Here is a 71,116-nt window from a genome sequence, read left to right as displayed (position 1 = left end):
GTTGATTAGTTTATAATTATTATGCAATGTATTGTTTGTTTTTATGTTTTAAAAATATTTTAAAAAAAACTAATGTTTTTTATTTTTTTTCATATTTCAAATTATATTTATTTATTGTTTTCAAACCATCTTGATTTGATAATATAAATAATAATTTAAAAAATATATATTATTTTAATATATTTCTAAATAAAAAATATTTTAAAAAACAATCGTTATCATATTTTTAAATTTTTAAATGCCATTATTTGTTTGCTTTATATAATATGAATAGGAAATCTTATTCTTGACATGATTAAAGCTCAAGCAGCTGGTTTGGCCTCTGATTCGAAGTTCCAATCTCTGTACTCAAAACATACAGCAGGAGAAACTAACATGGTGCCTTGAAATTGCAATTGTAAGAGGGTGGTTGCCATTGCCCATTTTTACCCGTACTGAAAAATAGGGCTTGAAAGATATAGTTTTTTAAGGATTAAAAAATTATAGGGTTTCTAGTAACGTGAGTCTGATTTTAGACAAAAAAAAATAAATAAACATCAAATTATTTTCTTCTTGTAATAGAAATAAAATAAATTGAAGTGAGGGAGGGGGAAAAAATTTAAAAAGAAAAGGTAATGTAAATATAAAAGTTTAATTGTGGTTATTTTTTAAAATATTTTTTAATAAGTTGTGTGTTAGGGATGGTAAAATCCGGAACCATACTCGCGCGCGTGGGATCTTGTCAAAGATCAGATCTGGGCGATGCAAGTGGCGGTGAAAAGAGAAGAAAGGGATGATGTTGGTGGTCAGACGTGTGTTTGGTTTGGTGGAGGAGAGAGAATGGCAGCCGGTGAAAGTTTAGCTGCGTGGGAGAGTTTTTTTATTTTTTTTAGGGTTTTCATGTGAGAGCTTTCTTTTCTCTTTTTTTCTTTTTCATGTGCCTCCTCCTCTACTCTCTCCCACCCTTTCTGTTTGATGGGGTAGCCTATTTATACTGGTGGGTAATAATTTTTAGGATAATTGCTTGAGATCTTTCCCTTTTAATTTTTCTATTCAAATCTTTCCCTTTTTCTTTTTTTTTTCTTTTTTATTGTTTTTTCCTATTCCAAGTTTTCTCTTTTATTTTTTTCCTCTTCAAATTTTTTCTCATCTTCCCCCTTTTCCTTTTCTTCTTCTATGCCAACTTGTCTCTTTTATTATTTTTTCCGATTCCAAATTTTCTCTTTTTCTTCACGTTCCAAAAAGGTGCCAAGGATTCTTTGCTTCTTAATCTTTTTTCCACCTCTCGATTGTTCAGATTTTGCTTTACATGTCATAACCAAGAGCTAAAAGTGGGAAAAGAACGGAATAATTCAAGGGCAAATTGCCTTTCCGACTTTCAGAGCTGCAATTGTCACATATTCCACCATACAAATGCAAAAGCCATCGGAGGGGAATCAGTCGAGGGAATTTGCAACAGCTGGAGAATTCTTTCCATTTGCCTACCTTGCCGGTGAGGAAGCTCTCCGAATCCCAGCTGATGTTCACCTCACCTGGAACATAAAATATGAAGTGCTTTCTTGAGGTGACAAGGGCAATAATATTCAGAGGTCACGAAGCCAGTTTGGCAAATATACGTCTGGAAATAAGAATGATTCATAAAAAGGGGCACAAAACATGTAAACAAAACTGTTCCAGCAACATGTAATTTTCTTTAATGCATACCTCTCAAGTGGAGATGTTACATTACGAAAAAGATTGGTTATGGTTGTTGATCTCACTGTAGAACAAAGGATGATAAGGCAGGATAATCACAAGCGAACACCAAAATTATTGCAAATGATTGAATATCTTTTAACTGATAAATTATTGACATCAATAGCCATCATGTCAAATATCCAGTTGCGGCAAGTTCAAATGTGACCACCCTAATGTACAAATTTTCAAACAAACAAAGCTTTGAGCTTGAGATAGTGGAGGATTACATGGCACAGCAACCCTTCATCAGAAGACCAGCAACTAGCAGAAGTTGCCCATAAATGTGAAGCTGTAATCAGTTGGAACAAAAAGAACAAGCTATTTTAACTTCAAAATTCTATTTTCACATTTTATAAGTTGATGCATCAGGTTGATCCGAAGAACTGTTCCAAGGATGGAGAACTGAGCACATTTGCAGCGGTCCGTTCAGGTCTAATAGGAGAAATGTGAAGCTGATATTTGATAAATCTCTGCCACAAAAGAAAAGTGAAACTCAGAAGATACGTATTACAAAGAGTTGACATTCTAATCTAACAATCATAAAGATCGTGGAGTGAAAAAATACAATAAGTGGCACGAGAAGGAAGCTTACAGCTAACTGAAAAATGACTTCAGGATTAGTGTCAATATGCCAATCTGGTTCTAGTTGTCTTACAAAAGATGACCGTCCAGTTTCTGTGCTACAAAAGAGAACCTGCAGATGCATTTTACAGAGATTAAGACAAACAAAGCAAATGCCAAGTTAAAAGACAAAAAAACATCAAGCGGTAAATATTAAAACTCCACAGAATAGTCAGATCTTATATTTCAAACACATAAGTGGAGAAATAACTTATTAAATCACACACTCTGTTATGATTTTGATTACAGCGTACCAAAGGTGTCCCAGGTGTTCAGATTACATCATTAAACAAATAGACAAATGAATATCTTCCAGAAATGACCAATTCAGCTAATATTTTTATACCACAAACAACCATCCTTGTTGGTTGGTTGAGCACATTCAGCCTCTTAATGCCACGTGTCAGTATATAATGTTATGGATATAGAAGAAATATTTGCCATACTATTAAGCTTATAAGCCACTCTTTCTTATGTAATATTGGGGAATTAATGACATTATGTCTTCAAAATGTATCAAGAATATATTGAGTCAAAACTGTATAATTTCATGGAATTTAACCTCTTCCCTGCATGAAAAGTTCAGTAGGATTCTTGGAACCTCACATAATCATGCATCGCAGTTATGCTACAAATTATCACCAAGTTAAAGTTCAACTTACAAAGAAATGTGAAGAAGCTGGCATCTAATATATAATGGAACAAATTTTATGAAGTAATGGCCAGTATAAAGAAACTCACAGTGTATTGTATATGTAACAAATTTGCTTATTAGCTACCATAGAAACCATAGTGTTCTGAAAGCATTTGCTGTTACCTTGTCTTTAACCAAACCACCAGATGTAAAAACTCCTGCATTTTCCAAAGCCACGAGAACCTTTTGCTGCAGAAAATAGTGCATGAAGCAATTCATGAGGGAAACAATTTATTACAAAAGAACTGACAAGTGCAAAAGCAAATTAGCATTAATAGAAATCCACACTTGGTTGATAAACTACTACCGTGAAAACATCCTCCATCTTAGAACACATCAAAACTGTCAATCACTGAACATTGACATGAAAAAGACTGAGAATAACATATGATTATTCAGGAACTTCAATCAGGTTAAAGTACAACTAACAGTCATAGAGGTGACTGAGGCATCTCATTTCTGGATGCCATCTACATCATTAATAGGTGCCATAAAATTGCCTTTGTAATTATTTTCTCCCAAATCTAAAATTATATACAGAACTAAACTCAAGTGCAATAGAGCCAGTGTGCATCTAAATATAGATTAATGACAGACCATTAAAAAAAAAGATAAAAGTTGAAAACCATCCAAAGTGAATGCTTGAATCATGTGTAGAAGGACATGGAACAATGCAAATAAAAACTTGCTTGATAGCACCATGAAGCACACATATTTCAAAACAAAGAACAAAAATGACAATATTTTTTCAACAAAGGAGAAGTGATGATAAAATACTGTTCTACAAGAAGTTTGCACTTACTTCGCTCTCATCATCAAGAACTCTTTCCATGAGATAAACATCACAAAATTTCGTGATTTCTAACAGCACTTCTAGCACAGAGGACCTAACAGTTGCCTGACTCTGCCCCTAAGAAGAAACAAGTTAATTTTTTGCACATTGAAGTTTCAAGCACACATTTCACTTGAAAAATATCTCACTACCTGAAGCTCCTCTGGACTGCTTTCCTCAAGGATTACGCCAAGCAAACGACATGTGACCTACACAAAACAAGTCACCAAAGCATGAAACTTTAAGGGGAATGGCTTTCTTTATTGGACAACTCAGCCTGTCTTCTTGTTGCATTACAACTAGAGTAATCCTAAAAGTAATATATATATTAGAAGTAAATGATTGAAAACTAAAACATACTTGAGAGAAGCCACTCAAACAAACTTACATGCATGACATTTGTAGCAACAAAAAAGTTCAAGAAGCATGAAAATTAGAAATAACAAGTGCTAAGATAACTTGAAGCAAAAGGCATATAGATGAAAGGAACCAAACTCACAATTTATGTTTTGTTAAAAGGCACCTTTTTAAATAGGAATGAATTAAATAATCACCCGTAATCTAAATGAGAGGATATTGAACACAAAACAAACAGAATGCACATAGATTGGACAAATAAAACATTCCCAAAAAATGCTAAATGAGAAATGAAACCACAGTAAGGCTACCAAAGGGAGAACAGACTGCAGACACCACTTCTAAGAAATATCAACTCAAATTTAAGCAAATAGGTAAATCATGCTTGGTGCATCTGAGATAGTATTTACCTTTCTTCCTTCGCTCAATTTTTGCCTAACTATTTGCCCCAAAGATGGCTGAAAAACAAAGACAAAACATTAATAAGAACGAAAAAAGTCTAAATAAACAAAAACACAACTTAACCATTGTTTTCTTACTGTTACTGTTTGAAAGAACTCATCAACAACATTTTGCACTCTCAAGTCCTCCGAAGATGAACAAACACCCCCAGAAGGTATCGACACTGCATTGGGTTGAGTAGTCACAACAGAACTACTAGTCGTAGGAGCTTGTCGTTTCGGCTGCCTTCTTTGAGGTCCACTATTTGACCTCAACCACCTCCATGTAAAGACTATCGCAACAGCAAGCCCCGCAGCGGCCCCAACTGATCGTGAATCCTGATACCAAATTTAACCAGTGCGAATACTTCAATGCCATAAATCAAACTACTCTTTAAATTTTCTAATTTCTCAATACAAGAAACAATTAAACTATATTCACACCCATTTGCTATTTTTTTAACAAGTCTTTTCACGATAACATCAACAATCTTCATTGTTGTCTCAAACTCAAAACGGAAAAAGAAACAAGAACCAAAAAATTATTTCCCAACAAGAGAAAAAATAAAAAATAAAAAATTATATCAATAATTTAAAGCCATTGAAGAAGTAAAAGAAAAGTAACCAATTTAAAGCAGGAAAAATGATAAAAATCCAAAAAAATTGCACTCCTTTCAACAGAAAAAAGCTTCAATCTTTACCCTAATTAACCCATAAATGAATTAAATAAACCTATAATCATACGCCATTAATTTTTTCTACAAGAAAAACACACCCCACAATTCCAATTACAAATACACTAAACCCTAAAAATAGATTAATCACATATTCTAAAAAATCAGAATCAGATCGAGGCCAAAAATAAAGGAATTGAAAGACTAACCGGGGTATTAAAGGAGAAGAGATTTGACATCTTGACAGTCAAATAAGCACTAAATCTCTTGACTAGCTGCAATAATTCATCTTTAGATGTCTCTGTTGCCATACCCAATCAAAATTCAACCTCTCAAAATCTACTAATAACAATATGTGCGGAAAAGCGAGAGGGAGGGAGGGATAACAACGACGTGTGATTTCGGTAAAGCAGAGGAAACAAAAAGAAAGCAGAAAGAGGTTTGATTTATTTTGGTTTCGATTTTTGAGATTCTTCGTTCTCCCTCGGGCTTGGCTGCCTTTTGCCGTCCTATGCTCAAGCTTCTGCTTTGCGTCAACGAGAGACAGAGAGAAACGATCCCTTTTGTTTTTGCTTTTGTTTTATGTTTCTTTACTCTGACTTTGTTACCTAGGGTAGCTACAAACTAGTCCCCTGAGACTATAAATGTTTACAGATTCATCCTAACTATATTGAGTTCTACTAGGGAAAAAAAAAGATTCAATCTCGATATATAAAAATTAACTCTAGTATACATTATATTAAAAAGGAATTGTCAATGAAATAAAACTAAATTATATTTGTAATCATGTAAATGATTGGAAATTTGAGTATTTAGTATATAATTATACTAGATATTTAACTCGTGTTTTGATTTGAATTAATATTTTTTTAACAAAAAAAATACATACACAAATCTTTTCAACATATTTTGGCAGTAAAAAAAATTAAGTGAAAATTAAAACAATTCATACATATGTATAATTAAATAAATCAAGAATTATGTGCTTAAATAAATATAAAACAAACTATAAGCGATAAATAAAATTAAAATTAAAAAATTGAGAGACAGGTGTAGATCATAATATTTAATCTTGTAAGATGGGATATTTTTTATTGTGTTTGATAAATTTATTTATTAAAATAATATTTTTATTTAATTAAACAATAATAAAAATAAAAACACAAATTAAATTGATTTAATAAAATAAAAGGGGGGACATTATTCAATGATGCACATATTAGAAATATTATCTGAGAATAATTTTTTTCGTTTCAAGAATAAAATTCATCTATTCAAAAAAAAAAATATAAATAAATCAGAAAAACTCTTCAAAATATAAATGCCATAACTAAAAAAACTATCCGTCATTTAGATTCTATGTATGATGAAATTAAGAGAATTTCTAGTTTTGGAATTGATTTAAACATAACACTGGAGTTGGAGGACTGATTTCAGTGATTTGTAGTTAGCCCTCCTTAGATTTTACTGCTTGTACTTTCAAGGTAAGAGACGAGGTTTGATTGGATGTTCCAAATCTAATTGTTCCTTTTCTGGATGCTTACGTGGCTAGATTTCATTGCCTGTGTTGAAACACCTGCATAGATCTGATAAGAATAATTATATGTCGTTTGTTTTTTTAGTTAAAAACTGCTTTAAAAAAAAACACCTTTTGCTAAAATAAAATATTAAATTAATGATTTTTTAGAGTTTTTTATACTTTATGTTAAAAATAAAAATAAAGATATGTTTGATATATTTTCAATTAATTTTTAAAAAAATATATTATACATTGCATTATTAAATATATTGGTGGTAATGTTTCTATGAATTAATGTTTAAAATTAATAATAATAATTTATGAAAGTTTATAACCCAAAGTATGACCTAGTCTAGATTTTTAAATAAATTAAAAAATATATTTATCCATAAAATTTATTAACCCAGACAAATTTTCTATGCATCAATTAATCTAGTTAAATCTAACAATTATATATTAAATATTAAATTTAATATTATTAGTTGGTTTAACTATTTTTGAAAAAAAAATATCATTAACATTGTGAAAAACACATTAAAATAAAATAAAATAGCATTATAAAAGAGATACATAAAAAAAAATATTTTTATAGATATATAATGAAAATAAAGATTATATATATATATATAAAAACACATAAATCTATGGGTGATTATTTTCGGTTTGGTTTGGTTTGGTTTTTATTAAAAAAAATAACAAAATCGATATAAAAAAAACTAAACTGAAACCAGTTGAAACTAGTTTGACTTGGTTTTTTCGATTCGGGTTCGGTTTTATCTAGTTTTACTATTTTTTGTTTTGACTCGGTTTTTTTTTTGTTTGGCTGTATTTTTTTCAGTTTAGGTTCGATTCGATTTTTTTAAAATTTTAATATGTATTTTTTATGATTTAATTTTTTCAATTTTTTTATTTTAATTTTCTTAATTTAATCAAATTTTCAGATTTTTTTCTCAAATCTACATCAATCAACGAGGAAAACATTTTTCCTTCTACATTCATTGGATACATGTTCGAAGGAATATAAAACAATGATGGGAGATTAAGCTGAGACAAAGGTTTACGTGGACAGTCAAACTAGATGAATTCGAATCTTTCTAGCTAAATTTAATTTTTTTTATTCGTGGATACTTGCTACAATCGGAGTGCTGATCATAAAATAAAACATAAAAGAAAAGGAAAAGGAAAAAGAAATAGATGAACAATCCAATGACAAGCTATATTAAATTAAATTAAAAATATAAAAAAAAAAACCTAGAAAGCAGTGGTGATTTCATTGTTCTTGTATATATATTTTACGGTGTGAATTTACTAAATCACCTTTTTTTAAAAAAAAAAAAAAGAAAGAAAGAACAAGGCTAATAATTGAGGGTAGGGTTATATTTGTAATTGAGGTATTTTGGCATTTTTAAATTGACGGATATAAATTGTACAATAAAATATCATAAATATTTTTAAATCTTAAGAGTCGTATTGGATATCATTAAGGGATATATTTGTATTTTTCATTAGAGGTGCCCAATAAAATAACATATTTCCCTTACAAACAAAAAAACTTTGACTAGAGGGGCATTTTAGTCGTGTCCTTTGTATCTGAGCAGTAAAAATATCCTTTCTTGAGGTTCAATTTTGTATGCCATGGGTCTTCCGGAATTTTTATAATTTCACTCTTGGTTTTTTCATTGTTATTGGATACAGTTAAGGGTAGTTTTATCTTTTAATAAATAAAAATATTTGAACAAATTCTCTCTCATGTGGGTACGTGTCATCCGCTCCATCCTCTTTGAACTGCGCATGTAATTTATTTCAGTGACCAAAAACATCATTCTTGGACATCTTTAGATTCATCCCGACATTTCTATCCAGTAATGGTGGCACGTTCATGGAATGGATATTCGGTCCGATGACCTTTTCTTTTTTTCTTTTTTCTCTCCCTTGATTTTTGCGTCATACCCTAGAATTTACCAAATCAGCCCCTCAACTTCTCTTTATTTTCAATTTAATCCTTGATTTTTAGTTAATATTTGTTTTTTTGCAATAATTTATAAAATCAAACAGTTTTCGTTTGATTTTTATTTTTAGATTTAGTCCCTATTTGTTTAATTTATATTTACATCATTTGAGATCATTTTTATATTTTTGTGATTTCACCTTTCATTATTATTATTTTTCCATCGGATTTTATCATATTTTTTATTGTTGTTTTTCTTTCTTTGCCAAACTTTTTAGGTTTTTTTTTTATTATTCAATTTCATATTCTATTAGTGAGTTTGTTTGAATTTAAGCTTCTTGGTTGAGCTTCTATTTTGAATTTCATGGATTGTAATTTGAAAAATTAACCCAGCTTAAAGAGGTTCGCCAGGGGTTGCTTTGTTTTTATATATATATATATATATATATATATATATTCTCTTTAGCTAATATTTTTTTAATTAGAGGTGAGATTTTTTAATATATATGTGTGCGTGCTTTATACGCCCTTTGTTTTTTTATTTGGTTGATTTATCCCAAGTCTTTTTATTTGTTGTTCTTTGTTAAATTTATTTTTGAATTAAATGAAATTGATTGATCAAATATAAATGCTAGATGGATATTCACTTCATTGTGCTTTGTTTGGTTTGCTTTTCTAGGGTGTTGTTCTAGTGACTCTGTGATTTCTTTTAATATTGTCGTGCATTTTTTTATAGTGAGATTTGAACCGTCTCAACAAATTTTTTTTTATTGTAAGAGGTGTCCATGGTAGAATGACAATGGGTCTTCAATGATCTTTTTTTTCTTCTCCTTACAAATATGATATATGATGAGTCATTTTTTGGTTTTGTTAATATTACCATATGTTTTTTATGATTTGTTGTTTATCATTGCTTTCAGTTCAAATCAGATTATTAAATTAACTAATTATATTTAGATATAGTTAAGTTAATAACTCGAGTGTAAGGTTTTTTTCTTGCTTTTTTTTAAACAAATTTGTCACTTGAGCATCCCTTTTTATGTTTAAAAAAATTTGAATAGGCTCGCAATATAACACGGATCAATCTTGTTCGCTCCTGTATTTAGCAGGGAACAAGAAATCAATATTATCCATGAAGATGCCTATTTTATTTTTTGACTTTACAAAAATAAAGATAGGAAAATGATATATAATAGTTATTAAACCCAACTCTAGAACTTGATTTTAATTGAGTTTCAAATTAAATAAATAAATAAAAAGCGTTAACCTAGTAAAACCTAATTGATCTAGCCAAGTTTTTAGTGATTTAGTTGACCTGATTAAATTTAGTCCAAATCCCAGTTAGATCAACTCCAAGATTTTTTTATAAATAATATCACTTTAATAAAAATAATTGCTTAGAATTGATCCGGTAATCTATAAATTGATTCAATAATCTAATGATCTAGACCCTTTATGAGTTGGTCTGGGAATTCTACTATGGGATATATGGTAGATGAACATTTCTTAACCAGTATTTTCTTATATCGGTTAGTCCTAGCTTTTCTGAGTTACTTTTCTTTCTATCTAAATAACATTGCGTTGTATATATATATTGAAATATAACTAAAATATATCAGTGTTTTACTATGGATTGCAGTAACACTGATCACAACTGTATTCCTGTTTTTTTTTTCTTTGTTTTTTTTTATGAATATTTTTTTAAAAAAAAAAATTTTAATGTTAATTTTTTTTATATCTCAAACTTTTATAATATGTATTCCGGATTTAACGGGTTAACTCAAATTTTTTTTTTATGGTTTTTTCTTTTTAATTAATTTTTTTGTTTAATTAATTATGGGTTAACCCAATTAATTTAGATTTTTTTTTACTTTTTGCTTTTCTTTTTCTTCATTTTTATTCGTTTTTTTAATGGATATTTTTTTAAAATTTTTTTTTTGTTAATGTTAAATTTTTTTATCTCAAACTTTTATAACATGCATTCCAAGTTTAACGGGTTAACTTAATTTTATTTTTTTTTTGGTTTTCTTTTTAATTAATTTTTTTATTTTCATAGTAAAACACTGATTTCTTAGGCGTTTTTTTTTTAAGTTGTCTTAATTTTTTAGCTGTTTTTTTTTTATGTTTTTCGAGATTTTTTTTGCTTCTTCCTTTGTTTTTTTTTTAGAAAATTTTTTTTTGTTTAATTTAGTTTATTAATATTTAATTTTTTTATTTAGTTGTCAGATTTTTATGACACATTTACCGGATTTAACAGGTTAACTTGGTTTGACAAGTTAAAATAGAATTTTTTTTTTGCTTTTTATTCTTTTTAATTAATTTTTTTTCATTTAGTTTAATTTGTTAATGTTAAATTTCTTTCTATTTAGTTATTAAACTTTCATGACACATATCTCGAGTTTCACGGGTGAACCCAGTTAATTCTGGGTTAACCCGTCAATTTTTATTATTATTATTTTCATAAATGTTTTTGTTTAATTTAGTTTGTTAATGTTAAATTTTTTTTATTTAGTTATGAGACTTTCATGACACAGATCCTGGGTTTAACGGGTTAGCATTGTTTGACGAGTTAACCCGGATTTTTTTTCTTTTTAATTAAGTAATTTTAATTTAGTTTGGTTTGTTAATGTTCATTTTTTTTTATTTTAGCTACCAGACATTCATGACACGGATCCAGGTTAACTTGGTTTGACAAGTTAAGCTGAAATTTTTTTTGCTTTTTTTTTTCATTTTTAATTATTTTTTTTCTTTTAGTTTAGTTTGTTAATGTTAAATTTCTTTATATTTAGTTTTTTTTCTCTTCTCAAAGGTTTTTTTCTTTTCTTTTTTTAATTAATTTAGTTTATTAATATTAAATTTTTTTCTAAGTAGTTTTCGGCTGATGTCTTTAGTTTTTTTTTGTTTTTTTATGCCTTTAATTGTGGACTGCATAGTGCAGTTCACAGTGAAAAGGCTGATACCTTTTGTTTTTTTTAATTAATTTTTTCATTTAATTTAAATTGTTAATGTTAAATTTTTTTCTATTTAGTTATCAAACTTTTATTAGACGGATTCCGGGTTTGACATGTTAACCTGGTTTGACGAGTTAGCCCAGTTAATTCTGGGTTAACCCATTAATTTGTTTTTTTTTTTAATTATCAAACTTTCATGATGCGAATTCAAGGTATGATGAGTTAACCTGGTTTGAAGGGTTAACCCAGTTAATTCTTTTTTTTTTCTTTTTTCTCATTAGTTTTTTTCTTCCTGTTGGTTTTTTTTAACTAATCTATTTAATTATCACACTTATATGACACGACCTTGCAGCCAGACCCACGTCTAATGCTATTAGATCTGGTATTGTAGTCCAGACACTTTTATGCTAAGGGTTAACCCAAGTTTAATGTTATTATTAATATTATAAACATTACTCTTGGATCAGGTGATGTAACCAAAACTGAGACTCTTGGGTATAACTTTACAAAAAAACCTAACACTTTTAGATCTTGGCTATTTTTGAAATGCAAAAAATAATTGACCCGCGGCATCGCGCGGGGCATGTAACTAGTATATATATATATATATATATATATATATATATATATATATATATATATAAAATAATAACAAATTAACTTTACCAGTCTATTTGTCACTTATTATCGACAATTGCTGCAAATGTTCAGCACAATAAATTGTGATATATCAAAGCTGAAATTTGTAAAAGACAAATAAAAGTGATTTCCATCATGAACAATTATTGTTGCTAGCTTCGATAAATTATAAAGTAAGAATTACAAAATTTGTGTTTTTTAATGTATTTTTGTATTCCTGAAAATATAACAAATCAAAAAGGTTATGTATATATATGTAATCAAATAAACTAAAAATTTAGTGTGCTAATAAATAAATAAAAAATTATTAATAATATCTAAAAACAAAACTTAAAAAATCGAGAAATAGATAGAGATCAAGATATTTAATCTAAAAAAATAAAATATTAAATTAATTGAATAAAAAAAATAACATATAAGACTACACATATTAAAAATGTAATCTAAAAATAAATATTTATTATTTTAAAAACCCTTTTTATTCTATATAAATGATAAAAACAAAATCATAAATGAATCAGAAAAAATCACTTTGAAAATTAAACAATAACCAAAAAATGAATATTATTTAAAAGAAGTTTTACAAACAAAATAAAAGATAGAAAAGGCATTGATGTAAATATAATTAATTTTTTTTAAGCAAAAAAACCAATTAGATAAAAAAAAGAACCAAATATTGTTGGGTTTAAGAAGTCAGGCCAGCCAGCCTTACTTTTTTAACCACAGCAAGCTCGCGTGAACGAGATCTTTTTTTATTTTTAACCCAAGCTAACTTCCACATGATTTATATTTAAACCATTAATGAGTTAAATGGTGAGGTTTCAAGATTAACCCGTTAAGTTAAGTTTAATAATAATACCAAAATATTCTTTAAAATCTGAATATTTTTAATTATAATCAATGATTTTTTTTTATTCTACATGCAGCACAGTGCATGCTTTAAAACTATTATTTCTGCCACATTTAGATAAAAAAAGATGTTATTATTTCCGAGAGATTAGGATAAAAAGGATTTTATTATTTATATAAATAATATTTTTTCCCAATTTTTCTTTCTTCTTGCTGTTTACCTCGATATTCATATGGATCGTGGAAAACCTAATAGCTTACCCTAATTTGGTGGCAGTATCACGGTGCCTAAATCTAGTAGCTTTATTTGCTCCAATTTCTATAAATAATAAAATTGAATTAATTTATTTCTTTCTAGTTAGTTTGAATTAATTCATAACTGATTATTTTTGAAATTTGATTAAAGGATATTTGCAATCACATTAATGAACATTTCACTACTAATACAACGTAAACAAAATCATGCGAACTACAATATTATTTTTATTATTTTTATTAAATTTGCTACGACCCTCTTACAAATATAATTATTTAGATAGAAAGTTATACATATTTTTGTTAAATAATAACTTCAATCATAATTTTAATCATATATATATTTTAATAAAATCAACAATAATTAAAAATAATTTTTTAAAAATAATTTTTTAAAATTTATTTTTTCATATCACAAAAAAAAAAGCTACCACAATACTAAGGTGTTTGGGAGTTTAAATTGTTTTTTTACTTGAAAATATATTTAAATAATATTTTATTTTATTTTAAATTATTTTTAATACAAATATATTAAAATAATCTGAAAACATAAAAAAATAAATAAAAATTAAATTTTTTCAAAAAATTAAAAAGCTGTAAACACTCTCGAAAGTCATCAACCTAATTCCTCCACCAATTAGACTACAGGTCGTCCATTAAAGATTTTATTCTATCTCTATGATTTTGGAAGCAAAAAACTTGGGAAAAATCTGAAAATAAAAAATAAGGAGGACTTTTGGAACCTATTTAATAATTAGGGATTACATTGGAATTGTTTCGAAATTATAAAATTAATATAATCACATATTAAAATCTAGTAATCACATTGAAATACGCGTTAATATACAAGGCTCCAAATAAATATAATTTGCCTTAAAACGTTGTTTCTCCACCTCGCCGTCACACGCCATATATAAAGAAGAAAGACAGAGACGCAGAGAGAGGAGGAGAGTGTGGTGACAATGGAAACAAAGTGTCCAGTAGATGCAAGGTGCGCAGCTGAAATATCTGCCATGCTCACCCCTCCTTCTCCTCTTCAACTCCAGGTGCTGCCTCTCTTTCTCTTTAGCTTTGAAAGCCTTCCCCCCTCTTGGGGGGGTTTTATATATGATTTTCCCCACCTGATTTGATGTACTTAATTGTTGTGTTAATGTTGATTAGGAGTATTTTGAGGAGATTATATCTGAAAGGAAATGCCATGGCATTGAAGTCAAACAAGATGGAAACTTGAGCAAAGGTATGTATGGTTCCTTCTGCTTGATCAAGCACTGGAGTGATTAGAGAAGTAGTTTTGGGATTGAGATTTAGGTTTGATTATGTTGATGAGTGTTAATTAATGTAGTTTACCAGAAATTATGCATTCAGCCCCACCTTAGAGTACCAATTGGGACCCCTTGTCGCGAATAATGGACCCCACGTGAATGCGAGAGAGGAAATGCTTGTGGTTTTGTAATAACAACTACAATGTTGGCTAGAAAATCTAGTTGTGAAATATGGAGATGGTCTGGCGTGATTAAAATGTCTGTTTATTTAATTTTTGTTTTGTTAATATGTTGCTAATATTTGATAGTGATGACAGCTTCCAAAATTTTAATCTTGGTTTTCTTAAATCACTTAGTATGGATTTGTTTTAAAAAATTATGTGTGTTTGGTGATGTTTAACTGCATATGTTGAAGCTTTTTAGGGGTTTATGCAACTATGGAACTCAAAGAAGGAGAACTTATACTGAAGGACAAGATACTTGTGGGTTTACAGCATGTTCCAAATAAGGTACTGCATCATTTGAAGATTACTCTTTTTTTTTTTGTGACACCCTTTGATTTTTTTTTTCTTTTTCATTCAAAGATTGCAAATTTACATTTTTCTTTTTTGTTTCTGGTTAACAGCTTGACTGTCTGGTGTGTGGCTATTGTTTCCAATTTATTGAGTCAGTTGAATATCAGATTGGGAGGAAACTTTATTTGCAAAGTCTAGGCGTGCCCAGCTGCAATGGATGTGATGAGGGTATGAATTTTTCACATTTTGGAAGATTGGTTTTATGTTGTTTTATTGGATGTAAAGATGATTCTCATAGAAAAGCTTATGAAATTTTAGGGGAATGTAGTTCCAGCAGCTCCAACAATAAAGCTTGTTTGCCTGAAGGAGTTATAGAAGCATTAATGAATGGTGAATTGGTATTGCCTTACTCTGACAAATTTCCCTTGCCTTCAACTGTTCCTTGTCCTGGGGGGTGTCAAGAAGCTTATTATTGCAGGTAAAGGCAAATTTAGAATTTCTTGTGGATCTTGCCTTCCATTTGACGTCCATTTCTCACTCTATGCTTTGGAGCATGGTAGAACTTTAGCAGTAAAAGCACCAAGTGAATTCTTGATGGGCCTCAAAAAGGTTATTCTATGTAATTTGGCAATAGTCATTTGACCAGAAAGTTAGCCATTGCTGCTACAAATTTTGCCTTTATTACACCAAATTTTTGGCAGTAGATAGTTTTGGCTGGGAGAATTGTCACCTCCACGTTTCTGTATAAGCATCTAGCATGAACTAATCCTCTATAATTTTTAACTATGCTGTCAACATGGTTGTAGCAAATCTTGTGCGCAGACTGATTGGGAATCTTCACATTCTTTACTTTGCACCGGGGAGAGGTCAGAATCAGTATCTATAGAGGCACTTTCAAAATTTATACAGCATGCTACTGGTAAGCTTTGAAGTTTAAGGCCGTTGCGTTCAATTAATCTGCCCAAGTACATTTATTTTGTTATTTCTATCTTCTCATTGTTTACATGTCTCCTTTACATCCTTTGATTTTCTCAGAAACAAATGATATTTTCCTCCTAGCAGCCAAGGTATGTTTATGAACACTGTTGGAATATTTCAAGTTCTTTGTGTTCTTGTTCTGAAATAAGCTACATGTTTCTATCTTTCCATGCAAGTACTTGGTATATAATATCTCTCCTGTGCACGTAAAAAATAAATCTTCTCATGGATAACTAAATCACCCAGCATCTCTTTCGCAGACTATTGCTTTCACCATTTTAAGGTATAGAAAGCTGAAAGTAGCTAATGCAGACCGCTCTGAACTTTCCTTACTTTTGGAGGCATGGAAACCAATCTCAATGGGATACAAGAGAAGGTAGATATCTTTTTCATGCTTGCTTTCTGTATCATGTCCTTTTAGTTTTCAGAGGATGAATATTTAATTAACCATAATAGAAAGATGGTGCCAATGGTAGGAGTAGGTTGGTGTTTCATTATGTGATATCTATTGAAGATGCGGAGGCATTTTTGGAACTTTAAGCAAACGCAGGAACTCAAACTGCTTTCAAAAATTTTTCTTATTTGTCTTTCAGGTGGTGGGAGTGCATTTCATTTCCAGATGATGTTGATCGTTCTGATGACACTCCATTTAGGATGCAAATACAGCAGCTTGCATTCAAGGTGAGATTTCACCTCGGCATTGTAACTTTATCTGGAAATTTCAAGGGTTCATGGAAGGGATAACAATAAACCCAACAGCTATTTCTTAATTAACATCCCAACTGGTTGGTGTCACTAGAAAGTTTCTCTAAACAACCACCACTACTTGAATCAGATATCGAGAAAAAGTTTTTCAAGGTTTGCAGCAATTTTTGTAATTTTAATACTTTAATATCCTGTTCTGTCTTTCTCTGACCCAGGGGCTCCTCGTGCATGCACCTTTTTAGTTAAAATTTTCTTGTTAGAGAGAGAAGTGGTGTTGTTTAAACTTTCTTTTAAATCTTTAAGAGAAACAAATAGATGTGATATTTAGCTTCACTAATATTTGAACAATGCCCTAAATTTTGGAAGTATCTACTTCAGCGAAGTATACCCAGCATGTAATATTTCAAATCAAGAAAGGCATTTTTATCAATAATCATCATTCATCTTCTGGAGCATTTCCAGGAGCACCATGACAAGATCTTCATCCTACTTGTGCAGTTGGTTTGATTCTGAGTGCAGCTATCTCTTTGATGAGCTACAGTTTATTTTCCTAATAACTTTTCCTGCCTCTTTTAGATAATTGGTGCTAATGGTTGGTTTTAATTTATTCAGTCACTGCAGCTTCTCAAGGCTGCCATATTTGATGAGGAATGCGAGCCATGTATCCTTTCTCCCATTTTTTTTTGTTCATTATAGTCAATTTGTGTTGAAGAAAAGTCCCTTCTCTTATTCTTACCTTTTACAGTGGAAGTCCTTGACACTTCCAAGTATTCTCCCTTGAAATCTATGGGAATATTATTGGCATGTTTGAGCTGAATAATCTGTAAGCATCACCTTTTATCAAGGCTACATTAGTACGTTCCACTTGTCTGAAATTGTAAAGCAAGCATCTTGGAAGCAATGATAATTGCAATGGCTTGGTTTATCATTACAGCAAAATATGAAAGATACCGTGTGGCTTGTTCCCTTTGCATGCATGATTAGCTTGATAATTCATGCATAGTTATTTGAAGTTCCATTTTCTGGCAGTGATCTGGTCGTAGCATCTCCAGTTGAGGATTATTTTCTGTACATTGATGATCTTCCAGATCCTGAAAAGGTTAGAACACATTTCCTTCTGAGTTCCTGAAGTTCCTTTACAATACAAATTACGAATACCATCTTAACATCGCATATGGCAGGAAAAGGCCGAAAAAATTGCACGGCAACTTTTAGATGCTCTTGGAGATGACTATTCAATTTGTTGCCAAGGTATGACTTAAATTGATGAGCTGCTTTGTCAGACAATGGTGAGAAACTAACAATATCTATATTTAAATGCCGGGTTATCTATATCAAGCTCCTAAGTGTTAAAGATAGTTGTTATCTAGCTATATAGGTTTGAACTGTTACGAAGTTTCTTTGTCTTCTCTTGTGAAGGTCATTTAGCTAAATGCCTGTAAATATTGGTTAAAATTGCCTTAAATTAGATATCAATCAGTGAGATAAAAACTGGGGTCTTGCTTGCTAAGATACACAAGTGACTGCCAGTAGGAGCTTTGCTTTGTGGTCCAAAGCAAGGAAACCGCTGGCAGCCTCTATATGTGAGTAAGAAGACCACAGAAATTCAGGATCAATAACCTGCAGATTTAACTCCCAAGCGGTGTAATTAATATTCCAGCTTTTATATTTACAGAAAGCATAGGACTTCATGGGATATTTACAGCATCTATGGTCTTGTGTATTATATAAAAGCATGCATATTTTTCCCTTTGCATTCAATTCTTTTGGCAAGTGTTTTTGTGGAAATTTCTGTATTATATCTACGGTTAGCAAAATCCTCTCAAAATGAGTATGCTTGATTTGCTAATTGTTTCAAATTTGCTCTAGGTACTGCATTCTATCCTTTACAGAGTTGCATGAATCACTCCTGCTGCCCAAATGCACACGCCTTCAAAAGAGATGAGGTGTGTTTAAGATCGAAGTTTGGCTCTCAAAGCCACACTTCATCTACCCCGACCATGTGCATCATTCTTTATGCAAGTGGTTGTGTTTGCTTTTCCACAAATACGAGTGTATCTGTTTTCATTTTTCTGTGATTGCAGGACAGAGATGGCCAGGCAGCAATCATCACCCTGAAACCAATTCTAAAGGGAGAAGAGGTGATTCATTTTATTCATTACATTCAGTTTGCCAGCAAAAGAAAACGCGCTTTTACTTAAGGATGTTGAGCAGAAAATGTTGTGACTGTTATTTCAGGTTACCGTTTCATACATAGACGAGGACCTTCCATTTGAAGACAGACAGGCATTGCTATCAGATTATGGATTCAAATGCAGGTGCAACGCTTGCTTAGAGCAAGACCCCAACAAAAAGTAGAAGACACAACAAAATTAAGAATGCTTTATAGTCAGCTGGGCAGGAAATTATTCTGGAAAAAAAAAAAATTCCCTCAGCAAATTCTTATTGTTTTCTTCTCTTACAAAATTTGTGGCGAGGGTGCACCCCCAAGATCGTGGATTGATCAACCTGGTCATGTTTGACCGGGTTAACTTTCAGAATTGTTCTTGAAAGAAAACATGGTTTGGGCAAGGTTTCAAGACATTGGAATGATTTGTAGAGTGAGCTGGGTTTAATAATACGCATGATTTGCTAAAAGTTTCCTTGTTCACCAATCAATCCTCCATAGTAAGGAGGTGTTACTGTTATGTCAACAGATAAACAAAACCCTTTACAGCAAACATTATGGTATTAGACAATCTCCTCCTTCAGGTCCCCAGCATCTACATACTCATCTGCAAGTCCAGAGCAAATCACATAAATGTTAATCCAAGGATAATTCATAGTTGATCATATACACATTGTATTTTTTCACAAGGAAAAAAATATAAATCATTATCTGTGTATTCTAGTTATATGTGGTGCCAATGACACCAAGTGCCTATAGTCTACCACAGGAGCAAGACCATCAAACCAACCTTTGAATAGGAATCTGGCGGGATTGGAGGAGTTGGAGGAAGTGGAAATGGTAAGCTTCTGGCCTCGTTCAAGCTCCCCCTTTAAGAACTCCTGGAGAAATATTTTCAGCCACTTGAACATTCTCCTCCATATCAATTTCAACTAGTTCATCAGTTGCATGAGCAGCCATGGTAGCTGATGGTGCATGAAGCACTGAGCTAGATAACATAAATATCCATGAGAGGAAGAGGAGGCAAGGGGGGCACAATCCCTTGAACAAAGCTTTAGTGATGATAATTTGCTAGTTGATAGCAGTCAAGACCTGACCTCTGCTGATGGTGGCGCGTCGTGAAAACAGCCATGCAATGTTTATATAAATGATATGTACAGAAAATACAACCCACAAGCCGCAGCTTCATTTTACTTTCCCTTTTAATTCTCTCAGCAACATTTTCTCACTTTTTTTACCTTTTCTATCTTCGACTCGCATGCTAATCTCATGTTTTTAACTGGAAAATGCTCTCATGTCATGAAAAAGAAAACCTAAAACAAAAGTGGAAAAGATGAAAAACCCTCTTTCCTTTCTTTTGTTTGCCTTCATTTCCTATATAGGCCAGTGACTGCCATTCCTATTGCCCACCACCTCAAATTCCTTGTTGCTATTAGTACTTTTGATTTTAGTAAATATAATAATATTAATAACATAAATAATACTATTTTTAATTCCAAGAATATTTAAAACGCAAATAATAATATTTTTTATATTAAAAATTTAAATTCTTATAAAAATAATAATATTATAACACAAATAATAATATCTTTGATATGAATATGTTAAATCATTAAAAAAAAAAATATTTAGAACCCAAATAATAATATTTTGATATGAATACTTTAAATAATAAGAAAAATATTAATATTTTTTAGATGAATACTTTGTATTATAAGAAAAAAAATAATAATATTTACAATGCAAATTATAATATTTTTTTTATATTAATACATGTCGCGGGCTAACTTTTTATTTTTATAAAAAATACCATAAATTTTTATAATATAAATGATAATATGTTTCCAATATTAATAGCAATATTTTATTTGAAATTTATTAATTATTTTATTAATAATATTAATTATAATAAAAATAATAATATTTCAAAAATAAATAATAATATTTAGAATCCTAGGATCCAAGAATCTTGGGTCTTGATGGAGGACCCAACAAAATTGAGTTCTTCCACGTGACCCATTAATCTTGGGTCTTGATGACAGATGCATTTCTCTTGGTTCTAGCACAATGAGCCAAGCATTAGGTGTCTCCAAGTGAGGAGCTGACATGGTTCCCACTCAGCGTAGACCAAGCGTCATAGGGGTGTACCCAATATTGAGGCAAGATTCAAGTGCAATGTATGCGCTTTCCTAGAAGCCCAAACGCCATGTGGGTGTAGGGGTCTGCCCAACCCTAGGCAGCAGCCCAAGCACCACGTGTTCACATATAGTTTTTCTTCGATAATAATAACAGTTTTTTTAAAATTTAATAATGATGATAATAATAATAATAGTAATAATAATTTTTAATTTTATTTTTAAAATCAAATCTATGGTTTTTTTCAATATTAATAGTAATTTTGTTTATTCTAATTTAGTAATTATTTTCTTAAAAATATTAATTATTATAAAAATAAATAATATTTATAACACCAAAGATAATATTTTTAATATTAATAATTTTTATTATAGTAAAAATAATAATATTCATAACACAAATAATAGTATTTTTTAATTCCAAAAATATTTAGAACGCAAATAATAATATTTTTTATATTAAAAAATTGAATTTTTATAAAAAATAATAATATTATAAGACAAATAATAATATCTATGAATATGTTGAATTATAAAAATAATAATAATATTTTGATATTAATACTTTGAATAATAAGAAAAATAATAATATGTTTTAGATGAATACTTTGTATTCTAAGAAAAATAATAATATTTACAATGCAAATTATAATATTTTTTATATTAATACATAGAATTGCTGAATATTTTTAATAATAATATGTCGCAGGCTCACTTTTTATTTTTATCAAAAAAACCATAAAAATTTATAATATAAATAATGATATGTTATCAATATTAATAGTAATATTTTCTTTGAAATTTATTGATCATTTTATTCATAATATTAATTATAATAAAAATACAAATATTTCTAAAACAAATAATAATATTTAGAATTGGCTCCATACATACGGCCTATTGATCTTGGATTCTAATGCAGGACCTATTCCTTTTGGGTCTAGCGAAATGACCCAAGCACTAGGCGTCCCTAAGTGGGGCGCAGACCTGGACACGCTTAGCATAACACAAGCGCCACGTGGTTGAAAGGGGGTATGCCCAACCCTATATAGCAGCCCAAGCACCAATGTCCCAAAGTGATTTTTTCTTCGATAATAATAATATTTTTTTAAAAATTTATTAATGATGATGATAATGACGGTGATGGTGGTGATAATGATGATGATGATGATAATAATAATAATAATAATAATAATTTTTTTAGTTTAACCTTTCAAATCAAATCTATGAGTGTTTTTCAATATTTAGAAATAGTTTATTTTTCTAATTTAGTAATTATTTTATCAATAATATTAATTATTATAACAATACTAATATTTATAACACAAAAGATAAATAGTTTTAATATTAATACTTTTCCTTAAAGTGAAAATAATAATATTCAAAACACAAATAATATTATTTTTAATTCCAAAAATATTTAGAACTCAAATAAAAATATTTTGTATATTAAAAATTTAATTCTTATAAAAATAATAATATTATAACAGAAATAATTTTATCTTTGATATGAATATATTGAATTCGAAGAAAAATAATAGTATTTTTATATATGAATATTTTTGAATAATAAGAAAAATAATGTTTTTGAATAATAATGTTTTAGTTGAATACTTTGTCTTCTAAGAAAAATAATAATATTTACAACATAAATTATAATATTTTTTATATAAATACCTTGAATTGTTGAATATTTTTAATAATACTACGTCGTGGGCTTATTTTTTATTTTTTATAAAAAACACCATAAAAATTTATAATATAAATAATAGTATGTTTTCAGTATTAATTGTAATATTTTCTTTGAGATTTATTAATTATATTATTAATAATAATATTTCTAAAATAAATAATAATATTTAGAATCCTAAAACCAAGAAATCTTGGGTCTTGATAGAGTTTCCAAAAGAATTAGGGCCTTTTCCCCTTGGGTCCAATATCATGACCCATGCGTCAGGTGTCCCCAAGTGAGGCACGAGCATGACTCATTCTCAGCATAGCCCAAGCTCCATGTGTGCGCTAGGGTGTGCCCAACCTCTAGGTAGGCATTCCAAGCACCAAGTGGACGCAGGGGTGCTCCCAACCTCCAGGTAGGCATCTCAATCGCCATGTGTGCCCAACATTGAGGCAGTAGCCTAAGCGCCACATATGTGATTTGTCTACCAACACACAGGCAGACAACCTAAACACCAAGTTTGCGATATGGGTGCCCAGCCCCAAGACAATCATCCTAAGCGCCATGTGTGTGTAGCCCTAAAAGGCACAACTCCAGCCTGATGCTTGGGGTTTGCTGGTTGTAGCCTCACAGATGCCTCCATCAAACAGTGCAGTCTATAGTAAAAGCACTTATTACTCACGATGAACAAGATTTCACGCAATAATGAAATAATTATTATTTTAGTTATAGCTAATAAAATGGTATCCAAACCCCATCAAAAATTATAAAAATAACTTTATCTACTTATAATTTTATTTTTAATTTTCTTTCTTTTTTAACTTGATTATCATATAATTTCTCGATATTAAGTTGGTGACGAAAAACAAATCTTATTCCCTCTCAACGCGGAGAAAGGAAACTAATATAGCAATAATAATAATAATTAAAAAAGGTAAAGCAGGAAATTAAAACCTCCCTCCTTTTAACCATCCAATCAAATGCTGCCACGTACACACCTGACCCACCAAAGCCTTGCAAAAATCGCAACAACCACGTCACGTCAATCCAAACCACCGCGTCAGCGTCCCTATAAAATAAAATCCGCCACCACCATTGAACCTGATTTATAAAAGAATGGCTTGACTCGCTCACTTCTTACTCCCCTCAACTCACGCGAGTCACACCGATTTTTAACCACCACCGCAAAGTCCCCTCTCCAGCACCACCAAACTACCCTCAATCTCTCTCACTCCATCTACACACCCCCAAAATTCCCCTGAATCATCGCCTTTGCCACCAAATTAGCAATCCGATAACCCCCGACCCGAACCCGAGTACGATGGATCCGAACCCTTCTAATGAGGAATTTGTCCACATCGAAAACCCTAGCGATAATGATAATCATTTAAGCGAAAGCATAGTTGACGTTGCTAATGAGCTTAGCGAAGATGATAATAAAAACGACGACGTGGCGGAGAGGAAGGAGCTCCCAGAGGAACTTTCTAGAAGCGTGATGGTCCTCACGTGCGAGTCGAAAGCTGAAGGTGGCACGTGTGTCGTGCATTTAGTTGGTACTGCTCATGTTTGTCAGGTGAAAATTGAAATTCTGTGTTTTTCTCTTTTGTGTTTGGTTATTGAGAAAGCGAAGGAAAATTTGAGAAATTGGGAAAGTTTGGAACCTTTTGTCTTCTGTGTAGAATGGCCAACTTGTAAATTTTTGGCGGAAATAAAGTAGGACTTGAAATGTGAATTATTTGATTTTAATTTGTGTTTTTCTGTTTGGCTGCTGAGAAAGTAAAGGAAAACTGGAGTATGGAATAGTTTAGATTGATAAAGAGGAATAAAATTCTGTTCTTAAGCGAGTACTACTATCTTTTAACAAAATTGAAAAATGTAAAGTGTTTGGTTTTGATTTAAATTCTGTTTGGTTGCTGAGAAAGTGAAGGGAAAATAGAGAGATTGTTGAAGTTGGAAACTATTTTTTGTGTGCGTGTTTGCTGGGTTTTGACTCTTGAATGCTTGAGAAAGAGAGATTCTTTGCTTGAGGAAGCCTAAAAAGGCTACTTTTGTAATTTCTGCAAGTTTAAATTTTGGTTTTTATTTTATTTTTCTCTCCTATTGAAGAGAAAGTGAAGGAAAAAGCTTAAATTTTTAAATTGTGAAACCCTCTGTTGTTTAGGGATGCTTGACAAAAGGAAATTCTTTGCATAAGTGAGTATAAAATGGATAATTTTGTAAATGTTAGAAAAATCACGATAAAATTGAAAAATATTTAAATTGTTTACGTTTTTTGTTGGGTTGTGAATTGTAGGAATCATGCAGGGAAGTACAAGCTGTAATCAGTTACTTGAAACCGCAGGTGCTTTTTCCTTTTTTGTGAAACTTCGATAGAATATTGATTCCAAACATTCACGAAAAGGTCATTTTTTAGCAGGTTAGCTGCCTGTATTTAGATAGTTTTGACTGCTTGTACTTGTCCCATGAAATCTCCACAAAGTGAAGCTAGCATTTGTTGATTACAGGTTGTATTTCTGGAATTATGTGCGAGTAGAGTGGCTATGCTTTCTCCTCAGAAATTAAAGGTCTCTCCCGGAGTTTCTTGCTTTCATTATTCCATTTATGTTCTTTACCCTTTAAGTTTTCATTTTGTGATGTGTTCATTTTTGGTTTTCAGGTGCCAACAATGGGGGAAATGATAAAGATGTGGAAGAAAAATCATAACACCTTTGGAATTCTTTATAGCTGGTTTCTTGCCAAGGTAAGCATTTAAGATGAATTTCTTATTCATGTTTTTTGTGGAGGACTAGGATATTCTACATCAAGATTGTTGTAAGTTATTTTTTGCATCAAGCTTATTTGGTCACCTTTTATTTTTCTTTTTGTGTAAGGTTGCTGATAAGCTCGAAGTTTTTCCTGGTTCTGAGTTCCGGGTAGCATTTGAAGAAGCAAGAAAGTACGAGGGCAAGGTAGTGCTTGGTGATCGTCCTGTACAGGTAAGATTCATTTGCTGTATAGTTTGTTAGAAGTGCTTATGTTTCTTCTGAAATTGATATGCTGGATTATCTATTAAGTAAGAGGACAAGGGAGTTGGGTGGAATAAGGTGTTTTACTGCAAGAGAAATTCCTTCTGTGTTTATGAATATATTAGTATTCATATGATTTCCATTCACATCTAGTTTTTTCATAAGAGAAATTTCGTGGTATACCCTCCTTCAGGCTGATTTTGAGATTGTGGGAAAAAAAATTGTAGTGACCTCCTTTAAGGTCAATTAGGAGGTTTAATTTTAGTTGCCTATTAGATACTTGGTTGCTACAGGTGCCTTAGTTTCTATATCATAAGATTTGCATTTTTTATTCCAAAATCTAAATCTAGTGCCAATATCCCTATACCGAAGTGCTTATCTTTATTGCAATCATGTTTCAAGTATTTTATTACATGTGAAAAACTTGATGGCATAATCACTGTGAAGGCTGACTGTGAATTTGATACCATGGGATGCATGTTAGATATTTTTGTGCTTGGAACTGGCTTTTCCCTGCTCTGGTTATCATTTCTAAGTGTTAATCTTGGGCCAAAAATTCCCCATCAAGACATGTTGCCATTCATCTAAAGTATCTATTTCTCTGACTTCTGGACTGAGACATCTATTGTGTTTAGTGGGCTTGTCAAATGTTCATTCTGGATGCTTCTTCAACTGTATCTTTATGAATGTGGATTGTGTAAAAACAATAAACTCACCTTTTGATTTTGATCAAGTATTGTCCACCTAAGCTTGTTGCCTCAGCCTCAGCTTTGGTCAGAAAAGCTTAGTAATAGGGGTCCGATCTCTGGAAACTGGAGAACCATAATTGGGCCTGTGAGCTCTTTAGGGCGCCCTCAATATATGTTTTCAAATACTGCTATACAATTTCAACCCGTCATAGCTTAATAAGCTTCTTTAATCTTCCTCACATCTCTTTTGATGCTATTCTGTTTCGTTCTTCTTACTGCTGTTACAAACTACTCTGACTTTGATGGCATCAACTGAAACAGATTACATTACGGAGGACATGGGGTAAAATGCCAGTTTGGCATAAAGTAAAATTTATGTACTCATTACTTTTTCAAGCATTATTTTTACCAAGCTCTGAGGATCTTGAGAAAATGGTAAAATCCCTCAACCCCCTTTCCCTTTACTCATTTCCTCCAAAAAATTCAATTTTTTTTCCTTAGCTGCAGACATTATTCGAGATTACTAAATGTGGTTGACAGTCAATTTGTTTGCTTATTTTTAGCTAAAAGAAATGGATGATGTTGACATGCTGACTCTAGTCATTCAAGAAATGAGCAAGCAGTTCCCCACTCTTATGGAAACCCTTGTGCAAGAGCGAGATCAGTTAGTAGTCTTTTGCCTCCATTTATTTCTGTAATTTGATGCTTTCTTTAGTTGGGAAGAGATGATAGTTCCTGCCTTTGTTGCTGGCTTTCATAAAAAGGAAGGAGAAGAGTCTATTGGGAAACAGTTCTCTGTTTCTTTCTGCTTGATGTTGATTGCATCCAAGTTTATAAACGGAATTGAGTTGCTAAAATATTTTTCAACTTCCTTTGCCCGTGTCTCTTTGGAGTTGGAGTTGTGTGTTTATAGTTTGATGTCTGATGATCTGCTGGTTTAAGAAAATGTTTTGGACAATCCTACCTTGAAGTCATGTTCCTTTTGTATCTATCAGTGAATAGCTGTGTGAAAGTTTAGGGATATGAGCACTCTGCAAAAAAAACTTCCTATTTTGAATGAATTTATTGATATCACAAACTTTCAGGTACATGTCATCAACCCTTCTAAGAATTGCGAAAGAACATAATTCAGTCGTTGCAGTTGTTGGAAAGGGGCATTTGCAAGGGATTAAGAGGCATTGGGAGCAGCACATTGAGGTTTGTTTTGAACATATTTTGAGTTATGTACTTGTTAGAAATACAGAATTCCAAACTTTCTAGTTAATCCATTAATAAGTCTGTGACTCATTATGCAGTTAGTTTTTATCATTGGAACCTTAAAAATAACCAGATTAGCATCCTCCTTGTCTGCCCATCTTTTAGATTTTCTTAAATCTTCAGAGTTTAGACTTCCATGCTCACCAGCTCTACCTTCCTGTTGTTGCAGTTGAAGGATCTTATGGAACTTCCTTCACAGAAATCAACTGTTTCAGCTCGGAAGGTTCTTGCATCGCTAGGTGTTGCAGTTGCTGGTGTGGCTATTGTTTCAGGCATTTATCTTTCACGCAAGAAATAGTTAACAAGAGCTTCAATTTGCATCATGGATCATTTACGATACACAATTTCTTAGTCACAATTCACAAAGTATTCTTTCAAAGCTTGTTTGATTGGCCACAGAACAAATAAGGACATAACAAATAGTCCTACTAGGGTTCCTGTATACATACGTGTAACTACTTGAAAGTTGCTTTTATACAGTCGTCTTATGGGAGTTCATCCTTGCTAAAATTTCTTAATGAATAACAAGCAAAGATTCAATAGCCCAACAATCCTACAGGCAAACAACAACGGGCACAGAGGGCAAGAAGTACTTGTGACTAGCCACTTAATGATGCAATGAGAATGATACAGATGAGAGCATGTTGTGCAAGCAGCTTCAGATCCGATGAGAAGATGTTCCGAGCAAACTGGACAGAATAAATCTTCCTCAGAACCCAGATTGTGGTCAACTTTAGTTTTCTGTAAGCATGGAATTGGCGGTTTGCAAGCTTGTAGCACCAGATCAAAAGGTTCCTTAAATAAATTCCAAGAGGTTGCGTCATCATCATCCACATGAATCCCTGTCGGAAGTTTAAACTCGATGATCACTCCGCTCTCGTCGTCGTCGGTTTCGCATGCCTCAGAGGCCACAATGCACACGAACAAGTGATCGCATTCAAGAGGCATTTTCGTAAGCATGGAAATTATCTCAAGTAAGTCTTCTTTGTCTTCTAAAGATAATGGGATGCCTAAGTTGTCCAATATCAATTCAGTGCTTCGGATTTCTTTGAAGAAAAACAATACATTTTCCATACATGGTGCCTGAAATTTGACTCTAGCCAATAGAGCATAGCCATTATTCCCCATAACTATTTCTCTTATTTTAAGGAAAGATAAGCGTGCAGTAGATGATTAGGCTGCGTTTATCTTTCATCAATTTTTACGTTTATGGTGAAACTTGAGTTTGTTTGGCAGCGTAATTACGGTTGCTTTTTAAATAACTATTCATGTCAAAATACATGACAATAAAATTTTTTTAATTTTTTTTTTTTGATATCAGCACTTCAAAATAATTAAAAAACATTAAAAATATATTAATTTGAAGTTAATAAAAAAAGAAAAAAAATTAATTTTTTTCAAAAGTACTTTTAAAACACAAAAAGAAACAGGTCAGTCAAATTGTGTTTTGTACTGTAGGGCCCGCAAAAAAATTGAATTTGAAATGCAGTTTTTGTGAAGTAGTTTTTGCATGTGTTTTTAACTAAGTTTTATAAAACCTTGTTTGTTTTTGCATTTTAAAAGAGTTTTTGAAAAAAATTAAATTTATTTTTATTTTTTTGTTTCAAATTGATATATTTTTAATGTTTTTAGATTATTTTGATGTATTGATATTAAAAATAATTTTTTAAAAATAAAATAAATATTATTTTGATACATTTTCAAGTAAAAAAAATACTTTGAAAAGTACTATGATTATATTTTCACTAAATATTTTATACATGTTTTTTTACTATACATAAGCTTTAATTTTTTTTTTTTATCAAATATGTGTTTAAATTCAATTAATTACGACTAGTTATATTTTTTTTTAAAATTATAATTAAAAAAACGACACATTTTTAAGAATAGTTGTATTGTGTAGTACCAACGGCTAAAGGTATTTTTTGTACTTATTGGATACAAATTAAAACGTGGAAACCTAATATAAATTTACAATCCAACAATTTAGGAACTTTTTTTTTTTTTTTTTGGCCGGGTAGCGAGGTTAACTCATGAATTATTATTAGAATGATTTAAATTAATTATTTTTATTAAATTAATTATTTTATTTTAAAAAAATAAAAATTAATTAACGTTGACTTGTACTAAAAATCCAACTAGGTCAATTGAGATTTAACGGTTTAATATATCTTTTTATTTCTAGTGTCATATAATGGATCATAAATGATTATCGAGTGAATTAAATCAAGTTTAACAACTAAATTTTTTCATGTATTTTCCACTAAAAAATTATTATCCATTGGAACAAATATTTCGCAACCTAGAACGACACAGAGGGCATGTAGCTCTCTTCAATAGCCAATTAACGATACAATGGAAACCATACACATCTACCCAGAAAAATTTAAAATTTTATAAAACACGCTTACTATTGCAAAAACATGTCTATAAACTGTTGGCCTGTAGGACTATAGATAATAGTGATTAGAGGGAGTTTAAGGAAATCCTTATCCCTTCTCGATTCGGATTGGACATGCTCGCTTCAAATAATAGCCTATTATAAAGAAAAATAAATGATGTGGGGGGTTTTCATTGTAGTTTTTGATATAAATTATTGTGAATTGTAATTAAGGTTGTTAAAAATATTTTTTTTGACATGACAAGGAAAATAGAATATAAACTTGGATCGTAAACTTGAATCGTAAAATAATAAGTAATTTTTTTTTAATTAATTATATATTGACAATTTTAGTCAAGAAATTAAATTAAATAAAAATTTGATAAAGGAGTCAACAATATTATAATCAATGAGTGATCTAAATAAAATGAGATGGATAAATAATATGAATTAATAAATTAATGACAAAAAAAAATAAAAAGTCTCATAACAAAACTTCTTAATGCAGGGGAATCCCTTAATGGTAGAAAGTACACATGAACTGGTGATAACTTGGTTGTTCCCATCACAAATAAGTCTTAATGGATTCCTTTTGGGTTACAAGCTAATAAACTTAAACTGATAATTAACTAATATAAATTCAATAATGAAATAAACCACTAAACAATGTTTAATGTGCTAGAAAAAAAATTTAAATTCAAAATAATTATTCAAAAATAAATAAATAAATAGAATAGAATAATAAAAAAAATTTCATATTAAAATTTCTCTATGTAGCCTAAATCTTTATTTTTTGTATATTCTTGGCATATTTAAGTTCTAATGTCAAACATGTTGTTTTTTCTCGTCTGAATGAATTAATGGGCCTACGATATATGATTGGAAAACTTTAGATGTCTAGTTTTCAACCCAACTTTAATCGCATAAATATTCTACTAGTAGCTTTAGATATATCACAAATAATACATGAATGTCTAGTTTGATATATTTGACAAGATTCATCTACCAGCTTTGACCATTTGAAATATTATATTCCTGAACCATTTGACCTGAAAATTGACATAATATATTTTCATGTGTCTAATATTTTCTTATAAAATTTCAGTTTTATCCAATATACAGTTTGAAAGATATGCTCAATCTCGCAAAACTAGTCAGCAGATATTTTAAGGCTAAATTTGGATATGACTTGGTCCATATCACAAATTTAGTAAACTCATAAAATTGGACCAAGTTTATCAATTTTGCACGAGTTAAATCTGATTTTTCTGATTTTTGAGTTTTAGTCTGATTTTACGGGTTAGATACATGTTGACTCGGAAAATCATATGATTTCATGAGTTAACTTGTGATTTTAACAACAATAATTGCGACAATAAAATTTACTTAGGTATAGTGTGTAATTAAAAGGACCATGAGGGGCGTTTTAGTATTTTTAGGTTGTCTTTTCTATTTTTTATTTAAAAAGCTGCTGGCACGTGTGCCAAATGTCGCGGTGAGTGCGCAGTTCTCGCTCCATTAAAGAAGCACTTGAGATGCCTCTTGGTACAAATTTGATCATATGTCGTTTAAATAGATGCGCAGACGAGCCCTCTTTCACATGGCGTGATGCGTGTAGAGATATCATGGTTAGATTCTTGTTGGTGATTGATTGTTTGTATTTGTTTTTTCTCCTATCAACTAAAGTTCATGATTGTCCTCTATTTTTTTGTTGTTTGTTTGGGTCTGGCAAACACGCCAGACCCAAACTACTTGAGTTTGACAATCATGTTTGGTACTAGACTTGTACATGGGTCTGGTATGGTTGCGAGACCCAAAGCTCATGGGTCCTGCATTGCTACCAGATCCAAGTCGCTTGGGTATGACATGACTACTAGACTCAAAATATTTAAAACATTCTATATACTTTTAATATATTTTTTTTACCTATGAAAAAAAAAATACTTACCCTCATGATACTAATCCTCTGCAGAGCGCCGACCAATATACTACTGGGTTCTAGGTTTTGTTTTTCTCTAAAATGAGAACTTTTTTTTCACCCAAGTGAATTGAAAATTAAAAAAGACCAAAGAATTGAAGGATAAATTCATTTACTGTCTCAATTAAATAAAAAGGATGTTTGAAAGTGTATTAGAGGTTATTTTTAAAGTATTTTTTTTTGCTTAAAATATATTAAAGTAATGTTTTTTTTATTTTTTAAAATTATTTTTGAAGTCATTATATCAAAATGAAAAAAACATAAAAAATAATAATTTTTTTAAATCAAACTTTATTCAAACTCCAATGCAAATGCAGTCCAAAGCCCCCAAAAAATTAAGAATTAAATATAGTTTTGAACCTATTATCATTTTGGCTAGAGAATTAATACCTCAATGCTCAATATAATTAGATTCAAACATTTTACTAATCACCAATAATTTAATTAAATTAGCTTCCACTTTTTTAATTTCGAACATACCATTTTAAAAATTGAAAACTTGAATATTTGCTATTGTGGTGATATGTGTTTTCAATAATATTTTTCAAATAAACATATATTAAAATGATATTTATTTTTTTATTTTTATTTTTTTTTAATTAAGACATTAAAATTATATATATTTTTTAAAATCATTTTAATATTTTTCAGATGAAAAATAAGTTAAAAACCCGTAACACAAAAACAAATACTTAATTAATTTTACCGTGATCAGGTTGAATACTTAATCGTCATGAGTATTTCCCAGTAAGAGGTTTGAGAGATTTTGTAAAAGAAGTGCGTCTTGTTCTAACAAAATTAACCATTAATTAGGCTAGAGTATAATTTATTTGGTACTCGCGCCTGTATACCAAGAGAAACTAAAAATTTGATCTTTTCGGCCCTTAAACTAATTTAATCAAACATTATTGTCATAAAAAACTCAAGATTCAAAGTCTGATTGGTTCAGATCCTTATTGAATTAGATAAGATATTAATTGAATCAAATCCAATCAACCAAGCTGATTTTTAATGACTTGGTTGATTTGACACAATGGACACAGTTTGACAGCAGCATAGCACTGTTCCTTAATAAAAGAGAGAAAAGACATTAAAGACAACAAATCTTGGTCCTTGAATCAACCAACTGGCAGCTTAGAGCGACACATAGGGCAAGAAGTACTCTTGGATAGCCACTTGACAATGCAATGGCAATGGAACAGGTGAGAGCATCTTGTAGTCGCAGCTTCAGACCCATCAGGAAAATCTTGCAAGCAAATTGCACAGCATAACTCTTCATTCATGGAACCCAGATTTTGTTGCTCAATCTTTACTTTCTTCAAGCATGGAATCGGTGGCTTGCAAGCTGGTAATACAGGATTCTCAGGGTTTTCGACAACACCAACTCCCACAGTCCCAACAGGAATTGTTGTCTACTAACTTGCAAGCCAGCCTGCGATTCCTTGACAATAATGAACTCTACAGTAACCCTTTTGGAAAGAAACTGAGTTGAATAGACAGAAGATGACGATGGCTCCATGCTTTCGCTTGAAATACTTGCCTGGAGTTGGAAGAAAACCGATTAGCAGAGATGTGTGAAATTGTTTCCCTAACGAAGTCTTTTTATAGAAAGGAAATTAAAGGGTTTCCATGTCTGTTCCGGATTCCGAATGGAAATTGGTAAAACATGTCTATAAACTGTTGGCCTGAAGGACTATAGATAATAGTGATTAGAGGGAGTTTAAGGAAATCCTTGTCCCTTTCCGATTCGGATTGGACATGATCGCTTCAAAGAATAGCCTATTTTAAAAAAAAAATTAAATGACTTGGGTTTTCATAGTAGTTCTAGACACAAATTACTATGAATTACGATTAAGATTGTAAAAATTGTTTTTTTAACATCATGAAAAATACAATATAAACTCGAATCATAAAATTATAAGTGATTTGTTTTAACTAATTATGTATTGATAATTTCAGTCAAGAAATTTACTTGCATTAAAATATGATAAAGGAAGTCAACAATATTATAATTAATGAGTGATCTAAATAAAATGAGAGAAATAGATAATATGAATTAATAAATTAATGACATAGATAATATTATAATTAAGTCCGATTTTACTGATTTTTGAGTTTTAGTCTGATTTTACAGGTTGTTAGATAAATTTTGAATCGTGTATGATTTTACGAGTTAACTCGTGATTTTAATAACAATAATTGCGACAATAAAATTTACTTAGGTATAGTGTGTAATTAAGAGGACCATGAGGGGCGTTTTAGTATTTTCCTCAGAACCCAGATTGTGGTCAACTTTAGTTTTCTGTAAGCATGGAATTGGCGGTTTGCAAGCTTGTAGCACCAGATCAAAAGCTTACTTGAATGAATCCCAAGAGGTTGCGTCATCATCATCTACATGAATCCCTGTCGGAAGTTTAAACTTGATGATCACTCCACTCTCGTCGTCGTCGGTTTCGCATGCCTCAGAGGCCACAATGCACACGAACAAGGTGATCGCATTCAAGAGGCATTTTCGTGAGCATGGAAACATATCATCTCAAGTAAGTCGTCTTTGTCTTCTAAAGACAATGGAATGCCTAAGTTGTCCAATATCAGTTCAGTGCTTCGGATTTCTTTGAAGAAAAACAATACATTTTACATGCATGGTGCCTGAAATTTGACTCTAGCCTTAGGTTCCAATAGAGCATAGCCATTATTCCCCATAATTATTTCTCTTATTTTAAGGAAAGATAAGCGTGCAGCAGATGATTAAGCTGTGTTTGTTTTTCACCAGCTTCTGCAAACAAGGTGTTTAGAGCTTGTTTGATGTGGTTGTTTTTCAAATAACTTTTCGTGTTAAAATACATGTTAATAATATTTTTTTATTAATTTTTTTTTTTACATCAACATATCAAAATGATTTGAAAACATTAAAAACACATTAATTTGAAGTTAATAAAAAATAAAAAAATTTTTAATTTTTTTTAAAAGCGTTTTTGAAACGTAAAAACAAATAGAACAAACCAAACTGTGTTTTGTACTGCAGGCCAGTTTAAAAATTGAGTTTGAAATGTAGTTTTGTAAAGTAGTTTTTACATGTTTTTTAATTAAGTTTCATAAAATTTTGTTTGTTTTTGCATTTTAAAATTTTTTTTGAAAAAAATTAAATTTTTTTATTTTTTTCTTTGCTTTAAATTAATATATTTTTTGGTGTTTTTAGATTATTTTGATGTATTAATATTAAAAATAATTTTTTAAAAAATAAAAAAATACTTTGAAAAGTAACCGTGATTATATTTTTTACTAAATATTTTATACATATTTTTTTTACTATACATAAATTTTAATCATATTTTTTACCAAGTATATATCTAAATTTAATTAATTACGGCTAATTATATTTTTTAAAAAATCATAATTAAAAAACGACATTTTTAAGAATAGTTGTATTGGATAGTCCCAAGAGCTGAAGGTATTCATGTACTTATTGGATACAAATTAAAAACGTGGAAACCTAATATTTTTTATTTTGACCGGGTAATTAGGTTAACTCGTTAATTATTATTAGAATGATTTGAATTAATTATTTTTATTAAATTAATATTGTTTATTTTTTAAAAATAAAAATTCATTGACGTTGACTTGTACTAAAAGTCAATTGAGATTTAACGGTTTAATATATCTTTTTATTTCTCGTGTCATATTATGGATCATAAATGATCATTGAGTGAATTGAATCAAGTTTCACAACTAAATTTTTTCATGTATTTTCCACTAAAAAATTATTATCCATTGGAACAAATATTTCGCAACCTAGAAGGACACAGAGGGCACGTAGCTCTCTTCAATAGCCAATTAACGATACAATGGAAACCATACACATGAGATCAAGTAGGGGAAGCAGCTCCAGACCCAACAGGAAAATCCAGCGAGCAAACAGCACATCAGGACCCTTCATCAGGACCCAAGATCTGTTCAATCTTCAAAATCTACCCAGAAAAATTTAAAATTTTATAAAACGCGAAAACATGTCTATAAACTGTTGGCCTGAAGGGCTATAGATAATAGTGATTAGAGGGAGTTTAAGGAAATCCTTGTCTCTTTTCTATGCGGATTTGACATTATCGCTTCAAAGAATAGCCTGTTTTTTAAAAAATTAAATGACTTGGGTTTTCACTGAAGTTTTGGACATAAATTACTGTGGATTGCGATTAAAGTTATAAAAAAAGATTTTTTTAACATGACACGAAAAATACAATATAAACTCGAATCGTAAAATTATAAGTGATTTGTTTTAACTAATTATATACTGATAAGTTCAGCCAAGAAATTAAATTACATTAAAATATGATAAAGGGAGTCAATAATATTATAATTAATGAGTAATTTAAATAAAATGAGAGAGATAGATAATATGAATTAATAAAATTAATGACATAGAGAAATAAAAAGTATCATAACAAAACTTTTCAATACAGGGGAATCTCTAAATGGTAGGAAGTATACATGAACCGGGAGACAACTTGGTTTTTCCCATCATAATAAGTTCTAATGGATTGTTTTTGGGTTGCAAGCTAATAAGTCCTAAACTAGTAATTAACTAATATAATTTCAATAATGAAATAAATTCCCAAACAATGTCTAATGTGCTAGAAATTTTTTTAATTAAAATAATTATTCAAAAATAAATAAATAAATAAATAAAATAGAATAATATAAAAAGTTTTTATGTTAAATTCCTTCCTGTAGCATGGATCTCTAATTTTTTTTTTATTATTCTTGACAAATTTGAATCCTGATTTCAAACATGTCATTCTCTTTCGTCTGGATGAATCATTGGGCCTATGCTATATGGTTGGAAAGCTTCAGATATCTAGTTTCCAGCCCAACTTTAATCGCAGAAAAATTATACTGGTAGCTCCAGATATGTCTCAAATAGTACATGAAGGTATAATTTGACATATTTGACAAAATTCATCTACTAACTTTGACCTTTTCAAATATTATAATCCTGAATTTCATTTGACTTGAAAATTTACCACAATATATTTTCATGTGTCTAATATTTTCCAATAAAATTTCAGCTCTATCCAATATACGATTTGAAAGATATATTCAATCTCGCAAAAGTGGTCAGCAGATATTTTAAGACCAAATTTGCATGAGTTAAGTCTGATTCTACTAATTTTGCATGAGTTAAGTCCAATTTTACCGGTTTTCGAGTTAAGTCTGATTTTACCGGTTTTCAAGTTAAGTCTGATTTTACTGGTTTTCGAGTTTTAGTTCGATTTTGCAGGTTAGATACATGTTAACTCGTAAAATCATACGCTTTTTTTACGAGTTAACTCGTGATTTTAATAACAATGATGGCGACAATGAAATATACTTAGGTATAATGTGTAATTAAGAGGACCATGAGAGGTTTTTTTTAGTATTTTAACGTTGTCTTTTCTATTTTACATTCAAAAAGTTGCTGGTGCGTGTACCACATATCTCAATGAGTGGGCGGTGCCCGTGCTATTAAGGGGGCACTTGAGACGCTTCCCAATGGTCAAATTTGGCCATACACCAACTAGATAGATGCACAAATGTGTCCTCTTCCACATGGTGCAACGCGTCTAAAGATATCATGGTTGGATTCCTGTCGGTGATTGATTGTTTGTGTTTTTTTTTTTGTTTTTTTTCTCTCTTCTGACAACTAAAGTGCACAATTGTTCTCTGCTTGTTTGTTGTTTGCTTGGGTCTATCAAACACGCTAAACCCAAATTACTTGGGTATGACAACTAATTTTGGTGCTAGACCAGGGCGCGGGCTGGCAACCATGTTTGGTGCCAGACCCAAACACGGGTCTGGTGTGGCCACTAGATCTAAATTTGTTGGGTCTGGTATGACCGCTAAACCCAAGGCTCGTGGGTTTTGCATTGCCGCCAGACTAAAATCGCTTGGGTCTAACATGATTATCAGACTCAAGGTGTTTAAAAGATTCTCTATACTTTTTTTAAAAAAATTTACATTTGAGAAAAAATGATATTGACCCTTTGGAGGGCACGAACTAGCATGTTAGTGGGTTCTAGGTTTTTTTTTTCTCTACAATGAGAAATTTTTTTTCAACCCCAATTGAATCAAGAATTAAAAAAGATCAAAGAGGGTGAATTAAATAAAAAGGGTGTTTGAAAGTGTATTAGAAATTGTTTTTTGAATTTCTTTTTACTAAAAATATATTAAAGTACTATTTTTTTAAAATTATTTTTAACATCTTCACATCAAAAATATAAAAAATAATTAATTTTTTTTTAAATCAAACTTTATTCAAACTCTAATACAAATTTAGCTCAAACAATTAAAAATTAAATGTATTGATATATTAGGATCCTAATAAATCTAAGGATTATAGTCTTGAACCTATTATCATTTTGGCTAGAGAATTAATACCTCAATGCTCAATATAATTAGATCCCAACATTTTATCAATCACCAATAATTTAATTAAATTAGTTTCCACTTTTTTAATTTCTAACATACCATTTTAAAAATTAAAATTTAAATATTTGTTATTGTGGTGTGATGTGTTTTTAATAGTATTTTTTAAATGAAAATATATTAAAATGATATTTTTGTTAATTTTTTTATTTTTAATATCAACAATAATTTTAGTACTTTTTAAAATGAAAAATAATTTAAAAAACTCGATAACACAAAAACAAATACTCAAATTAATTTATCCATTACCGGGTATACATGACTCCCTTAATACAAGCTCAGGTCGAATACTTAATCGTCATGAGTATTTCTCAGTATGAGGTTGAGATATTATTGTAAAAGATGCGCGTCTTGTTTCAACAAAATTAACCATTAATTAGGCGAGGGTATAATTTATGCACTCGAGCCTGTAAAACCAAGAGAAACTAACAATTTGATCTTTTCGGCCGTTAAACTAATTTAATCAAACATTATTGTCATAAAAAACTCAAGATTCAAAGTCTGATTTGGTTCAGATTCTTAATTGAATTAGATAAGATATTAATTGAATCAAATCCAATCAACCAAGCTGATTTTTAATGCCTTGGTTGATTTGACACAATGGACACAGTTTGACAGCAGCATAGCACTGTTCCTTAATAAAAGAAAGAAAAGACATTAAAGACAACAAATCTTGGTCCTTGAATCAACCAACTGGCAGCTTAGAGCGACACATAGGGCAAGAAGTACTCTTGGATAGCCACTTGACAATGCAATGGCAATGGAACAGGTGAGAGCATCTTGTAGTCGCAGCTTCAGACCCATCAGGAAAATCTTGCAAGCAAATTGCACAGCATAACTCTTCATTAATGGAACCCAGATTTTGTTGCTCAATCTTTACTTTCTTCAAGCATGGAATCGGTGGCTTGCAAGCTGGTAATACAGGATTCTCAGGGTTTTCGACAACATCCCACGAGACCGCCTTATCCTCGTCAACATGGATTCCAGTCATGATATTGAACCTCGGGTGCAGAACGCAGACAAATATGTGGTCAATTTCACCGTGGAGTTTACGAGCTTGATCAGAGATGGCGAGGTGCAGAGTAGCTTTCATGGCTGAAGATAAACTGATGTCTGTGTTGGTAAACATCTGCCTGTATCTATGATTCCTCAACACCAACTCCCACAGTCCCAACAGGAATTGTTGTCTACTAACTTGCAATCCAGCTTGCGATTCCTTGACAACAATGAACTCTACAGTAACCTTTTTGGAAAGAAACTGAGTTGAATAGACAGAAGATGACGATGGCTCCATGCTTTCGATTGAATACTTGCTTGGAGTTGGAAGAAAACCGATTAGCAGAGAAAGTGTGAAATTGTTTCCCTAACGAAGTCTTTTTATAGAGAGGAAATTAAAGGGTTTCCATGTCTGTTCCGGATTCCGAATGGAAATTGGTAAGTCTATAAACTGTTGGCCTGAAGGACTATAGATAATAGTGATTAGAGGGAGTTTAAGGAAATCCTTGTCCCTTTCCGATTCGGATTGGACATGATCGCTTCAAAGAATAGCCTATTTAAAAAAAAAAATTAAATGACTTGGGTTTCCATAGTAGTTCTAGGCAGAAATTACTATGAATTATGATTAAGATTGTAAAAATTGTTTTTTAACACAACATGAAAAAATACAATATAAACTCGAATCATAAAATTATAAGTGATTTGTTTTAACTAATTATGTATTGACAATTTTAGTCAAGAAATTTACTTACATTAAAATATGATAAAGGAAGTCAACAATATTATAATTAATGAGTGATCTAAATAAAATGAAAGAGACAGATAATATGAATCAATAAATTAATGACATAGATAATATTATAATTAAATCTGATTTTACTGGTTTTTGAGTTTTAGTCTGATTTTACGGGTTAGATAAATATTGACTCGTAAAATCGTCTGATTTTACGAGTTAACTCGTGATTTTAACAACAATAATTGCGACAATAAAATTTACTTAGGTATAGTGTGTAATTAAGAGGACCATGAGGGGCGTTTTAATATTTTCACATTGTCCTTTCTATTTTTTATTTAAAAATCTGTTGGCACATGTGCCACATGTTTCGGTGAGTGAGCGGTGCTCGCTCCATTAAAGAGGCACTTGAGATGCCTCTTGGTGGCCAAATTTGATCATATGCCATTTAAATAGATGCACATATGTGTCCTTCTCCACATGATGTGACGCGTGTAGAGATATTATTGTTAGATTACTGTCGGTGATCAATTGTTTGTATTTTGTTTCTCTCCTAACAACTAAAATGCATGATTGTCCTCTATTTGTTTGTTTTTTGTTTGGGTTTGACAAACATGTCAGGCTCAAATTACTTGAGTTTGACAATCATGTTTGGTGACAGACCTATACATGGGTTTGGTATGGCTGTTAGACCTAAGTTTGTTGGGTCTGGTATGGTTGCTAGACTCAAGGCTCATGGGTCCTGCATTGCGGCTACACCCAAGTCGCTTGGGTGTGGTATGACTACCAGACTCAAAATATTTCAAACATTCTATATACTTTTAATATTTTTTTTTACCTTTGAAAATAAAATGATACTAATCATTTGCAGAGCTCATACCAATATATTAATGGGTTCTAGGTTTTGTTTTTTTCTACAACGAGAACTTTTTTTCACCTCAATTAAATCGAGAATTAAAAAAGACCAAAGAATTGAAGGACATATTTATTTACTGTCTCAATTAAATAAAGATGGTGTTTGAAAGTGTATTAGAGGTTATTTTTTAAAGTATTTTTTTTTGTTAAAAATATATTAAAATAATATTTTTTTAAAAATTATTTTTGAAGTCATTATACCAAAATAAAAAATAATAATTTTTTTTTTAAAATCAAACTTTATTCAAACTCCGATGCAAATGCAATCCAAAAGCCCAAAAAAATTAAGAATTAAATATAGTTTTGAACCTATTATCATTTTGGCTAGAGAATTAATACCTCATTGCTCAATATAATTAGATTCCAACATTTTACTAATCACCAATAATTTAATTAAATTAGCTTTCAAATTTCGAACATACCATTTTAAAAATTGAAAACTTGAATATTTGCTATTGTGGTGATATGTGTTTTCAATAATATTTTTCAAATAAACATATATTAAAATGATATTTATTTTTTATTTTTTTAATATCAATACATTAAAATTATAATTTTTTTAAAAATCATTTTAATATTTTTCAGATGAATGAAAAATAATTTAAAAAACCCGTAACACAAAAACAAATACTTAAACAAAATAAGTGCGTCTTGTTTAAACAAAATTAACCATTAATTAGGCTAGAGTATAATTTATTTGGCACTCGAGCCTGTATACCAAGAGAAACTAAAAATTTGATCTTTTTGGCCGTTAAACTAATTTAATCAAACATTATTGTCATAAAAAACTCAAGATTCAAAGTCTGATTTGGTTCAGATTCTTAATTGAATTAGATAAGATATTAATTGAATCAAATCAAGCATACCACTGTTCCTTAATACAAGGAAAGAAAAGACATTAAAGACAACAAATCTTGGTCCTTGAATCAACCAACTGGCAGCTTAGTGCGACACATAGGGCAAGAAGTACTCTTGGATAGCCACTTGACAATGCAATGGCAATGGAACAGGTGAGAGCATCTAGTAGTCGCAGCTTCAGACCCATCAGGAAAATCTTGCAAGCAAATTGCACAGCATAGCTCTTCATTCATGGAACCCAGATTTTGTTGCTCAATCTTTACTTTCTTCAAGCATGGAATCGGTGGCTTGCAAGCTGGTAATACAGGATTATCAGGGTTTTCGACAACATCCCACGAGACCGCCTTATCCTCATCAACATGGATTCCAGTCATGATATTGAACCTCGGGTGCAGAACGCAGACAAATATGTGGTCAATTTCACCGTGGAGTTTACGAGCTTGATCAGAGATGGCAAGGTGCAGAGTAGCTTTCATGGCTGAAGATAAACTGATGTCTGTGTTGGTAAACATCTGCCTGTATCTATGATTCCTCAACACCAACTCCCACAGTCCCAACAGGAATTGTTGTCTACTAACTTGCAATCCAGCTTGCGATTCCTTGACAACAATGAACTCTACAGTAACCTTTTTGGAAAGAAACTGAGTTGAATAGACAGAAGATGACGATGGCTCCATGCTTTCGATTGAATACTTACTTGGAGTTGGAAGAAAACCGATTAGCAGAGAAGTGTGAAATTGTTTCCCTAACGAAGTCTTTTTATAGAAAGGAAATTAAAGGTTTTCCATGTCTGTTCCGGATTCCGAATGGAAATTGGTAAAAAAGCTGTACAAAAAATAGCCGTTGGGCACATAAAAAAGGAAAAGCAAGGGTTTCCATGTCTGTTCCGGAAACCTTCAATTCTCTGACTCCAGGTTTCATTTTTTTTACTTCATTAGACTTTTAATTCTAGAAAACCCTAATGTGATCAGGTTCAATCAACCCAACAGCCTCACTTTTGATTATAAGCAAGGGTTTGTCAGACAAGAAAATGTATGTGGTGTTTCCAGGATTAGATGGCACTGATATCAGCCATTAATCAGGATAGGCCACAAACTTTATATAGCACCCGAGCCATTATGCCAAGAGGAACCGATAATCCCCCAGAATTGGTATTGGGTGCAGCATTTCACATAATTAGCCCACACTTAACACATAATTAACAATGAAAACAAAATTAAACCTATGATCAATGTAGTTAAAATGGGATTAGAAGCTCAGTGGAAGGAGAAGTCGATATTAAAGAAAGCTCACGGCAAGTACTCAAGTACCTGTCCACTGCCCTTCAACACATTTCAAGTGCTTAACCTCTTCATAGCAACAAATCCCTTTTGATAAAAAAATCCATTAAAGCCAAAAATTCAAAATTAAAAACATTGATCACGAAATGGATTTTAATTGGAAGGGCTTCAGTGTGTGTAACAATCAGATCATTGACTTAATAAGCTCACTGAAATCCGCTAAGATTATTATGTTATCATCATAAGCCCAATTGCCCAGAAGGGAAAACTTTTTCTCAAGAACAGCAAATTTATCCCACAAAAACAAACCCAAAAAAATAAAAAACATGAGAAAACGAAGTGGGGTATAAAAGGAATGATAGAAAAAAGAAGGGTGCTCAGACAGCCAAGGGTTAGTAATCAAGTTCCGGGAGAAGAAGCCCGGATCAGAAACTCTAATCCACAAACAATTTGCTTCATCACAGCACTCTTTTATTGCATATAAGCAGCCTCTTGTGTACCAAAACACCATAACGCATAAGCAGAAATGGAGTGAAACAATGAAGAAAGGGAGAAAAAAGGAGAACCGAAAATGGGATTTTAAGATCTGATGGAGGTGGACAGGCAGAAGTCAAGAGATGATATTAGACTGTGAAGGTTTTGTTGTTTATATAGGGGCTGTAGTAAAGTGTTTGGTAGCATGAAAACTAGGGTTTCAGACTGGGAGTTTTTGGGTTTTAGGACGTGGGCTCTGGAGTTTTGAACCTTAGCATATTGACTAATCAATAACCGTACTTTTAATTTTTTAAATTTTAAATTATTTTTTTTGATATTTTTAAATTGTTTTAGTATGTCAATTTAAAAAATAAATTTTAACAAATAAAAAAGATATTATTTTAATATATTTTATATAAAAAACATTTTAAAAAAATAATATTTATCGTATTTTAAAATAGGTCTACAAGCTATTTTAGCCATACTTATTAAACCCGGACCGGCCCAGCAGGTCGATACCGGACCTAGTCAACCTGGTGGCTGAACTAGTCTGAGTTTGTCAAAAGACCTTCTAGTGCAATGACTTGGCCAAAACCAATCGACCTGGCCAAACTCGAGCGAGACTCGATGTTTTTTTTCTTTTTCAAATATGGTTTTTTTTCCTATACCCCTCTTTTTTCATATTTTTTAATTGCTTATTAACACTTTTTTAAGTTCACTATATAAATATTAGAAAAAGTGTTCTAATTTTCAATGTGGAATTTAAAATCCTTTAGTATATATACTTTATGTTTATAAAAAAAAAATATTTTTTTAATATGAGATTTGAAATCCTTTTGTATATATACTTTATGATTACAAGAAAAAAGTTATGTTTTTTTTCAATGTGGGATTTGAAACCCTTTAATATATATACTTTATGTTCTTAATAAAAAAATTATTTTTTCAATACGTGATAAAAAACTTTTTGATTTAAATACTTAAACTTAAAAGGATAACATAATATCTATTCAATGTGAGATTTGAAGCCCTTTAGTATATATACTCTATGTTTATAAGAAAATAATTATGTTTTTTTAATGTAGGATTTGAAACCAATTAGTATAAATACTACTATGTTCCCAATAAAAAGTTATTTTTTTCAATGTGGGATTTGAAGTTGTTTCGTATATATATACTCTATATTCACAAGAAAAAAATTATGTTTTTTCAATATGGGATAAAAAAAACTTTTCGAGTTAAATACTTCAATTTAAAAGGATAACATGATATCTTTTTAATGTGGGATTTGAAGTTTTTTAGTATATATACTTTATATTCACAAGAAAAAAGTTATGTTTTTTCAACGTAGGATAAAAACTTTTTTGGTTTAAATATTTCAACTTAAAAGCATAACATAATATCTTTTCAATGTGGGATAATTTTTTTTTTTTAAATATCCTTTTAAATTTCATTATTTACAACATGCATAACCTGAATTCATATAGGTTTTTTTTTCTTAATTTTTTTATATGAAATATTAAAACTTTAAATATATTTTTTTAATTTTTCAAGATTGACCCAATTTGATCCAGGTTGATCCATGAAACTCGGGACCCCAGCTTCTTGACCTGGTCAACTTTCAGGCCGGGTTTAATAGCTATGATTTTAGCGATTGCATAACTACTTCTTTTGTTTTGATTAAAGTAAGGTACTCATTAGCCATATTTTTCGTTTCTTTTCATTTAATTATTTTTTTCATTGCAGATAATAAATTTTTTAATTTTACATCATCAAAATAATATCATTTATTATATAGAACATTTATTTTGGGACTAAACATTTTGTTATTGTCTTAAAAAATAGAGATAAAAAGGATATATTTTTATATATTCAATTTTAAAAATGATATAAATCCATTCTAAAAATACTGCAGAGACAAATTTGTTTATTTTTATTTCTCCAATCAAATATATATATATATATATATATATATTTTTTTTTTTCTATATCTATCTTTTCTATCATAAAACATTAATAAAATACAATAAATTCTAAAGACTCTAAATATTTTTAAAATCAAGTTTTAAGATAGATTGGCTATTCATATCTAAATTAATATATTAAAAAAAATCAAAGAGTATAAAATTTTGTAGCTTTATATTCGTAATATAAGATTTGTGTTATTGGTCAATACAATAATATTTAATTATTAACAATTAACAAAACAAACTAAAAAATAAGGTGTTTTTATTGTTATTCTCCTCATAAAATACTATTAATTGTAATAATGTTTTTTTTTATTTGTCTTTTTCTTACAATTTTTTTTTTGTTTTCAATTTCAATTATATCCTTCAACATTATACTTAGGTTGGATTTTGTATTTTTTTCTTAATTTATTTTCATGAAGTTATTTATTCTTATGACTTGAATCATAAGTTTGACAAGTTAATTTGGTGGACTCAATTTTATTTTATTTTCCTAATTGTTTTTCTTTGTAATTTCATCATAAAAACATTGTGTTGATTGATAATTAGACTTCATGATTGTTTTAGTTTGTTTTCTATGATATTATCCTCATCTCATGACTCAAGTCACGAGTTTGATGGATTAAGTCGGGTTGACTTGATTCGGTTTTTGTGTTCTTTTTTAATTTATTTTTTTATTTCATCTTTCAATATTGGATTAATTGAGAATTAAACTTCATAATTTATTTCAATTTTCTTTCTATCGAGTTATCTTGGTTTCATGATCTGAGAAGCGGATTTGACAAGTTAACACAGGTCATTTTTTTTCAATTTCATCTTTCAACATTGAGTTGATTGGAAATTAGGTTTTATAATTTATTTTGATTTGCTTTTTATAAGGTTATCGTAATCTTATGACTCAATATGCGAATTGACATATTAACCTAGGTTGGCATGAATCAATCTAATAGGTTGTTACTTTAATATAATATTATTTTGGATATTTATTTTGAGTTAAACTATGATTTTATTAGTTGTTCGGGCTGCATTTGAACCCGTCAAGTTGATCGAGTCAATCCTTACACGATTTATTTTTTTTTCTACTAAAAAAAATATTAAAAAGCCTATTTAACTTTTATGTTAAAAAACTTTTGATCCGACCTGCAATATAGTGCAGTACAATGAACACCATTCAATGAAATAGTGTTTTAACAAACTTGGCTCTTTCTTAAAAAACCATTAATGGTATTTTTACCATGATTCAATGTCATTTTTAATTTTTTATAGGGTAGATTAGTTTTTTTCAATTTTTTAGAGCAATTAAATTACTTAAATACTTTTGAAAAAAAAAGGGGATAACTTCCACCCTAGAGCATTTATGTTTTTTTTTTTTTTTCATTTTTTCATTAAAATTAAATTACTTAATTAACTTTGGGTTCAAAATTAACAAAACTATCCTCCAGGAGTATTTAAGTTTTTTTCATGATGGTTTCTTTTGTCAATATTAAGTTTTTATTGGAATATTTTTTTATTTTTAAAAATATTTAATATATTTTTTTAAAAAAAACTTTGTTGGCGCGTACCACGCACGTGTCATAGGTGGGCACCCCCGCATCCTGCATGCAATGTTTATCAAGGTGTTTGGTCACCAAATGCTGCATTTCCAGGTGGTATTTTAAATGTTTCGGTGCCCCATCCGTGATGGGGTGGTGAATGTGCCAAGTGCACCTCTAATTTGGTGTTGGTAACTATTTTTTTTTTATTATTATCATTATTCTCTCTGTTGACCTTGAATTTAATGCTAACCTCTTTAAAATTTCAAACTAGTCCCTTCAATATTTTTCTTTAACTTTTGGTCTTTGCCCTTTCGATTACTATTTCTTTTATGTGTCATTTTGATTACAATTTTTTTTTTATTTTGAATAATATATAAAAATATTATTCTTTTTTAATTTCACCCATTTAATTTTTTTTTCATCTTTCAAAATTGATCCATATTCTTTTGACTAATATTTGTTTTGTTTGAGATCATTTTCTAATTTTTTATTTATTTTTGTTTTTACAAATTCATCCTACTTTAGTTTTTTTTTTCCTATCAAAATTGATCTTTATTCTTTTGATTGTTTTATTTTTTTTACTTTGACAAGTTTTTGAAATTGATATTTTTTTCATGATTTTATTTTCTAATATTAAATTTGGTTAAGAATTAAGTTTCTTGAATTTCACGAGTTTTAAGTTTTATAGATTAGACTAGGTTTATGAGGTTTGCGTTGGGTTTTCTTAGTTTTATTTTCTTTTGTTTAAGCTAGTTTTTTTTTTCATTCAATATTTATTTAATTAGAGGTTGGGTTCCATTCTTTTTATTTATTTATTTTATATAAAATTTTTTGTTGTTTTTAAAAATGACCCCAGTTATCTTGAATATTTTTATTTGTCATTCTTTCTTGGGTATTTTTAGCTAATTCTTTAAATTAATATTTATTTTTTTGATTCCTTCCTTTAATTTTTGGATTTTTTTTTTCAATTTCACCCCCTTTAATGTTTTTTAATATTTAAAATTTAGTCTTTAGTTTTTGAATGCTATTTATTTTATTTGAGATATATATTTTTTAAATTCATTATTCTTAAGTTTTTTTTTTTTCTATTAAATTTGATCCTTGTTATTTTTATTACTATTTTTTAGAGTTTAAATCAAGTTTAAAAGGTTTATTTGAATCTGCTTGATTTTATTTTTAAACTTATATTTTTTAGTTTTATTATTTAATATTTATATTATTAGCAATTAAGTTCTGTTTTTTTTCTGTCTTTTATATAAATTTTTTTAAATTTTCAAAACAACTTGGGTTATTTTTTAGACTTTTTTTTTCCCGATTCTCCATACTTTTTATATCCCAAGTTTTACTTTTTAAAAATATTTTTTATACATACTTACATCATCTAAAATATCTTTTTTTAACCAATAAAAAAAATGTTTTGATCCGCGATCCATGATGTAAAGCAGACCCACAAATCTAGTTAGTTCTATTCGTAGAGTTAGGAGAGTGAGACGTGCAGAGGAATGATTTGACTCCAATTTTTTCTAAGTTTTGAGTATGAAAAGGCTGGCCTAAATCATAGTTTTGAAATTCCATCAATCCAATAGGTTAATCCAAAGCTTAACTATTTAAAACTAGAATCAATAAGGTTAAAAAAAAAAAATAAAAGAAATAGAAAATTTGGTATAACTCAGTTAACTCGGCTGGAAACCTGTTATTTTTTTTTTATTAAAATAATATTTTTTTAATTTTTTTTTAATCTGACCAATCCAATAATCTAGTTAAAATCTAATAACCTGATCAAAACTTGAAATCCAGACCTTGAATATAAATGGCTACTAAACCAGATCTTAAAACTATACCCTAAGGTATAAACTTGATGCTTGAACAATCGACAAATTGACGACATCATGATGGGCTTTCACTATTAGCCTTTCCTAGGAGCACATAGTTTGTTTTTCCTAGGATAAATTTCTTCCAACAACGTTAGAATAAGGAGTTTTGTGCACTTCAAGTTACGTAACATCTGCAAGTCATTGTTACTTTGAAGTTAGAACCATGAAATCTCAAGGCATTGCTAAGGTATCCAATCAGCCTGGAAGTCTCCTTAGAACCTGTAGTTGCCAAGTATTTGAGATGGCAAATGTTTGGTTAACTTGTAGATTTTGATTATCACAAGTGAGTTCACATTATTCCTAATGAAAGAACATGAAAATAACATTACAATATATCACACCAAAAATAAAAAAAATAAAAAAATCCTCAAGAACAAATTGCGTATACCATCAAGACTTTTTGGATAATATTTGGTTACTGTTTCAAGATAGAAAAGATGCAAATAATGAAAACAAATGGGTATTATCTCTTGTATTTCTTGTTTTTAGATGATAGAAATTCACTTAAAATTATTCGTAAAACATATTTATTTTATACTTTTATCTTTTTTTTCTTCAAACAAATACATTCCTGGCTTAGAACACTAATCAAACACAATCTATGAATGGTATATTCTCTCTTCAATAAAATAAATAAATAATAAAAAACAACAAAAACAACACACTAAGCCTTAGCTATTAACCAAAGCACATTGCCTCCTAATCTCACCATTCGAGCCAGTTTTAACACGAATTCTGCCCATTTTCTCCATGGATTTGGAAAATTCAGAACGGAAATCTATTGAACCCTGTAGTATTTGTCGGATCATAGACGATGTATTAGAGTTCGTGGTCAAGGAAGCATCTGATTGAAATAGACCTCTTCTCTTCAGCAAGAGTTTATAGTAGCTAAGATCAAATGTCTTTCTGCTTCCAGGGTCCATCTCAACTATGGTAGTGTTATCGCTAATACTTTTGCACTTTCTAGCCTTCAAATTCGCAGCATATTCGCTATCTAGAGCTGGGTCTTCATCTCCAATCCCTGTGAAATTGTACAGCCGGTTCGAAAACGATTGACAATGAGCAATGCCAATGGTATGAGCACCTGGAAAAATCAATTTGATTAGATGATCCATGATTTAGCGCTGCAAGAATGCGTCACGCAGTGAAAATGTCAAACGGGACGTACCAGAAAGCAAGACCAGATCTTTCAAATCAAGACCTTGGTTAGCAAACAGTGTTCGTAGAGTGGTGAAGTTGATCATGGGAGATGGGACGCTGGACAAGGCCTCAGAGGACCTGGAGATCAAACCGTCTCGCCGGCCAGTCGGAACTCTCCAGAATGGACCTCCCTGTCAACATTGAAAAGAAAATTTATTTTTGTTTCTCGAGTAATGAATAGCATTAGATCATAGATTTTTGTTTTTGTTTTTGTTTTGGAGTTACATACTGTGGCTGCTATACTGTCCCTCGCGACCAAGGTGAGGATATCAGCACAAGACACAATTCCAGGACACTCAGCTTCAACTAGGCGTTTAACTCTGTCGATGAAGTCAAAGCCTCTGAGTGTTAGATTCGGAGTTGCTGCCTTTTCAGGTTGCTCGCCGGAAGTTGTGTTCAACAGCACCGATGCATCGCAACCCTGGCAAAAAAGTTTCCTCTCGTGTTATCTCACAATCTGAAAAATCAACATTCTGCAGTAAATATGCAAACACATACCCTGACAAAGCAATCATGGAAATGCATTCTGAGAAGGGTTGCAGCCAATGATGGAGCGTTGTGGATGTGTTGGTCTACAAAGCCTTGAACAATCTTCTCAGCTTTCGGGCAGCTTGTGTTATAAAAACCCATCTTTAGTTGAGCTTCGGTTGAGCCCATGAATGCTAAAACACCAATGATTATGATCCCAAAACACCCCATCCTTCCCATCTTGATCGTTTCTAGTTTTTTTTCCTCTTCCAATCGTGCTCTTTAATACTGTAAATGTAGAATCCTATTAGTCCATTCAACGAAGCAACTTCAGATGTACACTCAATGCCTTCTTGGGAAAGGCTTGTAGGCCTGGATCTGTGCTACAAGATGAGAAGCAAGATGAGAAAAACAGTACATCTAGCAAAACTATGGTTAGTACAGGACATCTAGCGAACAAACATGTGACATCTCGTATTATTGAGGCATATTTTGATCTAAAGTAGGCCATTAAGGACATGATTAGTCAAGCTTGTCTCTCCTAGAGTAAGTAAAGCAAGGCTACTGTGACGCCCCCCACACATCATCAAGGCCTTTTCCTTTTACTGCATCGATCTTTCGTTTTCTTATTGATTTGGCAGATAGCATTTCTCTTTTAATGGCATGCTAAAGTATTTAGAGGTGAAAACAAGATTGAGAGAAGGATAAATACAACTAGTTCACCTGCTCCATGGCGTCTGTGTTATCATAACAAAGAATATACACTGTCAAGAAAAGAATCTGACATTTGAAGAACTGGGAAGATGTAAGTATGAATCCACATAAAAAGCAGAAAACAGAGTGACAGAAGATTATATTGGAAAGATTGATGACAACAGGATATCTAGTATGATCTAGATCTGATCCTCTCAGTTTCATCTTCTGCTAAAAGGATTCTTCAGGGGTCAATATTGATTTGTAGGATCAAGAGAAAATTTGACACATGATTTCTCAGGCTAGGTATTGATCCTGTGCATGTATTGTGATTCTGTTCTGTATCCTTCACATCCAGTGGACACTTGGTCTCATCGAGCTCCTATTGTGTGTGTATAATTCCACTTTGATTAAGATTATGATGTTCACAAACAAGAACCTTCTTATCACTCTCTTTCGAAGATGGAAAGTGTCATAGCTTTAATTTCTAGCTTCAAATAGTTCATGCTCACTTACCTTTCTTTCAAACTGTTAATTGAGACGTGGTTGATCCTGTTTTTTATAAAAATTTAAATCTTTTCTGTTTTAAAATATATTTTTGAGTGAACACACACTTTAAAATACAATCAAAACTTCCCAAACGCATTTAAACCTTCTTATAAGAGAACTAACGATACATGGCAAGGAAAGGAATAGTTCATTGTTTCCCATCGACCTACCATCCATTAATTCTTCTGTACCAAGGCGTCTCAACGTCTAAAAGCACTGAGTTAGAGGCAGTTATCACTGAGTTAGGTGGATTGTACAGGCGTGCAGCCATTGAATGGAATATCACTTATTACCTTATTTTTCTAACCATTAAATTGTGTCTGGTCATATTGCTCTGGATTCGTATGCATCAAAATTGCTTTTGTCAGGAATGTTTGTTTTTAATGTCTTAAGAGGGTTTTTTTTTTTTTTTCCTTGAAAAAATTTGATTTATTTTTACTGGGAATTTTTTTTTAATATTTTCAAATTAATTTAATATCTTTTAATGAAAGTTGAATAGCATCAAATTCGAGAAATTATTGTTTACAAATGTCAAAAAAGTTGAATAGCATCAAATTCGAGAAATTAAAGAAAAAGTATTTGCATGATTCCTGCATCATAGGGCAAGTCTAGTCTAGTCTATTATTTGTTGGCTATCAATATCGTTGCTTTATCATCATCATCATCATCATCCCCCTGTTTGGTAGCTGGACCTTCATGCATGTTCATGCTAACTTGGACTATATAAGCCAAGAACAAATCACAATGTTGTCGGTGCTTCCTGTAACAAAAACCCAAAAAGAGGGGAGTGCTGTGAAAAAGGTGTGTTTTACTGTTCATTTAAATAGTAAAATGACGGTGTTTGCCCTCCCGAAGAAGGGTTATTATGATTCTGTTTTTTCTCAGGATTCATTGTTGAAATTTATGAGAGAGAGCTACTTTTTTAAAAAAACATTTTCATGGTATAATTGTTTGATTACTTTTAAAAATAAAATATTCTTTAACTGAAATTCAAAGATTTTTTTGAAAATTTTAATTTTTAAAGTATGATAAAATAATTATTGCTATTTAAATCTAAATTCCTTATTTATATATATAAAAAAAATTGTTGGGGCATGCATAACACATATCAGATAGTAACCCAATACATTGTTTTTACGCAGTGTGTACAACAGTTTAAGACAACTAAATATGACATTTTTGATGTTTTTTGATTCATAACAGTGGGGCCTACCTCCCATAGCAACATTTATGGCTTAATTCGTTCTAGTTTGGTATCAATTGACTTATCCCCCACTTCTTTTCTCTCTCATCCTTTATTTTCTAGCATGACCTGTCAAAATTTTAAAATAACCCTTCAGTTTTTTTTAAATTTGATTTTTGTTTTTTTAATTGATTTTTTTTATTTTATAGAATTGAAAATTATTTTTAATTTTATTTTTTTTAATTTCATAATTTTTCAGATGATCCTTATTATTTTGATTACTATTTATTTTATTTGAGATTATTTTTTAAATTATTTCATTCTCTTTTATTTCTTATTGCTATATTTTTTTTTTACTTTGACAAAAAAATTAATTATTATTTTTTTAATTATATCATTCAATATTAAATTGAACTTCTTAATTGAGCTTGAATTTAGGATTTAACAGGTTGCAAATTTAAAAAATAAACCTAGGTTTAAGATATTTGTCGGGGTTCATTTGTTTTTTTTTTTCAAGCTCATGCCTTTTCTGTTTCATTTTTCATCATTTGACTTAATTGGAGATTAGGCTTCATTGTTATTTTTTATTTGCTTTCTATAAATTTTTTTACTAATTTTAAAAATAATGCAGATTATCTTCTTTGTTAAGTTTATCTCTTTTTTTTAAAATAAAAATTAAATTAAATTAATTACTTAAATATAACCATAACATTTTATTTGGTTTGTTTTTAAGGCGGGTGATTGAACGGTGCATGCAAACTCTTTCAGTGATGTCATGCGGTCTTTCATAATAATATTACAATGGCGAGTTTTTATTTCTTTTTCTCTCAAGTATGATGTTGGTGACTCATTTTTTATAATTAATTGCTGATATTTTTTTTTAATTTATCTATTTTTTAATCATATTATAAAATTAACTACGCTTATTATTGTATCTTTACATGTTAATGGCTCCAAGTCTCATATTTTCATTACTTCTTTAAAAACACTATTATTGCTTGATTATCCTTTTATTTTTATGTTAGAAAGATTTGGCTTGGCCCACTGTATAATGCAGGCTATTAATTTAAATTTACTCGAGTTATTTTTTGTAAATATTTTGAATTGAATATTTTTATTTTTAGCTTCAATATTTAACTTATTAAAATTAGGCTCTTATTTAGTTTTGATTTGGGTTACATGATATTAGGACGGTTTCCTGCCTCAATATATTAATGGGTTCTAGGTTTTGTTTTTCTCTACAACGAGAACTTTTTTTCACCTCAATTAAATCGAGAATTAAAAAAGACCAAAGAATTGAAGGACATATTTATTTACTGTCTCAATTAAATAAAGATGGTGTTTGAAAGTGTATTAGAGGTTATTTTTTAAAGTATTTTTTTTGTTAAAAATATATTAAAATAATATTTTTTTATTTTTTTTAAAATTATTTTTGAAGTCATTATATCAAAATTAAAAAAAATAAAAAAAAAATAATTTTTTTAAAAAATCAAACTTTATTCAAACTCCGATGCAAATGCAATCCAAAAGCCCCAAAAAATTAAGAATTAAATATAGTTTTGAGCCTATTATCATTTTGGCTAGAGAATTAATACCTCATTGCTCAATATAATTAGATTCCAACATTTTACTAATCACCGATAATTTAATTAAATTAGCTTTCAAATTTCGAACATACCATTTTAAAAATTGAAAACTTGAATATTTGCTATTGTGGTGATGTGTTTTCAATAATATTTTTCAAATAAACATATATTAAAATGATATTTATTTTTTATTTTTTTAATATCAATACATTAAAATTATAAATTTTTTAAAAATCATTTTAATATTTTTCAGATGAATGAAAAATAAGTTAAAAAAACCCGTAACACAAAAACAAATACTTAATTAATTTAACCGAGATCAGGTTGAATACTTTATCATCATGAGTATTTTCTCAGTAAGAGGTTTGAGAGATTTTTGTAAAAGAAGTGCGTCTTGTTTAAACAAAATTAACCATTAATTAGGCTAGAGTATAATTTATTTGGCACTCGAGCCTGTATACCAAGAGAAACTAAAAATTTGATCTTTTTGGCCGTTAAACTAATTTAATCAAACATTATTGTCATAAAAAACTCAAGATTCAAAGTCTGATTTGGTTCAGATTCTTAATTGAATTAGATAAGATATTAATTGAATCAAATCAAGCATACCACTGTTCCTTAATACAAGGAAAGAAAAGACATTAAAGACAACAAATCTTGGTCCTTGAATCAACCAACTGGCAGCTTAGAGCGACACATAGGGCAAGAAGTACTCTTGGATAGCCACTTGACAATGCAATGGCAATGGAACAAGTGAGAGCATCTAGTAGTCGCAGCTTCAGACCCATCAGGAAAATCTTGGAAGCAAATTGCACAGCATAACTCTTCATTCATGGAACCCAGATTTTGTTGCTCAATCTTTACTTTCTTCAAGCATGGAATCGGTGGCTTGCAAGCTGGCAAAACAGGATTCTCAGGGTTTTCGACAACATCCCACGAGACCGCCTTATCCTCGTCAACATGGATTCCAGTCATGATATTGAACCTCGGGTGCAGAACGCAGACAAATATGTGGTCAATTTCACCGTGGAGTTTACGAGCTTGATCGGAGATGGCGAGGTGCAGAGTAGCTTTCATGGCTGAAGATAAACTGATGTCTGTGTTGGTAAACATCTGCTTGTATCGATGATTTCTCAACACCAACTCCCACAGTCCCAACAGGAATTGTTGTCTACTAACTTGCAAGCCAGCCTGCGATTCCTTGACAACAATGAACTCTACAGTAACCTTTTTGGAAAGAAACTGAGTTGAATAGACAGAAGATGACGATGGCTCCATGCTTTCGATTGAATACTTGCCTGGAGTTGGAAGAAAACCGATTAGTAGAGAAGTGTGAAATTGTTTCCCTAACGAAGTCTTTTTATAGAAAGGAAATTAAAGGGTTTCCATGTCTGTTCCGGATTCCGAATGTAAATTGGTAAAAAAGCTGTACAAAAAATAGCCGTCGGACACAAAAAAGGAAAAGCAAGGGTTTCCATGTCTATTGGAACATAGCACATGCTCCCACAGAAGCTAAAGCTGCAAACAATTCTTCAATACTTGCAGAACAAGCCACCCCTGCAGCCGACTCTCCTACACCAGAAGACTCACGAAGACTGGCCATAATATCATAAACACATTGTAATATTATGGATATAATATAGTTAGTTATATTCTGTTACAATTAGTTAACCGTTTGTTAACAGACGTTAGTTAGAAATTGTATATATATATGTCCACTGTAAAAGAGATAGAGATACAAAAAGAAGGATTACTGCATTTTAATTGCAGACTTTCTAAACATATCTTCCTTCCTTTTCTTTTCTCTCATAGAAAATCCTATTCTTTTAATTCTTTCTCTGCTTCTACAAGCAAAAGATACATTCTGCTATTGCAAATTCATCATGGTATCAGAGCAATAGAAGAAATCAAGATTTTATAATATCTCTGCTATATTCTAAAACTCTGAAAACATATACTCTTCTTTAATTTTTAAAGATTCACGATCTTTGTAGTTGGATACCTTTTTCTGTCATCAACTTCTTGATTCTTTTTTTTTTCAAAATGTCTGATCATTTTGAAGAAAGTGCTTCTACAGCACATAAAGATTCATCCAATATCACTACTCTAAATCTTTTTGATGATTCTTCCAGCTGCTACTACCTCCATCCTTCTGATAATCCTGGCGCTCTTCTGGTTTCAGAAATCTTCACTGGCGAAAATTATATTCCATGGAGCAAATCCATGACAATTGCCCTGATAGTGAAAAACAAGATTGCCTTCATTGATGGATCTTTAGTTCAACCAAATACAACCAATCAATCACTTCGTATGGCTTGGCTGAGATCAAACAATTTGGTCTTATCATGGCTGATGAATTCAATTTCTAAAGAAATTCGCAGCAGCCTTCTTTACTTCACAACAACTTTTGATATCTGGGAAGAAATACGAACTAGATATCTTAGAAGTGATGGACCAAGGGTTTTTAGTTTAGAAAAATCTTTGAGCTCTATTGCACAGAACTCAAAATCTATCACCGAATATTTCAGTGAATTCAAGGCCCTATGGGATGAATACAACAGTTATCGCCCAATCCCAAGCTGTAAATGTGGACATCTTGATTCCTGCTCATGCAATATTTTTAAACATCTAACTGCTCGACAACAATCCGACTTTGTCATGAAATTTCTGGTTGGCCTTCATGATTCTTACTCATCGGTTAGAAGCCAACTATTGCTGCAAACTCCTTTGCCATCTATGGGCAAAGTCTTCTCCCTGCTTCTTCAAGAAGAGAGTCAGAGATCCCTAACAAATGCAGCAGGCATTCCAATTGATTGCCAAGCAATGATTGCTGAACACTACCACAATCAAAATTCCAAATCAGGTTCCAACTATACTACAGGATTTGCTAAATATAAAGGTAAAACTGAGGCAACCTGCACCCACTGTGGATATCCTGGACATATTATTGATAAATGTTTCCAACTCATTGGATACCCTCCTGGGTGGAAGGGACCAAGAGGAAAAATATTGGCTACCATGTCACATACCAGCAAGAACTTTCAACGATTACCTACTGCACATCATACTACTGCCTTGCAACCACATCTTGATACCCCTAACATTGTTTTCTCTAAAGAACAGATGCAGAATCTACTCACTCTAGCAAATAGCATTTCCAGCTCAAAACTAAATAACACTGCTACAGAAGTATCTACATCAGGTATATCTTTTTCATGTCATACAGCATCTTCACCTCATAACAATTTTTCTTGGATTCTTGATACTGGAGCCACAGATCACATGATCTGTAGTCCTCTTCTTTTTGAATCCATCATTCTTCCTAAAACTCAGACTAACGTTCATCTGCCAAATGGTCAACATGTACCAATTCTCTTTACTGGAACAGTTAGATTTTCCCCTGACATCATTTTATACAATGCACTCTATGTTCCAGCCTTTAATATCAATCTTATTTCTGTTTCTAGACTAACTGCTGCTAACACTGTTGGTTTATTTTTTCTTCACACCAAATGTATTCTACAGGACCTAAGCAAATGGAAGATGATTGGTCTTGCTGAAGCTGAATCTGGTCTATACAAACTTCACAAACCTCCTGCTCCAAATGCTACAAAATCACCTCCTATAACAAACATCAAATCCTGTGCTGTTGCCACAAATATCTGGCATTTACGTTTAGGCCACATACCTCCCTCCAAAATCGCCCTTTTGAACAAAATTGATCCTTCAGTCACTATCAGCAACAATAGCTTTTGTGATATTTGCCCCTTAGCTAAACAAAAACGTTTGCCTTTTTCTTTATCTGTTCATTAATCTACAAAAACCTTTCAATTAGTTCATATTGACATTTGGGGACCCTTCTCTGTCACCTCTTATTCTGGTTATCAATTTTTTCTTACTATTGTAGATGATTACAGTAGATTTACTTGGTTGCTCTTAATGAAATCCAAATCTGAAACAAGACATCTTCTCAGCAATTTTCTAGCATATGTTCATACTCAATTTGACACAAATATTCAAACTCTCAGATCCGACAATGGCCAAGAATTTAATATGCCTATCTTCTACCAAACACATGGCATCATACACCAACAAACATGTGTTGAAACACCTGAACAGAATGGAAGGGTTGAAAGAAAACATCAACACTTGCTCAATGTAGCTCGATCTCTTCTGTTTCAAACCCAACTACCTTTATCTTATTGGACAAATTGCATATTAACAGCCACACACCTCATTAATCGTACCCCCTCCCTCCTTCTCCAAAATCAGACACCTTACCAACTTCTTTATCAAAAACCACCACATTACAATTACTTAAAAGTTTTCGGATGTTTATGCTTTGCTAGCACAATCACTCATAATAGAGGTAAATTTCATCCAAGAGCCACGAAATGTATTTTTCTTGGATACCCTCCACACATTAAAGGATACAAAGTTCTTGACTTAAACACTTGCAAAACTTTTGTCTCTCGCAATGTAGTTTTTCATGAATCCAACTTTCCATCTATTCCAAATCAGGTTCATACACCTCTTGTATTCCCTGACTATCCTCAACACTTTGACCCTTTTCCTTGTAGACCATCAAACACAACTCTACATGATTCTGTTGTTCCTACAACAATTCCTATCCAACCTTCTGTTCCTCACATTTCTACCCTGCCTCCTCCTCTTACTTAACTTAGAAAATCTGAAAGAACTAAACATCCACCTACTTACTTAACACAGTATTATTGTGGACATATGGCTCAGATTGCTTCAGCAACACCAAACTCTTCCTCTTGCTTCCTGCCTGGTAAGCCCTACTCCATCCTCCCTTACTTATCTACAACTCATTTATCTTTACCCCACTGTGCTTTCACTTCTTCTGTTTCATCTATTTCTGAACCGAAAACTTACAAACAAGCTAGCTCTATCCCTCATTGGCAGCATGCTATGACAAATGAAATAACAGCCCTTGAGAAAAACCACACTTGGGACTTAGTCATTCTGCCCCCTAATAAAACTGTCATTGGATGTAAATGGGTCTACAAAGTTAAATTTCAGGCTGATGGACAGGTTGAGAGATATAAAGCACGATTGGTCGCAAAAGGATACACACAACAAGAGGGAATTGATTTTTTTGACACCTTCTCTCCTGTTGCAAAAATCACTACAGTACGTGTTCTTCTCACCATTGCTGCAGCCAACAATTGGCATTTACATCAACTTGATGTAGACAATGCCTTCCTACATGGGGACTTACATGAAGAAGTATATATGCAATTACCACCTGGCTACTCCAATCACAATGACCCTCGAGTATGCAAACTCAAAAAGAGTATCTATGGCCTTAAACAAGCTTCAAGACAATGGTTTTCCAAACTCTCTGCATCTCTTCTTCAATTTGGTTTTCTACAAGCCAATTCAGATTCCAGCCTCTTCATCAAGCAATCTAAAACCACCCTCATTGCCATTTTAATCTATGTTGATGATGTTCTCCTCGCATCAAATGATCTCACAGCACTGACTATAGTAAAAAACTATCTTCGCAGAATTTTCCCCATCAAAGATTTGGGACACCTCAAATACTTTCTCGGCATTGAGGTAGCTCGATCTACCAAAGGCATTGTTCTTTGCCAAAGAAAATATGCCTTGGACATCCTCATGGACAATGGTTTTTCTGGTGCTAAACCTGTCACTTTTCCAATGGAATCCACACTCAAACTCAGCACACATGATACTAGCCCTCCCTTGCCTAATCCTGCATCTTATCGTAGACTTATTGGTAGGCTTCTCTACCTTACACTCACAAGACCTGACTTATCTTATGCCATCCAAACTCCTAGCCAATTCATGTCAAATCCTCACACCTTCCATATGCAAGCAGCAGAGAGAGTCCTTCGGTATCTTAAAGCCACACCAGGCAAAGGTTTACTACTCAAAGCTGCTTCTCCCCTTCATTTAAAAGCTTATTCTGACAGTGATTGGGGGGGTTGCATTGACACTCGTCGAAGTGTTACTGGCTATCTAGTTTTCCTTGGCGATTCCTTAATCTCCTGGAAATCAAAGAAACAACCTACTGTAAGTAGGTCCTCTGCAGAAGCAGAATATCAGGCATTGGCAACAACTTCCTGTGAACTACAATGGCTTTCTTATTTACTGGCTGATTTCCATATCCCTCACTCTCAACCTGCCTTACTCTACACTGACAGCAAACCAGCCTCCGAAATAGCTTACAACCCTGTTCATCATGAACGCACCAAACATATCCAAATTGACTGTCATCTTGTTCGTGAAAAATTGCAAGCAGGACTCCTTACCATCATTCACATTCCTTCCAAGTTTCAATTAGCTGATGCCCTCACTAAACCACTTGGTTCTCATATGCTTAATCCTCTACTTGACAAGATGGGAATGATAAATATCCATTCTCATCTTGCGGGGGGATATTGGAACATAGCACATGCTCCCACAGAAGCTAAAGCTGCAAACAATTCTTCAATACTTGCAGAACAAGCCACCCCTGCAGCCGACTCTCCTACACCAGAAGACTCACGAAGACTGGCCATAATATCATAAACACATTGTAATATTATGGATATAATATAGTTAGTTATATTCTGTTACAATTAGTTAACCGTTTGTTAACAGACGTTAGTTAGAAATTGTATATATATATGTCCACTGTAAAAGAGATAGAGATACAAAAAGAAGGATTACTGCATTTTAATTGCAGACTTTCTAAACATATCTTCCTTTCTTTTCTTTTCTCTCATAGAAAATCCTATTCTTTTAATTCTTTCTCTGCTTCTACAAGCAAAAGATATATTCTACTATTGCAAATTCATCAATGTCTGTTCCGGAAACAGTCAATTCTCTGCCTCCAGGTTCCATTTTTTACTTCATTAGACTTTTAATTCTAGAAAACCCTAATGTGATCAGGTTCAATCAACCCAACAGCCTCACTTTTGATTATAAGCAAGGGTTTGTCAGACAAGAAAATGTATGTGGTGTTTCCAGGATTAGATGGCACTGATATCAGCCATTAATCAGGATAGGCCACAAACTGGATATAGCACCCGAGCCATTATGCCAAGAGGAACCGATAATCCCCCAGAATTGGTATTGGGTGCAGCATTTCACATAATTAGCCCACACTTTATTTTTCTAGAAAGGAAATTAAAGGGTTTCCATGTCTGTTCCGGATTGTACAGGCGTGCAGCCATTGAAAGGAATATCACTTATTACCTTATTTTTCTAACCATTAAATTGTGTCTGGTCATATTGCTCTGGATTCGTATGCATCAAAATTGCTTTTGTCAGGAATGTTTGTTTTTAATGTCTTAAGAGGGTTTTTTTTTTCCTTGAAAACATTTGATTTGTTTTTACTGGGAATTTTTTTTTAAATATTTTCAAATTAATTTATTTAATATTAAAAATAATTTTTTTAAAAAAATTTATTTTAACATATTTTAGATAAAAAATATTTTTAAAAACAATTATACTTGCCTTCCCGCACTAGCACCATCTTTTAGTGAAAGTTGAATAGCATCAAATTCGAGAAATTATTTTTTACAAATGTCAAAAAAGTTTGAAATAGCATCAAAATTCGAGAAATTAAAGAAAAAGTATTTGCATGATTCCTGCATCATAGGGCAAGTCTAGTCTAGTCTATTATTTGTTGGCTATCAATATCGTTGCTTTATCATCATCATCATCATCATCCCTCTGTTTGGTAGCTGGACCTTCATGCATGTTCATGCTAACTTGGACTACATAAGCCAAGAACAAATCACAATGTTGTCGGTGCTTACTGTAACAAAAACCCAAAAAGAGAGTGCTATGGAAAAGGAGTGTTTACTGTTCGTTTAAATAGTAAAATGACGGTGTTTGCCCTCCCGAATAAGGGTTATTATGATTCTGTTTTTTCTCAGGATTCATTGTTGAAATTTACGAGAGAGAGATAGTTTTTCTAAAAAAACATTTTCATGGTATAATTATTTGATTACTCTTAAAAGTAAAACATTATTTAACTGAAATTTAGAGATTTTTTTTTTAAATTCTAATTTTTAAAGTATGATAAAATAATTATTGCTATTCAAATCTAAATTCCTTATCTATAAAAAAGAAAAGTTGTTAGGGACGCGCTTTCCACATATAAGCTAGTAACCAAATGCATTGTTTTCAAGCTGCATGTGCAGCAGTTTAAGGCAAAAAAAAAAAAGATATTTCTTGGTGTTTTTTGATTCATCATGGCGGGGCCATCCTCTCACATGTATGACTTAATTTCTTCTGGTTTGGCATCAATTAACTTTTTTTTTTCTCTCTCACCCTTTATTTCTAAGCATGACTTGTCAAAATCTCGTAATAACCCTTCAATTTATTTTTCTTTTAAATCTAGTTCTTGTTCTTTTAATTGATTTTTTTTTTATTTTATAAAAATTAAAAAATTATTTTCTAGTTTGGTATCAATTAACTTCTTTTTTTCCCATCTCTCATCCTTTATTTCTAAGCATGACTTGTCAAAATCTCGTAATAACCCTTCAATTTATTTTTTCTTTTAAATCTAGTTCTTGTTCTTTTAATTGATTTTTATTTTATTTTATAAAATTAAAAATTATTTTCAATTCCATTCCTTTTTAATTTCTTAAATTTTCAGATGATTCTTATTATTTTGATTACTATTTATTTTATTTGAGATCATTTTTTAAATTAATTTCTTAACGATTTCATTCTCTTTTAATTTCTTATCGCTATTTTTTTTTACTTCAGCAAAAAATATAATTTTTTTTCTAATTATATTATTCAATATTGAATTGAACTTTAATATAATTTCTTTTTTAAATTAAATTAAATTAATTACTTAAATATAACCATAATATTTTTATTTGGTTTGCTTTTAAAGCCGTTGCTTGAACAGTGCATATAAACTCTTTTCAATATTGTCATGCGGCTTTCATATGACATTACAACCATCTTGATATGCTCGTCTGGTAGTGGGCTAGTGTCCATGACAAAACAATAATGAGTTTTTAACGGGTTTTTTATTTTTTTCTCTCTTAATATAATATTAATGACTTATTTTTTATAATTACTATTAACAATTTTCTTTTTGTTCTATTTATCCTTGTTTTTAATCATATTATAAAAATTAACTAGTCTATTCATGTTAATAGCTCAAGTCTCATATTTTCATTACTTTATTTAAAAACACCATCATTGCTTGATTTTTTTTTTTTGTTAGAAACATTTTGCTCGGCACACTGCGTAATGCAGGCTATCAATTTAGATTTGTTCAAGTTATTTTTTTTAAAATATTTTTAAATTAAATATGTTTTTATTTTTAACCTTTAATATTTAACTGATTAAAATTAGGCTCTTATTTAGTTTTGATTTGGATTCCATGATATTATTACAGTCTCCTACCTCAAAATAAGAATTTTACTAATTAACTATACGTAATCCTGGTCGATCTAGAATATCACTTTTTCATTATTTCTTTAAATAAATATATCACTTAATATATTACCAGCATATTAAAAGTGTTTCCAAAGTATGCATCTTAATACCTTTAGATTATTTTTTAAAGGTTAAAGTAAAATGTAAAATAATATAAGTGCGGCCAAGACAAGAATCTAGTAGTATACTATATAATATAATTGCCTTGAAAAGAGCGCTGACTCATGTTTAGAACCTTGACCGACAAGTAATGCTGGCGCAAGGCTTGTAGCTGTATTAGCTTTTGAAGAATTTGGCTCGACAATCTGTTAATCACAATTGTATTTTATCACTTTTTAAGTCTAATCCGTGCATTTAATGATTAGGTGAATTTTCAGCACTATGTTCTTGAGCTGTTTCTTGGTGATTGGAGACCCCACACGAGGTGTTTTTTCTTCTTTTTTTTCTTGCTGGAGAAACAATGGCAACAAATTCGAAGGACACAGTCACACAAAGTCTTCCTGACATTATTCGACTAGAAATGAAACACACATATGAACGAAAGATTCTTAGCTGTTCACCACTGCACACTGCTTGCTTTCTAATCTCCCCAACTGTGCCAGTCTTAACGTTGATTCTGCCCATTTTCTCCATGGATTTTGCGAACTCAGCAAAGAAATTCTCAAGTGAACCTCCGAGCAGGCGGTTGACATATGACAATGTGGTGGAGTTTGTGGTCAAGGCGGAATCAGACTGGAAGAGACCTCGTCTCTTGAGTAAGAGCCTGTAGTAGCTAAGATCAAACGTCCTGAAACTTCCAGGGTCCATCTCTACTATGGTGGTGTTGTCATTAAGACTTCTGCACTTCCTCGCCTTGAGATTGGCGGCGTATTCGCTATCTAGTGCCGGGTCCTGATACCAGCGCTCCAGTGAAATTGTAAAGGCGATTCGAGAACGATGAACAATGTGCTATCCCGATCGTGTGAGCACCTGATAGCACGACCAGGTCTTTCAAGTTCAGTCCCTGGTTAGCAAAAAGTCTTTGTAGATTGGTGAAGTTGCTGGTTGGAGGTGGGATGTTGTTCAAGGCCTCCGAGGATCTTGAAATTGTCCCGTCTCTTCGGCCTGTAGGGACTTTCCAGAAGGGACCACCCTGTTGAAGTTCAAACAAGAGGGTTTTAGCGTTTCTTTTCTCCAAATAATGACAGAAAAAGATCAAGTGAATTCAAGATCATGGATCCTGTTCGAGTCCTTACAGTGGCTACAATAGCATCCCTTGCAACCAAAGCAAGAACATCAGCACAGGAGACTACACCAGGGCATGCTGCTTCTAACAGGCTCTTAACTCTGTCAATGAAATCAAATTGTCTCAGTGTTAGATTTGGAGTTGCCAACTTTTCAGTTTGGTTGCCGCTTGAAGTCGTGTTCAGAAGCAAAGATGCATCGCAACCCTGAAAAACAAACGGAAAACACAGAGCTCCAAAATCTCAAAGACCTGTAAGATGAAAATGTAGAGATTCTGACAAGGACCGAAGACACATACCCTAACAAAACAATCATGGAAGTGCATTCTTATGATGGTTGCTGCCACTGATGGAGCATTATGGATATGCCTGTTAACATAGTCTTGCACAATCTTCTCAGCATTCGGGCAGCTCCTCGAGTAAAAAAACCATCTGCAATTGTCTTCAGTTAGAGCCCATAAACACCAAAAGACAGAAGAACATAACCACAAAATAATCAAACCCCCTCATGTCTCTAGCTCGGTAGGAGTTTCCTCCTCTCTCTCTGCTTCTCTATGGAATCCACCTATGGAGTATATGTAACCTTGAAGGTGGGAGGCTATGCCACTTCAAGGTTTAGTTTATAGTATCTTTGAAGGTACTTAAAATTCAAACAAGAAGCAAGATTAATAATTTACTTAAGTATGATATTGATGACGTATAAACGGGTTTTTATTTCTTCAAGTTAATGATGTTGACGACTCATTTTTTATAATTTACTATTAACAATTTTCTTTTTGTCAATTTATCTTTTTTTTTTAATCATATGTATAAAATTAACTATTCTATTCATGTTATACTTCTCATATTTTTCATTATTTCTTGAAAAAACACCATCATTTGCTTTGATTTATCTTTTTTTTTTTATTATTATTATTATGTTAGAAACATTTGGCTCGGCACATTACGTAATTCGGGTTATCAATTTAGGTTTATTAAAGTTATTTTTTTAAAATATTTTAAATAAATATATTTTTTCATTTTCAGTCTTTAATATTTAATTGATTAAAATTAGATTTCTATTTAGTTTTAATTTGAGTTCTGTGAAATTATTACGGTCTTATATTTTTAATTTAAAAGTTTTATTAATTAACCATAATTAATCGTGATGGATCTAGAATATCATATTTTCATTATTTCTTTAAATAAATTATCACTTAATATTTACCAGTATATTAAAAAGTGTTTCCAAAGTATGCATCTTAATACCTTTAGATTATTTTTTAAAGGTTAAAGTAAAATAATACAAGTGCGGCCAAGAATCTAGTAGTATATATACTATATAATATAATTGCCTTGAAAAGGGCGCTGACTCATGTTTAGAACCTTGACCGACAAGTAATGCTGGCTCAAGGCTAGTAGCTGTATTAGCTTTTGAAGAATTTGGCTCGACAATCTGTTAATCACAATTGTATTTTATCACTTTTTAAGTCTCATCCGTGCATTTAATGATTAGGTGAATTTTCAGCACTATGTTCTTGAGCTGTTTCTTGGTGACTGGAGACCCCACACGAGGTGGTTTATTCTTCTTTTTTTTTTCTTGCTGGAGAACAATGGATCAAATTCGAAGGACACCAAAGTCTTCCTCACATTATTTGACTAGAAATGAAACACACATATGAACGAAAGATTCTTAGCTGTTCACCACTGCACACTGCTTTCTAATCTCCCCAACTGTGCCAGTCTTAACGTTGATTCTGCCCATCTTCTCCATGGATTTTGCGAACTCAGCAAAGAAATTCTCAAGTGAACCTCGGAGCAGGCGGTTGACCAATGACAATGTGGTGGAGTTTGTGGTCAAGGCGGAATCAGACTGGAAGAGACCTCGTCTCTTGAGTAAGAGCCTGTAGTAGCTAAGATCAAACGTCCTGAAACTTCCAGGGTCCATCTCTGCTATGGTGGTGTTGTCATTAAGACTTCTGCAACTTCCTTGCCTTGAGATTGGCGCGTATTCACTATCTAAGTGCTGGGTCCTGAGTACGCCAGCGCTCCAGTGAAATTGTAAAGGCGATTAGAGACACGATGAATCAGTGTGGCTACCCACAAGATCGTGTGAGCACTGATAGCCACCAGGTCTTTCAAGTTCAGTCCCTGGGTTAGCAAAAAAGTCTTCGTAGATTGGTGAAGTTGCTGGTTGGAGGTGGTATGTTGTTCGAGGCCTCTGAGGTTCTTGAAATTGTCCCGCTCTCTTCGGCCTGTAGGGACTTTCCAGAAGGGACCACGCTGTTGAAGTTCAAACAAGGGGTTTTAGCGTTTCTTTTCTCCCAAATACCGCCCCCCCAACCCCCCACCCTTCCCCCCCGACGCCCCCCCCCTCGAACACTCTCCGCCCCTTCTTCTCCCGCCCCGCCGGCCCACCCCCGAAAACCCCTCCTCGCCAAGACGGCCCCCCCCACCGCGCCCGCCCCAGCTCACCGCGGCCCTCCCCCCACCCTCCACCCACCATGACAGAAAAGATGAATTCAAAGATGGATCATGTTCGAGTCCTTTACAGTGGCTAACAATAGCATCCCTTGCAACCAAAGCAAGAACATCAGCACAGGAGACCACACCAGGGCAATGCTGCTTCCTAACAGGCTCTTAACTCTGTCAATGAAATCAAATTGTATAGTTGTTTGATTTGGAGTTGCCAACTTTTCAGTTTGGTTTGCCGCTTGAAGTTGTGTTCAGAAGCACAGAACTGCGCAACCCTGAAAAACAAACGGAAAACACAGAGCCCAAAAATCTCACAAATTAAAGACCTGTAAGATGAAAATGTATAGAGATTCTGACAAGGACCGAAGACACATACCTAAACAAAACAATCATGGAAGTGCTTCTTATGCATGGTTGCTGCCACTGATGGAGCATTATGGATATGCCTGTTTACATAGTCTTGCACAATCTTTCTCAAGCATTCGGGCAGCTCCTCGAGTAAAAACCAATTCTGCAATTGGGTCCTTCAGTTGAGACCATGAACACCAAAAGACAGCAAGAACATCACCTACAAAATAATCAAACTCCTCATGTCTTATCTAGCTTGGTAGGAGTTCCTACTCTCTCTCTGCCTCTCTATGGAATCCACCTATGGAGTATATGTAACCTTGAAGGTGGGAGGCTATGCCACTTCAAGGTTTAGTTTATAATATCTTTGAAGGTACTTAAAACTCAAACACGAGCAAGATTTATTAGGCCCTAGGCCTCATTTTAGCGTGAGCCTAATCACTTAACCAAAGAGGAGTAAAAACACAAGGGCACCGAGCTTTATACTGAATAGCTCGCTTTAACAACATCATTAAATGTAAAGCAGTTGAATAATTATGACTCGATTAATGTCCTTGTCCCCAAATTGATGCAAGAATCAACGTTCAAGGTCTCTTGCTTTTGCAAGGTAATTTTGGAGGACTCTTTGCTCCTTCACAGTCAAGGGGAACGAATCCTTGGGTTCTTGAGCAAAGGGAAGAATACACAGAGAGAATCCCATGCTCCTTTCCCGGAGACACATTCATCCCTTTAGACATTGGGTAGACCTGCCAACTACAAACCAAATTGTGAGCTAATGGGTAACCATTATATTAAACCCGGCCAAGTTAAATATGTTGATTTAAAACGTACACTCCGAGTTAGTTATACATTAAATCTAAATAAAAATCAAATGATTTATCGAATAATCGGATGAAATATGACAAGTTTAATTATTTTTTATTGGAAACGTGCAGCTTAAATTCAAACATTAAAAGTATTGAGCAATGTGGTTGATAATGATTCTTATGATATTAGTAGCTTTAATTTGCTTGATTATCAGAAGGAGAAGAGATTGCATATAACTGCTAATGTGATATAACATTTCTCTTAATCATAACATTCTCTCATCTATCCTCTTTGTCCTCTACCCGGTTCTGTTTCTCATCAATAGTCTGAGAAGGGTAACTATAAATAAAATTTGGAGTTACACCTCATATTTTCTTTCTTGAACTTTTTAAGGTGAACTCTCTTAAATGATGTCAAATCAATTTTAAACCATCGATATAAAACATCGGTATTAATATGAAGATCAATTCCTGTGAAGTTTTAAAAAAAATTAAATTAGATTTAATTTGATTAATCAATATTATTTTAAAATTTCTTATTTTTTATTAAATTGACATGTTATTTCAATTTGGACCTTAACGATACAACTAATAATCAAGTCTTAATACCAATCTGTTTGAGAATATAATTAATGGTTACTTTACATTCTCAAAACTGCAACAAATAATATTTTTATATTTTCTTAAAAATTATTTTTTTGGATTAGCGAGTAAAAACGATATTATCATATACTATACTATACTTAATTTTTATACAAAAAATTAAATTTTTAGATACGCAGGTTTCGACTACGTTTTCCAAATAAGCTTTTAAATTAAACTTCAAGTTAAGACGAGTTTTATACCTTTAGTTTTAAATGTCAAGATTAAACTCTTAGCCTACTTATAACACACACACTTCATGTAAAGTCATAATCCACCTTTATTCTCCAAAAGAATACACATGCATAAAAAGTGAATGAGTTGGGCTAATTGGCAAATTGTAAATTTACAAGGTAAGCTATATATTAGTAAAGCTGTTCGGCAACATTTCTTACTGTGAGGCCTAAATTGCATGTTTGTTCTATGCTGTAAAGAATGTTTTCAAAAATTTTTCAAAATTCTTTTTATTTGAAATTATTTTTTATAATGTTTTTAGTTGTTGAAGTATAAATAATTTTTTTTTATAAATTAATTATTTTCAATATATCTTCTAAACCCAAAAATTATTTTAAAACATTGATCGCAGAACGTAGGAACAGCTAAACGTAATCATTTAAATCATTTTAAAACATTTATTGAAAATGGCTTCTACACAGTAGCGTAAGAATGCCTTAGAGGGAAAACAGCTAGAAAGGAACAAATAGGGAAATAAATAAGAACGTTTGGCAAAAGAAGGCACAAGCAAACCAATGGAAGGAAGTTCAATGTATATTAGGCTTTTTGTCACCGATCACTTGCAATTTTTTCTTCGGCTTTTATGTCAGGGGCTGCCTGGAGAAAGGAGACAACTAGACATCTTGAGCCCGCATCTGCATCCAAGAGATTATAAATGAGTCTCTGTTTCGCAAATAAATTAAATATCCTCTAATTTTAAGAGATAGATTAATTGTTATATGATTAGGGGTTCAATCATGTTTAATACAATATTTTCATATTCTTTTCAGTTTTTATCTCTTAAAAAAAAAAAAAAAAAAACCCACCAGACCGAAAAGATACTTAAAAGAGTGAGAAGATCAGATTTACAAAGTGGGATTGAAGAACATAGAGACAATTTATAATGTTGAAACTAAAGGCGACGGTTTTAATTTATCTTGCAAACCACTAGAAGGACTAGTTCTACAATAAGTGGAG

The 71,116-nt window shown here is 31.5% G+C and overlaps 6 protein-coding genes, 5 non-coding genes and 1 pseudogene across 13 annotated transcripts; 2 read left to right on the top strand and 10 right to left on the bottom strand.

Moving 5' to 3' along the window:
- Positions 1–1,788: 1,788 nt before the first annotated feature.
- LOC118054984 (peroxisome biogenesis protein 22) lies at positions 1,789–5,911 on the bottom strand. Of its 2 annotated transcripts, none has more exons than XM_035066761.2 (8): positions 5,544–5,911; positions 4,760–4,999; positions 4,631–4,678; positions 4,016–4,072; positions 3,834–3,941; positions 3,155–3,220; positions 2,309–2,410; positions 1,789–2,186 (listed from the first exon to the last, which is right to left on the bottom strand). In XM_035066761.2, the coding sequence occupies exons 1-8, from the start codon at positions 5,643–5,645 to the stop codon at positions 2,082–2,084; spliced, it is 828 nt and encodes a 275-aa protein (XP_034922652.1). In that variant the 5' UTR covers positions 5,646–5,911; the 3' UTR covers positions 1,789–2,081. The 2 variants fall into 2 exon arrangements, with proteins under 2 accessions (XP_034922652.1, XP_034922654.1); XM_035066763.2 differs by having other exon boundaries at positions 3,834–3,935; positions 5,544–5,910.
- Positions 5,912–14,380: 8,469 nt separating this feature from the next.
- Positions 14,381–19,538, top strand: LOC118054985 (histone-lysine N-methyltransferase ATXR2). Of its 2 annotated transcripts, XM_035066764.2 has the most exons (16): positions 14,381–14,541; positions 14,657–14,732; positions 15,181–15,266; positions 15,383–15,500; positions 15,591–15,750; positions 16,079–16,191; positions 16,308–16,339; positions 16,511–16,626; positions 16,844–16,931; positions 17,568–17,616; positions 17,724–17,778; positions 17,985–18,054; positions 18,137–18,206; positions 18,825–18,901; positions 19,040–19,096; positions 19,194–19,538. In XM_035066764.2, exons 1-16 carry the CDS (start codon positions 14,458–14,460, stop codon positions 19,311–19,313), a joined length of 1,371 nt encoding a protein of 456 aa, XP_034922655.1. In that variant the 5' UTR covers positions 14,381–14,457; the 3' UTR covers positions 19,314–19,538. The 2 variants fall into 2 exon arrangements, with proteins under 2 accessions (XP_034922655.1, XP_034922656.1); XM_035066765.2 differs by lacking the exon at positions 14,381–14,541 and having other exon boundaries at positions 14,658–14,732; positions 15,173–15,266.
- A 4,480-nt stretch (positions 19,539–24,018) lies between these two features.
- LOC118054986 (uncharacterized) lies at positions 24,019–28,393 on the top strand. The gene is made up of 9 exons (XM_035066766.2): positions 24,019–24,505; positions 25,226–25,273; positions 25,437–25,496; positions 25,589–25,672; positions 25,803–25,907; positions 26,948–27,061; positions 27,190–27,290; positions 27,712–27,823; positions 28,053–28,393. The coding sequence occupies exons 1-9, from the start codon at positions 24,254–24,256 to the stop codon at positions 28,179–28,181; spliced, it is 1,005 nt and encodes a 334-aa protein (XP_034922657.1). The 5' UTR covers positions 24,019–24,253; the 3' UTR covers positions 28,182–28,393.
- Positions 28,394–39,193: 10,800 nt separating this feature from the next.
- LOC118054988 (uncharacterized) lies at positions 39,194–40,111 on the bottom strand. The gene has a single exon (XM_035066768.2). The coding sequence runs from the start codon at positions 39,992–39,994 to the stop codon at positions 39,386–39,388; it is 609 nt and encodes a 202-aa protein (XP_034922659.1). The 5' UTR covers positions 39,995–40,111; the 3' UTR covers positions 39,194–39,385.
- A 3,119-nt stretch (positions 40,112–43,230) lies between these two features.
- Positions 43,231–43,355, bottom strand: LOC118055021 (small nucleolar RNA snoR80). Its single transcript, XR_004688592.1, has one exon. It is a non-coding gene; the product is annotated as a small nucleolar RNA snoR80 (small nucleolar RNA).
- A 98-nt stretch (positions 43,356–43,453) lies between these two features.
- LOC118055020 (small nucleolar RNA Z152/R70/R12) lies at positions 43,454–43,563 on the bottom strand. The gene has a single exon (XR_004688591.1). It is a non-coding gene; the product is annotated as a small nucleolar RNA Z152/R70/R12 (small nucleolar RNA).
- An 82-nt stretch (positions 43,564–43,645) lies between these two features.
- LOC118055019 (small nucleolar RNA R11/Z151) lies at positions 43,646–43,731 on the bottom strand. The gene has a single exon (XR_004688590.1). It is a non-coding gene; the product is annotated as a small nucleolar RNA R11/Z151 (small nucleolar RNA).
- Positions 43,732–43,851: 120 nt separating this feature from the next.
- LOC118055018 (small nucleolar RNA Z157/R69/R10) lies at positions 43,852–43,953 on the bottom strand. Its single transcript, XR_004688589.1, has one exon. It is a non-coding gene; the product is annotated as a small nucleolar RNA Z157/R69/R10 (small nucleolar RNA).
- Positions 43,954–49,917: 5,964 nt separating this feature from the next.
- LOC118054989 (peroxidase 3) lies at positions 49,918–51,676 on the bottom strand. The gene is made up of 4 exons (XM_035066769.2): positions 51,031–51,676; positions 50,762–50,953; positions 50,501–50,663; positions 49,918–50,416 (listed from the first exon to the last, which is right to left on the bottom strand). Exons 1-4 carry the CDS (start codon positions 51,238–51,240, stop codon positions 50,004–50,006), a joined length of 978 nt encoding a protein of 325 aa, XP_034922660.1. The 5' UTR covers positions 51,241–51,676; the 3' UTR covers positions 49,918–50,003.
- Positions 51,677–55,405: 3,729 nt separating this feature from the next.
- Positions 55,406–56,508, bottom strand: LOC118054947 (uncharacterized). Its single transcript, XM_035066711.2, has one exon. It carries the CDS (start codon positions 56,287–56,289, stop codon positions 55,681–55,683), a length of 609 nt encoding a protein of 202 aa, XP_034922602.2. The 5' UTR covers positions 56,290–56,508; the 3' UTR covers positions 55,406–55,680.
- A 5,484-nt stretch (positions 56,509–61,992) lies between these two features.
- LOC118055022 (small nucleolar RNA snoR80) lies at positions 61,993–62,117 on the bottom strand. Its single transcript, XR_004688593.1, has one exon. It is a non-coding gene; the product is annotated as a small nucleolar RNA snoR80 (small nucleolar RNA).
- Positions 62,118–64,730: 2,613 nt separating this feature from the next.
- Positions 64,731–66,358, bottom strand: LOC118054990 (peroxidase 3-like; annotated as a pseudogene).
- Between the last annotated feature and the right edge of the window lie 4,758 nt (positions 66,359–71,116).

Source organism: Populus alba, chromosome 17, assembly GCF_005239225.2.
Source record: "Populus alba chromosome 17, ASM523922v2, whole genome shotgun sequence".
Taxonomy (NCBI): Eukaryota; Viridiplantae; Streptophyta; class Magnoliopsida; order Malpighiales; family Salicaceae; genus Populus; species Populus alba.
The sequence above is the reverse complement of the archived record's forward strand: the minus strand, read 5'-3'. Positions and strand labels throughout refer to the sequence as shown.

Coding starts and splice junctions, on each gene's coding strand:
- LOC118054984 (XM_035066761.2), bottom strand. CDS start 5,645: ATGGCAACAGAGACATCTAAAGATGAATTATTGCAGCTAGTCAAGAGA. Junction 4,073..4,630: donor AATTGAGCGAAGGAAGAAAG/GTAAATACTATC, acceptor TGTTTTGTGTAG/GTCACATGTCGTTTGCTTGG. Junction 2,411..3,154: donor GTGGTTTGGTTAAAGACAAG/GTAACAGCAAAT, acceptor ATGCATCTGCAG/GTTCTCTTTTGTAGCACAGA.
- LOC118054985 (XM_035066764.2), top strand. CDS start 14,458: ATGGAAACAAAGTGTCCAGTAGATGCAAGGTGCGCAGCTGAAATATCT. Junction 15,751..16,078: donor CAAGAAGCTTATTATTGCAG/GTAAAGGCAAAT, acceptor ACATGGTTGTAG/CAAATCTTGTGCGCAGACTG. Junction 18,902..19,039: donor ACGCCTTCAAAAGAGATGAG/GTGTGTTTAAGA, acceptor CTGTGATTGCAG/GACAGAGATGGCCAGGCAGC.
- LOC118054986 (XM_035066766.2), top strand. CDS start 24,254: ATGGATCCGAACCCTTCTAATGAGGAATTTGTCCACATCGAAAACCCT. Junction 25,497..25,588: donor TTTCTCCTCAGAAATTAAAG/GTCTCTCCCGGA, acceptor TTTGGTTTTCAG/GTGCCAACAATGGGGGAAAT. Junction 25,673..25,802: donor ATAGCTGGTTTCTTGCCAAG/GTAAGCATTTAA, acceptor TTTTTGTGTAAG/GTTGCTGATAAGCTCGAAGT.
- LOC118054988 (XM_035066768.2), bottom strand. CDS start 39,994: ATGGAGCCATCGTCATCTTCTGTCTATTCAACTCAGTTTCTTTCCAAA.
- LOC118054989 (XM_035066769.2), bottom strand. CDS start 51,240: ATGGGAAGGATGGGGTGTTTTGGGATCATAATCATTGGTGTTTTAGCA. Junction 50,954..51,030: donor TCCATGATTGCTTTGTCAGG/GTATGTGTTTGC, acceptor CTTTTTTGCCAG/GGTTGCGATGCATCGGTGCT. Junction 50,417..50,500: donor AGATCTGGTCTTGCTTTCTG/GTACGTCCCGTT, acceptor TGATTTTTCCAG/GTGCTCATACCATTGGCATT.
- LOC118054947 (XM_035066711.2), bottom strand. CDS start 56,289: ATGGAGCCATCGTCATCTTCTGTCTATTCAACTCAGTTTCTTTCCAAA.